At 38.8% G+C, this 72,089-nt stretch overlaps 1 long non-coding RNA gene across 1 annotated transcript; it reads left to right on the top strand.

Moving 5' to 3' along the window:
* Positions 1–57,224: 57,224 nt before the first annotated feature.
* Positions 57,225–58,776, top strand: LOC131625981 (uncharacterized). The gene is made up of 4 exons (XR_009291008.1): positions 57,225–57,791; positions 57,935–58,022; positions 58,141–58,221; positions 58,304–58,776. It is a non-coding gene; the product is annotated as an uncharacterized LOC131625981 (long non-coding RNA).
* Positions 58,777–72,089: the final 13,313 nt, after the last annotated feature.

The following is a 72,089-nucleotide window of genomic DNA, read 5'->3' as shown; positions in this document are numbered from 1 at the left end:
CATAGCACACAAATACCATCATTTTTCACATCATCACACATTTCAAACAAGTTTTAGACATATATTAATAACATATATCATGAGTATTATCAAAATCATGTTAATTCATATGAGTTCATCAAAACCTAACAAAAGTCCCAAACCCGACACGTACGATTGAACTAAACAACAATCCTAATCAATCTTACTACCTACAATCGCATAAGGTTTACTAACCCGAAGAATCCCCCCTTACCTCAGAGTCGAATCTTCGAAGGTCTTCTTCTCCTTTGGCTCTTCTCTCTTTCACGTGTTCTTCAGTTCTCAGACTCTGTCTCTTTTGCTTCTACCTCCTCTTTTCCCAATTCCCTTTATTTTATGAAAAATAAAATATTATAATGGGCTTGTTTAGTTAACACCCCCCTTCTGCTAACTACCACACTAAGCCCAAATGCCACTATTTCATCATTTCCACATAGTTTCCCAAAAATAATTAATTTTAATAATTTAATTAAAAAAATTAATTAAATTAATAAACAAGAATTAACGGGGTGTTACAACTCTCCCCCACTAAAAGAGTTTCCGTCCTCGAAAACATACCTCAAACGAAGAGTTCGGGATAGGAGTCCTTCATCTGACTCTCCAGTTCCCACGTAACATTTCCACCTGCAGCTCCTCCCTAAGCTACTCGAACTAAAGCTATCTCTTTACCACGTAGTTGCTTTAACTTCCGATCTTCAATTCTCATAGGCAACACCTCAACTGTCATATTATCTCTCACTTGCACATCATCCACCTGGATTACATGAGACGGATCCGCAATATATTTCCTCAATTGAGATACATGGAATACGTCATGTAGGTTTGCAAGTGTTGTCGGTAAAGAAATACGATAAGCCACCTCTCCTACTCTTTCCATAATCTGAAACGGACCAATAAAACGTGGCGTCAACTTCTTTGACTTTAGTGCTCGACCAACACCTGCGTAGGAGTTACTCTCAGAAACACATGATCTCCCTATTGAAATTCAAGTGTTCTCCGCCTCTTATCATGATAGCTCTTCTGACGACTTTGAGAAGCCTTCATCTTCTCCTGAATCATCTTAATCTTTTCCGTCGTCTCTTGAACAATTTCTGGTCCAATCACTGCACTTTCATCAGATTCATACCAACACAGTGGTGTCCTACACCTCCTACCATACAAAGCTTCAAATGGAGCCATACCAATACTCGAATGGTAGCTATTGTTGTAAGTAAATTCAATCAACGGCAAATAACTATCCCATGTACCACCTTTCTCCAATACACAAGCATGCAATAGATCTTCCAATGATTGAATCGTCCTTTCAGTTTGACCATCAGTCTGTGGATGATAAGCAGAACTCAACCTTAATTTAGTACCCAAGGCCTTCTGTAACCCTTCCCAGAATCTGGATGTAAATCTTGGATCTCTATCTGATACGATACTCGAAGGAATACCATGCAAACTTACTATTTTCTCAATGTACAACTGTGCTAACCTTTCCATAGAATAGTCCATTCTCATCGGTATGAAATGAGCAGATTTCGTCAGTCTATCCACAATAACCCAAATGGCTTCATAGTTCTTAGCTGTTCTTGGCAACCCAGAAACAAAGTCCATGGATATACTATCCCACTTCCATTCAGGAATAAACAAAAGCTGCATAGCTTCATACGGCTTCTGATGTTCGATCTTTGACTTCTGGCAAGTCAAACAAGAATAAACAAATTCAGCTATTTCCTTTTTCATTCCAGGCCACCAGAATAACTTCTTCAAATCATGGTACATCTTAGTAGCACCAGGGTGAATACTCAATCCACTACGATGTCCTTCTTCCAAAATACTCTTCTTCAGTTCGGTAACATTAGGAACATAAACACGGTCGCCAAATCTCATTATGCCATTCTCATCAATTCTGAATTCACCTCCTTTTCCTTGGTTAATCAAAGCCAATCTGTCAACTAGTTCCACATCATCCTTCTGCCTTTCTCTGATTTCATCAAGAATTCCACTTGTCAGCTTTAACATACCTAACTTGATGCTATTCGAAGTGCCTTCATATACCAAACTTAAATCCCGGAATTGCTCAATCAAATCTAGTTCTCGCACCATCAACATCGACATATGCAAGGACTTCCTACTCAAAGCGTCAGCAACGACATTCGCCTTACCCGGATGGTAATTCAGTTCAAAATCATAATCTTTAAGGAACTCTAACCACCTCCTCTGTCTCATATTAAGCTCTTTCTGATCAAATAAGTATTTCAGACTCTTATAATCACTAAACACCTCGAACCTTGAACCATAAAGGTAATGTCTCCATAATTTCAACACAAACACCACTGCTGCCAACTCTAAGTCATGAGTCGGGTAATTCTTCTCATGCACTTTAAGTTGTCTCGACGCATAAGCGACTACCTGTTGGTTCTGCATTAGTACACCTCCAAGTCCCATCAATAAAGCATCACAATACACAACAAAAGATTCCGCCGGATTCGGCAAAATTAAAATAGGAGCGCTAGTCAGCCTCTTCTTCAACTCTTGGAATCCTTCTTCGCACTTCGAGTCCAAAACGAACGCTTGACCCTTCCTAGTCAACTTTGTTAATGGTAGAGCTAACTTTGAAAATCCTTCTATAAACTTCCGATAGTAACCTGCCGGACCCAGAAAGTTACGAATTTTAGTAACGGACTTAGGAGCTTCCCACTGAGACACACCTTCTACCTTTGCTGGATCTACTACAATACCGTTCTTGGAAATTACATTGAAGGATAGAAAAACACTTAGAAAGGGGGGGTTTGAATAAGTGTAGTCTAAAAACTTGAACGATAAAAACAATATGCACAATTATTTTTATCTTGGTTCGTTGTTAACTAAACTACTCCAGTCCACCCCCACGGAGTGATTTACCTCACCTGAGGATTTAATCCACTAATCGCAACAGATTACAATGGTTTTCCACTTAGTCCGCGACTAAGTCTTCTAGAGTATCCTGATCACAACCTGATCACTCCAGGAACAAATGCTTAGACACAAGCTAAGACTTTCTTAGAGTATCCTGACCACCACGTGATCACTCTAATTACAACTGCTTAGACACAAGCTAAGACTTCCTAGAGTATCCTGATCAACTCTTGATCACTCTAGTTACTTACAAATTAATGTAATCAAATAAGAGTATTACAAATGCTTCTGAAAAGCTATAATCACAACAGTGATATTTCTCTTAACGTTTAAGCTTAATCTCACTAATATATTACAACAGCAATGTAGTGAGCTTTGATGAAGATGAAGTTTCTGAGCTTTGAATTTGAACAACGTTTCAGCAAGTTTATTGTTAGCAAATCGTCAACCTTGCTTCTCATCAGAACTTCATATTTATAGGCGTTTGAGAAGATGGTCGTTGGGCGCATTTAATGCTTTGCGTATTTCGTACAGCATTGCATTTAATGTTTCACGCTTTTGTCAACTACCTCGAGCCTTGTTCACGCTGTGTCTACTGACGTTGCCTTTAATAGCTTCCAACGTTCCTTTTGTCAGTCAGCGTAGCCTGCCACCTGTACTTTCTTCTGATCTGATGTTTGTGAATAAAATATTTGAATATCATCAGAGTCAAACAGCTTGGTGCATAGCATCTTCTTGTCTTCTGACCTTGAAGTGCTTCTGAGCGTGATACCATGAGAACTTCAGTGCTTCTGCTTCTGATCTCAAGTTCTTCTGATTCTTCCATAGACCCATGTTCTGATTCTGCCTTGACCATCTTCTGATGTCTTGCCAGACCATGTTCTGATGTTGCATGCTGAACCTTCTGAGACAAAGCTTCTGAGCGCTGATTTGTGCATACTCTTTATATATTTCCTGAAAGGGAAATTGCAATGTATTAGAGTACCACATTATCTCACACAAAATTCATATCCTTGTTATCATCAAAACTAAGAATATTGATCAAAACAAATCTTGTTCTAACAATCTCCCCCTTTTTGATGATGACAAAAACATATATAAATGATATGAATTTGCGATCAGAAAGAGCAGACGGCTAAAGACAAATTACACAGCTATAGCATAAGCATGTGAATATGTCTCCCCCTGAGATTAACAATCTCCCCCTGAGATGAATAATCTCCCCCTGAAATTAATACTAGAAGAATTTTAATAATAAAAGACTTCCCTGATTATTTCGGTAGAGACGTTCACAGTGCTTGATCTTCAGAACATTCATTACTTCTGATTTCTGCTTCCTTAGGACAGCTTCAGAACATTGAATTTCTTTAGATCCTCAGAACATTCACAGCTTCTGACTTTTGCTTCCATCGGACAGCTTCAGAACTTGAATTTCTTTGATCTTCAGAACATTCACAACTTCTGACTTTTGCTTCCATCGGACAACTTCAGAACTTGAATTTCTTTGATCTTCAGAACATTCACAGCTTCTGACTTTTGCTTCCATCGGACAGCTTCAGAACTTGAATTTCTTTGATCTTCAGAACATTCACAGCTTCTGATTCTTGCTTCCATTGGGACAGCTTCAGAGCTTGAATTTCTTCTTACATCACTTCATGCTAGATTGTATCAGAATATTGTTGAATGTACCAGAGCTTCATCAGAGCATCTCTACATCCTGAAATGTTACAGAACAAAACTAAACGACAAAAGTCAGCATGAATGAATCAGAACATAAAATATGTTTCAAAACACATAATATGTATCAGAGCCATATAAGCCATATAGAATGTATCAGAACAAATAGACATTCAGAATCAGATCATATTCTATCATCAGAATATCTGAACATTCTTCCTTCTTGCTTCTGATTCTGAAGCTTCATAGCACTCAGCTTGCTTCAAGAATCCAAGAGCTTGATTCATCATCTTGTTGCTTCTTATGTTGATCTTGAATCTTCGATTCCTGCAACAACACAACTTAAAGCATAGAACTTTTCAAGTCCTGTTAGCAATGTGGGGCCTTTTTACCCGGTAACTGATAATATTAATCAGATCATTTATCATATACTTTCTCCCCCTTTTTGTCATAACATCAAAAAGAATATAAAAGATTCAGATGTAGAAAACGACAAAGGAAAGAAACAGAATAAAACTTTTCATTGATTTAAACAAGCAGGATTACAAAAGATGTATGCAGAAAACAGATGCAATCAAGGAAAGAAAACTACAAAGACTTAAGAGCTACAACCCTAGCTTAGACATAATCCTAGCTAACATATCATGAATCCCTGCGGTCTTCTCAGTTTGTTCAGCCATGAAAGCTTGAAACTCTGCATGCCTGTCCAGACTAGAACCTCCACTGTAGGAGAGATGCATGAATTCAAGAAGGAAGTGAGAGACAGTTCACAGGAGGAGAGCTAATGTCTCAAACGGGGCTTTCTCTTAACATAGAAGTCAAGAACACGATCCTTAACGTCATCCAATATCTCAAGAAAGTCTTCTTCCTTTGGATAAATGTTGATAACAGCATCACAGAAGAGATCAGACTCGAGACTACTTGGAATCTTGAGAGATCCATCTTGGAATCAATGTCAGTGATCCCCGAGATTTGTTTCTCAACCAGGAACCAGACAACCCTTCCAACCGTTCTATTCATATAGATCGTCCACTTTTGAGACTTAGTTTCTTCAAAAGGTTTAAAGTTTTGATGAAGGGAACTGGGCGAAGGATTCATGATGAATGCTAGAACGATGAATAAACTAAGGTTTATGAAAAAAAAATATTCATAGAAAAGTGAGAGAAAGAAAGAGAGAGAGAGCGCAAAGATTGATTGAAGAATGCAAAGAAATGGAGAAATAAATAGAGGGAATGTGGGGAAGGAAAACGTTCTAGGGAAGGGAAACGTTTGACGGATATAAAAACGTAAAGGACAATAAAAGAAATGATGAATGGCATTTAATGTTACATGACGTGAGGAGAGATAATAATGACAAAAGAAGTGATTTGCACAGTTACCTAAGTAGGCGTCCCCTCAACTGCACGCACGCTTGTCCAGAGATAGTGAACACGTGTTTACCATCTGGATAGCCAATTACAGCTGTTTTACTTTTAAAGAAATTCTGAATCAACTTAGACAATGAAACGTTAGTAATAACTGAATCATTACTTCTAATTGATTACAATCATAACTTCTTATAAAAGACTAATCCAATCTCATTTCAGAAGATACTCATACATAAGATCTTCTCATCTTCTCATTCTGGGCATAAATCCATACTGATATTCTTCAGAATGAACTTAAACCTATCTTCAGCAAGGGGTTTTGTAAAGATATCAGCCCATTGATGGTCTGTATCCACAAAGTTTAAAGATATAACACCCTTCTGAACATAGTCCCTTATGAAATGATGTTTAATCTCAATATGTTTAGCTTTTGAATGTAAGATAGGATTCTTAGATAAACATATAGCAGAAGTATTATCACAGAAGATAGGAATGTTACTCTCATATATCTGATAATCTTCTAGCTGACTTCTCATCCAGAGCATTTGTGTGCTACAACCAGCAGCAGCAACATATTCTGCTTCTGTTGTTGAGAGGGCAATAGTAGCTTGCTTCTTGCTGTACCATGAGATCAGGTGACTTCCAAGAAATTGACAACTTCCAGAAGTACTCTTCCTTTCTATTCTATCTCCAGCATAGTCAGCATCACAGAATCCCACTAAGTTGTAATCTTTGGATCTTCTGTAAACTAAACCAACATTAGTAGTACCTTTCAGATACCTCAGAATTCTCTTAACCGCAGTTAAATGAGATTCTCTTGGATCTGATTGGAATCTAGCACACAAGCAAACACTAAAGAGAATGTCAGGTCTAGAAGCAGTTAGGTATAGAAGAGATCCAATCATACCTCTGTACAACTTCTGATCTACCTTCTTACTTACCTCATCCTTACATAGGACACATGTTGGATGCATAGGAGTTTTGGCTTCTTTGCTTTCAGAAAGATTAAACTTCTTCAGAAGTTCTTTCACATACTTCGTTTGATGAACATAAGTTCCATCAGAAGTTTGGTTGATTTGAATCCCAAGGAAATACTTGAGTTTTCCCATCATGCTCATTTCAAATTCAGCCTGCATAGACTCAGCAAACTCCTTTCCAAGTGTAGCATTAGATGTTCCAAAGATAATATCATCAACATATATTTGACAAATTAAAATATCCTTTTTAAATGTTTTACAAAAGAGAGTAGTGTCCACTTTTCCTCTAGTGAAACCATTTTCCAGAAGGAAAGAACTCAAACGTTCATACCAAGCTCTAGGAGCTTGTTTCTATCCGTATAATGATTTCTTTAATTTAAAAACATGATTTGGAGACATGGAGTCTTCAAAACCAGGAGGTTGATGGACATAAACTTCTTCATCTATGTAACCATTTAAGAAGGCACTCTTAACATCCATCTGATAAAGAGTGATGTTGTGTTGAGTGGCAAAAGAATTTAATAGACGAATAGATTCTAACCTGGCCACTGGTGCAAAGGTTTCTGTATAGTCAATCCCTTCTTGCTGACTATAACCCTGAGCCACCAGTCTGGCTTTGTTTCTTACCACTTCACCCTTCTCGCTTAGCTTGTTTCTGAACACCCATTTAGTGTCAATGATGTTAAATCCTTCTGGTCTAGGAACCAAGTCCCATACATCATTCCTTGTAAACTGATTTAGTTCTTCTTGCATGGCAATTATCCAGTCTGGATCTTCTAGAGCTTGATCAACAGAAGTTGGCTCGATCAAAGAAACAAGACCTAATTGACATTCTGCATTGTTCTTAAGGAATGCCCTTGTTCTGATGGGATCATCTTTCTTTCCAAGGATCACATCTTCTGAATGAGCTGAGGCAAGTCTAGGTGATCTTCTGACTGTTGGTTCTTCAGAAATCCTGAGATTCTCTAAAGATGCAGCAACTTGATCTTCTGATTCATTGCTTCTGAGACTGCCAGCTTCTGCAGCTTTGCTTCTTGGTTCTTCAACTTCTGATATATCAATATCAAAATCTGCAAAATTCTCAAACTGCTTTGGTTTTTCAAGACCAAGCTTATCATCAAACCTGATATTGATTGATTCTTCTACAATCAATGTTTCAGTTTGTATACTCTGTAGCCTTTAGAGCGTTCAGAATATCCAAGAAGGAAACACTTTTGTGCTTTAGAATCAAACTTACCAAGATGATCTTTAGTATTCAGAATAAAACATACACATCCAAAAGGATGGAAATATGAAATGTTGGGCTTTCTGTTCTTCCACAATTCATAAGGAGTCTTATTTAGAATAGGTCTGATAGAGATTCTATTCTGAATATAACATGCAGTGTTTATTGCTTCTGCCCAGAAATGCTTAGCCATATTGGTTTCATTGATCATGGTTCTGGCCATTTCTTGTAGAGTCCTATTCTTTCGCTCTACAACTCCATTTTGTTGTGGAGTTCTAGGACAAGAGAAATCATGGGCAATACCATTTTCTTTGAAGAAATCCTCAAAGAATTTGTTCTCAAATTCACCACCATGATCACTTCTGACCTTTATGATCTTGCACTCCTTCTCAGATTGGATCTGAGTGCAGAATTCAAAGAACAATGAATGAGACTCATCCTTGTGTTTCAAGAACTTTACCCATGTCCAGCGGCTATAATCATCAACGATGACTAATCCATATTTCTTCCCTCTGACAGATGCTGTTTTGACTGGGCCAAACAGATCAATGTGCAAGAGTTCTAACGGCCTTGAGGTAGAAACAACATTCTTAGACTTGAATGCAGGTCTGGAGAACTTGCCCTTCTGACATGCTTCACAAAGAGCATCTGATTTGAATTTCAGATTTGGGAGTCCTCTGACCAGATTTAGTTTGTTAATTTGAGAAATCTTTCTCAAACTAGCATGTCCTAATCTTCTGTGCCAGACCCATTGCTCCTCAGAAACAGACATAAGACAAGTTACCTTCTGCTTCTCAAGATCAGAAAGATCAATCTTATAAATGTTGTTCTTCCCCTTTCCTGTAAATAGGATTGAGCCATCCTTCTGACTTACAGCCTTGCAAGACTTTTGATTGAAGATTATATCATAACCATTGTCACTTAATTAACTTATGGACAATAAGTTATGCGTTAATCCTTCGACAAGAAGTACATTAGTTATGGAAGGAGAGTTACCAAGACTTATGGTTCCAGAGCCAATGATTTTGCCCTTCTGATTTCCTCCAAACTTGACTTCTCCACCTGGTTTAAGCACCAGGTCTTGGAATGTAGACCTTCTTCCCGTCATGTGTCGCGAGCACCCAGAGTCCAGGTACCATGACATTTTGCTTTCTGTCCTCTTTGCCGCCAAGGATATCTGCAACAAAAATTATCTTCTCCTTAGGTACCCACAATTTCTTGGGTCCTTTCTTGTTAGTTCTCCTCAAGTTCTGATTGAACTTGGGTTTAGCAAAATATTTAACAGGAGGAACAGCATGATATTCTTTAGGTTTGTCAGCATGATATTTCTTAGGATGTGTCACAAGTTTCTTGGTGTGAACAGTGTTAAACTTCTGTGCATGTGAAGTGAGCCTAATATCATGTGCATGGCCATATTTGAACTGATCATACAATGGCTTGTATGTGATCTTCAGATCATCAATAGGTTCAAATTTATGTGAGGTATCACCCTCATAGCCAAAGCCAAACCTTCTGTTTCCAGAAACACCATATATCATAGAAGCAAGATGACTTCTGCCAATACTTCTAGATAAGAACTTTCTGAAGCTCGAGTCATATTCTTTCAGAATATGATTTATGCTAGGAATGGATTTTTCTGTTTCAGAAGGAGATCCACTATCTTTGGATAGATTTAAAACTTTTTTCCTTCAGTTCAGAATTTTCCAATTCCAGCTTCTTAGTTTCAAATTCAAACTGCTTTTTCAGCTTTTTGTATTTGATACTAAGATGAGCCTTAAGTTCCAGAAGTTCTGTTAAACTGGAAACTAACTCTTCTCTAGATAGTTCAGAAAATACCTCTTCAGAATCTGATTTTGATGTAGATTCTGATCCATCATCTTCTGTAGCCATCAGCGCAAAGTTGGCTTGCTCTCCTTCAGATTCTGATTCTGATTCAGAATCATCCCATGTTGCCATAAGACCTTTCTTCTTATAAAACTTCTTCTTTGGATTCTCCTTCTGAAGTTTTGGACACTCGTTCTTGTAATGTCCAGGCTCATTGCACTCATAGCAGACAACCTTCTTCTTGTCAGATCTTCTGTCACCAGAAGATTCTCCTCGTTCAAATCTCTTTGAACTTCTGAAGCCTCTGAACTTCCTTTGCTTGCTCTTCCAGAGTTGATTCACCCTTCTGGAGATCATGGACAGTTCATCTTCTTCTTTAGATTCTGATTCTTCAGGATCTTCTTCTCTAGCCTGAAAAACGTTACTGCATTTTTTAACATTAGATTTTAATACAATAGACTTACCTTTCTTCTGAGGCTCGTTTGCGTCCAGCTCTATTTCATGGCTTCTCAAGGCACTGATAAGCTCTTCCAAAGAAACTTCATTCAGATTCTTGGCAATCTTGAATGCAGTCACCATTGGACCCCATCTTCTGGGTAAGCTTCTGATAATCTTCTTTACATGATCAGCCTTGGTGTAGCCTTTATCCAGAACTCTCAATCCAGCAGTTAGAGTTTGAAATCTTGAGAACATCTTCTCAATATCTTCATCATCCTCCATCTTGAAGGCTTCATATTTCTGGATTAGAGCAAGAGCTTTAGTCTCTTTGACTTGAGCATTTCCCTCATGGGTCATTTTCAATGACTCATATATATCATGGGCAGTTTCCCTGTTAGATATCTTCTCATACTCAGCATGAGAGATAGTATTCAGCAAAACAGTCCTGCATTTGTGATGATTTTTGAATTCTTTCTTTTGATCATCAGTCATTTCACTTCTTGTGAGCCTTACACCACTAGCTTTAACAGGATGTTTGTAACCATCCAACAGAAGATCCCATAGATCAGCATCTAGACCAAGAAAGTAACTTTCCAGTTTATCTTTCCAGTATTCAAAGTTTTCACCATCAAATACTGGTGGTCTAGTATAACCATTGTTACCGTTGTATTGCTCAGCAGAGCCAGATGTAGATGCAGTTGGATTTGTATGAACTTCACTAGCCATCTTTTACTGAAGCGTTTTTCTCTTCCTGAATCTTTTCTAAACACGGTTAAGTGCTTACACCTTAGAACCGACGCTCTGATGCCAATTGAAGGATAGAAAAACACTTAGAAAGGGGGGGTTTGAATAAGTGTAGTCTAAAAACTTGAACGATAAAAACAATATGCACAGTTATTTTTATCCTGGTTCGTTGTTAACTAAACTACTCCAGTCCACCCCCACGGAGTGATTTACCTCACCTGAGGATTTAATCCACTAATCGCAACAGATTACAATGGTTTTCCACTTAGTCCGCGACTAAGTCTTCTAGAGTATCTTGATCACAACCTGATCACTCCAGGAACAAATGCTTAGACACAAGCTAAGACTTTCTTAGAGTATCCTGACCACCAGGTGATCACTCTAATTACAACTGCTTAGACACAAGCTAAGACTTCCTAGAGTATCCTGATCAACTCTTGATCACTCTAGTTACTTACAAATTAATGTAATCAAATAAGAGTATTACAAATGCTTCTGAAAAGCTATAATCACAACAGTGATATTTCTCTTAACGTTTAAGCTTAATCTCACTAATATATTACAACAGCAATGTAGTGAGCTTTGATGAAGATGAAGTTTATGAGCTTTGAATTTGAACAGCGTTTCAGCAAGTTTACTGTTAGCAAATCGTCAACCTTGCTTCTCATCAGAACTTCATATTTATAGGCGTTTGAGAAGATGACCGTTGGGCGCATTTAATGCTTTGCGTATTCCGTACAGCATTGCATTTAATGTTTCATGCTTTTGTCAACTACCTCGAGCCTTGTTCACGCTGTGTCTACTGACGTTGCCTTTAATAGCTTCCAACGTTCCTTTTGTCAGTCAGCGTAGCCTACCACCTGTACTTTCTTCTGATCTGATGTTTGTGAATAAAATATTTGAATATCATCAGAGTCAAACAGCTTGGTGCATAGCATCTTCTTGTCTTCTGACTTTGAAGTGCTTCTGAGCGTGATACCATGAGAACTTCAGTGCTTCTGCTTCTGATCTCAAGTTCTTCTGATGCTTCCATAGACCCATGTTCTGATTCTGCCTTGACCATCTTCTGATGTCTTGCCAGACCATGCTCTGATGTTGCATGCTGAACCTTCTGAGACAAAGCTTCTGAGCGCTGATTTGTGCATACTCTTTATATATTTCCTGAAAGGGAAATTGCAATGTATTAGAGTACCACATTATCTCACACCAAATTCATATCCTTGTTATCATCAAAACTAAGAATATTGATCAGAACAAATCTTGTTCTAACATACATGGCCAAGAAAACTCACTTCACTTAACCAGAAATCACATTTTGACAGTTTGGCATAAAGCTTCTTCTCTTTCAACACTCCCAGCACAAATCTGAGATGCTCTGCATGTTCTTCTTCACCTTTGGAATATATCAGAATGTCGTCAATGAACACCACGACGAACTTATCAAGGTAAGGATGAAAAATCCTATTCATGTATTCCATGAAAACACCAGGTGCGTTAGTAACTCCAAACGGCATCACAGTGTATTCATAATGACCATACCTCGTTCTGAACGCAGTCTTTTGAATATCGTCCGTCTTCACACGAATCTGATGATACCCAGACCTCAAATCAGTTTTACTGAATATACTAGCTCCAACCAACTGATCCATCAAATGATCCATCCTCGGCAATGGATACCGATTCTTGATAGTAACTTTATTCAGTTGTCTGTAGTCTACACAAAACCTCATAGATCCTTCCTTCTTCTTTACCAATAACACTGGTGCACCCCACGGTGACACACTTGGACGAATGAACTCTTTCTCCAACAATTCTTCTAATTGACTCTTCAATTCAGTCAATTCAGATGCCGACATTCTATAAGGTGCCATCGACGCAAGATTGGTTCCAGGAACCAACTCAATAGCAAACTCTACTTCCCTTTCAGGTGGTAACTCTCTAACATCTTTTGGAAAAACTTCTGGAAATTCTCGTACCACTGGTAATTCATTACTCACTATCCTCCTCTTCATTTCCATCGATGCAATTAGCATAAACACGGCTGCCCCGTCTTGAATTGCTTCGCCCACTTATCTTGCAGTCATTGCCAACTCATCGACATTAAGTTCTTCAGGAAAGATGACCGTCTTCGTAAAACAATTAATATGAACTCGGTTAAATTGCAACCAGTTCATCCCCAAAATAATGTCAAGTTGTTTAAGTGGAAGGCACACTAAGTCCATTCCAAACTTCCTACCAAATATATCAACAGGACTGTTCAAACATGCAGATGAAGTGGTCACTGAACCCGACGCAGGAGTATCAATAACCATACTTCCACTAATCTTTGATATCTCTAAATTTAGCCTCTTAGCACAATCCAATGAAATAAACGAGTGAGTCGCACCAGTATCAATAATCACAATTAAAGGTGTGTTATGTATGAAACACGTACCTTTAATCAGTCTATCCTCCGGAGTAGTTTCTGATCCGGACAAAGCAAAGACTTTCCCTCCAGCTTGGTCCTTCTTTGGCTTGGTGCACTGCGGACTGATATGACCCTCTTCGCCACAGTTATAGCAAGTTACGGTTCTCATTTTGCAGTCAGCAGCAATATGACCCATTCTGTTACACTTGAAGCATTTCCTTTCCTCACGCTTGCATTCGTGCCTCTTATGCCCTGTTTCACCACAGCCATAGCACCTAACGGGAGAGCCAGAATCTCCCCCACTAGGCCTTTTCCAATCACCAGCTCTTGGGTTTCCTCTGCCATATGGTTTACCTCTGTCCATAGGCTTCTTACCCTTCTTATCAACTAACTCGCGAGAGTGAGATGATTTCAGCTTAAGACTGTCTTCCTCAAAGATTCTGCTACAGTCCACTAAATCAGCAAATCGGCGAATTCTTTGATACCTGATACCCTGTTTGATCTCATCACGAAGACCATTATCAAACTTGATACACTTAGAGAATTCCCCAGCTGCATCGTTGGTGTAGTGTATGTAGTACTTAGCCAATTCCACAAATTTGGAAGCATATTCCGGCACTGTCATACTACCCTGTTTCAGCTCCAAGAACTCAATTTCCTTCCTTCCCTGCACATCTTCAGGAAAGTACTTCCTCAGAAATTCTCTCTTGAATATGGCCCAAGTGATTGCGATTCCATCTGAATCCAACTCAGTCCTAAAAGTAACCCACCAATCATCAGCTTCTTCTGATAGCATGTGAGTACCGTACCTCACCTTCAGATTTTCTGCACAATCGATCACTCGGAAGATCCTATCGATTTCTTTCAACCATTTCTGAGCACCATCAGGGTCATGGGTGCCTTTGAACAGTGGAGGGTTGTTCCTCTGGAAGCTGTTCAGCTGCCTGTCAGCACCAATCGCAGCTCCATTAGCATTCCCTCCCTGTACACCAGCAATCATGCCTAGAGCCTCTGCAATAGCGTCATCGTTCCTTCCACCCCTTCCAGCCATTGTTCTGCTAATCACAAAACAATCCCATTAGAATAAAAGTATCGACAGTGTTTACCTCCACTAGTCGCATACAGGGAATACTGACACTAAGACTCTGACTCTAACGACCAACTATGCTCTGATACCACTATTGTAACACCCTTCTAAACCCCCGCGGAAATATAATAAAATCAGAGTAATAAAACAGCAAGGATGCTACAATTATTAAAATAAATAAAAATACCAAGTCGATTGTCATGCTTTATTAGAATTTAACCAATATCAAAACATGTGTTTAGCACAGCGGAACTTAATTTAACAATATTAGGAAACATATCCAAACAAATAATCAATACATAATCCATAACCAAAATGGCAACAATGTATATCAAGTAACGCTAAGACTATCGATCCCAGTGTTACAATCAGAGCATGACTCGACACGAACTACGGGCTAGACTACAAGCTATCTTCACCCAATCAAGAAGCCGCTACATCCTTAATCTGAAATCATCAAAGTAAGGGTGAGTTTCATTCGAATTACTAAGCATTATACAATCATAAGCAATAAAATCTTATAGCAATTATCATCCACTCAATCATACATGTAATCGGAAATTATTACAACAAGCAAGCATATGTACATAAGCATCGTCTAGCACACCACACAAACATTCAATTATATCAAGCTATAGTGCAATGAATGGACTGACACTAATGCATGTGGTACCAAAATTCGTGAATCACATTCACAGGACTTCTCTCTTCGATACTGCCCTCTAGTCGCTCACACCCCACATGGGCACACGACTACTGCCTCATCGCTCACACCCCACATGGGCACACGATGACTGCCTGCTAATCTCCGCACAATGGGAATTAGCCTTCCAATGCAAATGATTCATGAATGAATCCATACATGTCACATACTTATATCATCATATATCATCATCAATCTGATGCTTAACATCGCTTATCACATCTTACCAATAACGTCACGACAAGTATGTACATATACAAGCATCATTCAATCATTTATATACGTACTCTACATCAACTTAATAACATATACATCATGTTAATGTTAATCGCTACCATAATCCAATTCATCAATAATTTAATCGAATAAATAAAATAAAGTCGGCCACTGCCAGTATTATTACTTTATCAGATAAAGCATCTCATTAGCTTCGCAACTCCCAAAACGGCACATAAATCGGATACTCGGATCAAAAGTTATGGGTTTTTAAAAATAAAACATTTTTAGAAAAAAATGCTGCAGAACCCGGTTCGTCCCACATGGGAACCGGTTCCTGGATGCTTCCAAAAACACGCCTCAGGTTTTTACTATGGGGAACTGGGTTGTCCCTATCTGGGAACCGGTTCCCAGCAACCCAGAATCCACACGCCTCTGTTTTTATAAGGGGGAACCGGTTCGTCCCACATGGGAACCGGTTCCTACGTACCTGCACAACCAAATTCACCATTTTGACAGCATTTACCCTATCCCATTTCCCCAATTTCAGGTACATACGAACATAGCTCACAAATACCATCAATTTTCATATCATCACACATTTTAAACAAGTTTTAGACATATATTAACAGCATATATCATGAGTATTATCAAAATCATGTTAATTCATATGAGTTCATCAAAACCTAACAAAATTCCCAAACCCGACACGTACGATTGAACTAAACAACAATCCTAATCAATCTTACTACCTACATTCGCATAAGGTTTACTAACCAGAAGAATCCCCCCTTACCTCAGAGTCGAATCTTCGAAGGTCTTCTTCTCCTTTGGCTCTTCTCTCTTTCACGTGTTCTTCAGTTCTCAGACTCTGTCTCTTTTGCTTCTACCTCCTCTTTTCCCAATTCCCTTTATTTTATGAAAAATAAAATATTATAATGGGCTTGTTTAGTTAACACCCCCCCTTCTGCTAACTACCACACTAAGCCCAAATGCCACTATTTCATCATTTCCACATAATTTCCCAAAAATCATTAATTTTAATAATTTAATTAAAAAAGATAATTAAATTAATAAACAAGAATTAACGGGGTGTTACAGGGTACAAAGATGAGCCTTTCATTCTAGCCTCTCAAGCTAAACAAGTGTTCTATGTCAATGATCCGGCAAGTACGAAATGGTCTATAGTGCTTTTATCAAACAAAATAGTTGATGAAAACATTGGAGATCAAGGTGATATTGGTGTTGGCATTGAATCTTGTACAAGAAACGATCAACATGAGAACGAATCTTGTACTAGAAATGATCATAATGAGGGTATTTGGATCAATCCAACCGTCCGCGTTGTTAAGAGACGCGTAGCACACAATCCTACCAAGAAAAGAAAAAGACGTTAGTGAAAAAGGTAATAGTATACATATTCCGACTAATGTTATATATTCAATTTGTATAGTTTTTTCAATTTGTATTCCGATTGTTACAATACTTATTCAATTTTGGTGCATATTTTCGTTTTGTACATAACTTTTGAACCATGTATCCGTTTGTCGACTTCTTTACATGTAACTATACTATTTTGACAATTCCGGAGCTGCTCATTCACTTATCTTTACATTTCGGGACTGTTTTATTATCGGTTTTGGTTCTTCCCGTGGTCAAAAGTCGGGCTTAGGGTCTGAATTTCGGAAAACCGACTTCATTTTTGAGTCCGTGAGGACGTTTTACCATAGCCATGTAAATTTCGTTCAATTCCAACAACTTTCTTTTTTTGTCGCTTATTCTGATTTCACCGATTTCGATTCCGATTTACTTGTACATGCATGGTTTGACTTCCATTTGACTTGTATAGGTTGTTAGCTTATTAATAGTGTACTAATATGCTTTAGTTTGTTTTATACAGGTTCAATGGCTAGTAATCAAGAAAACCCACAGGAGAACCCACAAGAAAACCCACAAGAGAACCCACAAGAAAACTCACAAGAAAACTCACAAGATATAGATGCTCCGGATACATCATCAAAAGAAGTTGCAAGAGGTGTGTCCCTTATGAAGGGAATCATTCGACATAGAGACCAAGGATTGATATATAATTTGGAATGGAGTTCTGATAACCAACCAATTGGTCCTAATTCTGCAAAGTTAACAAGCTATATTGGTACACTTGTTCGTTTGCACATTCCAGTCTCCGTAGCTAAATGGAATCTGAAAAGCAAAGAGTTGGACGAGAAAAAAGACGTGATTTGGGACGAGCTTAAGGTATCATATATGGTTGTTGTTATTATCTTGATGATAATTTGATTAAATTACTTATACTAACACACTCTATGCGTATGTTTGTTTGCAGAGGTCTTTTACCATACCAGATGAGCGTAAACGCTTCATTCTTAGTTTGGCCGGAAAAAGATATAGAGGGTGGAAAGCTTATCTAACAAACAGCTATCTTAAGGATAAAGAAGGAAACTTTCTTGAAGAGGCCCCGAGACGTCCAAAAAAGTATGAGATGTTCATTAATGATAATGATTGGGCTAAGTTTGTAGAGCAAAGAGATGAAGATTTTCGGAAAAGGAGTGCCACAAATAGTGCGAGAGCATCAAAAGCCGCGTATCCATACAAAAAAGGGCGTTTGGGATATGCACGCTTAGAGGAAAAAATTGTAAGTAAATAGAAATGCGTTTTAATTAATTGTCTAAATGTGTTTTATTTGACGATTTTATTTGTGTCAATGCATATAAGTTAGAGGAGACGAAAAGTGAGGAAACCTCACTTCTAGTACATGTGTTGTGGAAGGAAGCTCGTGTGGGCAAGAATCAAGCTGTTGATCCCGATGTTCAAAGAGTTTATGCTGAATGTGTAAGTATAACACTGTGTCTTTAATTAAATCAAATGTTTTTTAATATATAAATGATTTTATATCTCCACTAATAATTATTGAAATGTAAATGAATTACAGGAGACCTTGTCGCAATCGGTATCCACCGGTGAGGACCAGGATGATAGGAGCGTACTTAGTAGAGCACTAGATGCTCCTGAGTATCCCGGTCGGGTGAGGGGTAAAGGTCATGGTGTGACTCCAACCTCTTTTTACAAGCATCCTAGGAGAAGATTAAATCCTACCAATGAAGAAGTGTTGAAAAAATTGCAGGAATTGCAAGCACAAGTCTCTGAATTGCAAAGAGATAAAGATATGTATATGAGAGAAAAGTGCAACACTTCATCGGTGAAAGAAACTAGTGATAAGGCTAGTATCAACTGTCAAAGGAAATTTCCCGAGGTAATTATAAATTTTTTTCCTTACAAATTTTTCTATTTTATTAATGATAATGACTTTATATTTACTATTGGTTTAGGGCATTTCATCTTGCCAACTATACTTATCGTCACCGAATTATCGCCTAGTTGGCAAGGGAAAAGTGCACAACACTTTGGGAGATTTACTTCACCATAGACCGCTCCCGGATGGACACCTGAAAGTATCGGTGGATGTTGTATTAGATCATGATGCGAAGCTACCGGTACCTGACATGGTCTCAGAGACGACATTGCTGCGAGATGCAATAGGATCATTTGTTGCATGGCCCTCGGAGCTCATTACCATTAGTGATGAGGTATATTGAAAACGATTATGAATCATTTAGTTTTCGAATGTCAATTCTGCACTGTTTATTAATTATTTTTTACATTTTAATTTTAGACTGCTCCTACAAAACCCGCAATTAAGGGTAAAGGGATTTTACAGGAGGAGGAGTCTGTTGCATCACTAAAAGAGGTACATTTAAAGTGTTAATATATAATCTGAACCTAAAACTGCATGATTTTATATTTTACCTAACTTATATGATTTTTAGGCATCTGCTCGTGGGTCACAACAAGTGACGCAGCCAGTTCATAGCGTACCACCCACTGGTCCTCCGAAGCCAGCGGCAAAAAAAGGCGGTGCTTTTGTGCCTCGATACCGGACGACGCTCGGAACAATTGTTGATATGTCTGATTTGAAGGATGGTGCTTTACGTGAAATCAATATGGATGAAGGTGTCTTCGGTATTGAATTCATGTCAAATATTGGAATTGATGACTTGGAGGAGATTTTTACGCATGAACAACTAGGCGTCGGTAATATGCACTCATACATCCGGTAATATTCACTCATCCGATATATTATTTAATTAGTCCCACAATTTATTTACACATTTCAATGAAAATAATCTAATGTTTATTATGTTTTTATTTAAGGTTGTTGTATGACAGAGTGTTGCGCGGGACTCCATTGTCAAACAGATTCCGTTTCGTGTCTTCCACCCATTGCAGCGGAATGGCAATTGCTTCGGAACCGGAATCAGTTAGACAGCGCTTAGTCGATAGATTCATGTCCACCGACAATACAGAAAGTCTGCATCTTTGGGCGTATAATACCCGACCAGTAGGGTTAGTTTCTCATTCTTGGTTCATCTAATATCTGTTTCTTTTGTGTATAGCAAAATTTTCATATAACCTATTGTTTTAATTTATAGAGCACACTGGTTGTTGCTTGCTATCAACCCTGTAAGAGAAGTGGTGTATTATCTGAATTCGGTAAATGGTGACTGGACCAATTATCCGACTATGAAGGAAATGATTGATTTGTAAGTGGGATCGTTCTAAATATTCGTGTATATTTATATATTTAATTATTTGTGAGATTGATCTAAACATATGCTTTTATATATTTGTTAGATCAATACAAGTGTTCCGAAGTCAACGAGACGCACAGGTATCCCGGACTAAATCAAACAACATTACTTGGATCAAAGTGCAGGTACATTATTTTTCACAATTTTTCTTATAATATTTTTGCTTATAATATTTATGCTACTTGACTGTTGTGATATTTGATCTTATTTGTTTTTCTATGTAGTGTCCGCAACAGCGAAACAGTTCAGATTGCGGATACCATGTTTTGAGGTTTATGAAAGAAATCCTTCAGGCGAATCAATTAGAGATTCCGGTCACGGTATGAATTTATAACTTAAGATAATTTCATATAATTTATTACATTTAACTAAATCATTCATATTATGTTTTTGTTTTAATTTGTAGTACTTTGACGAATTCTGTGCTGCTTCATACCCGAGACTTAAGTTGGAAGAAATCAAAGAGGATTTGTGTCAATTTTATATTCAGCAACTTTTCATGTAGGATTTGTGTCGATCTGAAGTATAATATTGTTGATGTTGTAATGATGTATATATATATATAATTTTGGATATTATAATGGTATTATATTAGTATATATATATATATTGTCCTACCGATGGCTGAAAATATATCGTCGAAAATATATTACAGGTCGAAAATATTACAGGTTGAAAACATATTACAGGTCGACTGGGAGGATTAAATTACAGGCTGCACATTAAAATACCTCATTTAGCAACAACAGCGCTTTTAAAAAGCGCTCTTAAAGGTCCACCTACGAAAGCGCTTCTTAGTAAAAGCGCTGCCAAAGATTAAAAAAAAAGCATAAAAAAAAAAACACAACCTACGAAAGCGCTTTTGGAAAAGTGCTCTTATAGGAGGGGCTATCAGAGCGCTTTTTCCAGAAAAAGCGCTCTCATAGGGGGGGGGGATACCAGAGCGCTTTTCTGGAAAAAGCGCTCTTATAGGGGGGGTCTACAAGAGCGCTTTTTCCAGAAAAGCGCTCTTATAGGGGGGGTCTACCAGAGTGCTTTTTCCAGAAAAACGCTCTTATAGGGGGGTCTACAAGAGCGCTTTTAGAAGTGCTTTTGTTAGCTACGCCAGCGCTGGCTTTCACAGCGCTTTTAAGCGCTTTTAAAGCCCAAAATAAGCGCTTTTAAAGCCCACGCGTGTTGTAGTGAATTAAAATAAAATAGAGATTTAGTGAGGGTGTGAGGAGTGTTGAGGGTGAGAGAAGTAATTGAGTTATTAGGTTAAAATAGATATAGTGATGAACTTTTGTACTTGTAAAGTACGTGCAAAAGTTGAAAAAGAGACATATCTGAGATTTTGGAAAAAGCGGCAGAAAAACTTAAGGAAAGTGATTGTAAGAAGGCGAGTGAGGTAGAATCTCAGTGGCAAGAAATCTCAACAATCATCACTTTCGAAGTAAGGATGGAGAATTCTTTACATATTGGGTGTTTAGGCAGTCGGATGGTGAGGGGCCATAACCCCCCTATCTTCTTCTTCCCCGTTCTTTTGTATTTTGGTTGATCGTATGTTTGTGGCCAAAAAGAGTTTGGACAAAACCCTTTAAGGCGGTTAATTGGTGTATGCTTGTATTCCAATGATCATGATTTTAAAATATGTGTGTGTGCATGTGCGTGTGCGAGTACGTGTGTTGATATTGCTAATATTTTGATGATTGATACATGGTTGTGCCCTTTTAGGCAATTTCTTAATAATAGAATTTTGGTATAATTTTGTGCATTTGATGTGTGATTTTTTAATCATATTCATGTTTATTGGTGTGTATTAGTGTGGTTAGAACACTAATAGGCGAGTTTTTGAATTGTTCAATTGGGAGAAAAAAACACAGAAAATCGCACGTATACTGTAATACGGTGAACTGACTTTAAAGAAATGTCGTAGTAAGCAAGAGTCGTCACCGACTTTTATTTTATCCAATTAGGAAAGGCAAAAAGAACAGGAAAGACCTTTGAAAGATTTTGAGTTCGGGGGGTAGGTTATACAAAGGGAAGGTGTAAACACCCTTTGTATCCATGGTTATCCATGGGCTCTTAACTGCTTAGCTCATTTTGTTTGTTTGAAATGTTTGAAGTGTGGTGTGTGAATAGGAAAAAGATTTGTTAAGGACTTTAGCTTGTAAATAAGCGTAGCCTTGTTTTGAAAGTATTTGAAAAGAGATGTGTGAAAAGTAATTTGAAAGTTTGAATGTGAGTAAGCATTTAAGAGCACCTACCCTAAGATTGTCTTTCTTGTTCTTTAAGTCTTTCGGGCGAAAGGGTCTATCCATACCATGAGAGGGTAGGAAGTCTTTCAATTGGATGTGAAAGGGTCATCGAGAGTATCGTTCGCCATAAGACTGTCCCTACCATAAAGAGGGCAGGTAGTCTAAGGGAAGAATATAATAGTCATTTAGGAAACATTTAAAGACTCCTTAGCATTCGAAGGGACGATTATCATTTATCGAGGCAACATCGAGGGACGAGATCATATTTATCGTACGCAACTCGAAGGGACTATGATCTTTATATCGAGGGACTATGATGATTTTATCGAAGGAAACAGGCTAAGGAGTCCCTACGCTCGAAGGGACTTGACTATTCTGATCGAAAGGCAGCAATAAAAGGGATTACCTTAAAGGTGCGTGTGTGCACCAATCACGTGATTCAATTCTGATATTTTATCTTTTAATTAGTGATCTATGTCAATTGATCTTGCACTCTCTATTTACTAACCACGCAGTTAATATCATACAGAAATTAAAGGCAGAAAATATAAGTTCCTACGCTATTACAATAAACACCTGTGGGCAGAAAAATAAAGGCGGAAAAGAAAACCTAAGCTATTACAAGGCATTGGGGAAGATACATTATAGTGAAGAAATGGGCGCGAAAATAAAGCCTAATTAACTATTACAACTTGTGAGCAGTTACAATTGATAAAAAAACTATGCGAGAAATTATAAAGGCAGAAAGTAATAATGTAGAAGCACAAGGCAAAAAAAAATCAGAAAAGTTAGAAAACCTACAAACCCTAAACCTTAAAGGTTTTACCAAGAAAACTTATTGTGACCTAAACAAGGTTTATGAGGCTAATGATAAAAACCTAAAATTACGACTAAATCATTAAGTTAATTAACCTAGTTAATCTAATTCAATATTAAATTAGAAAATTAAATCATAAATCAGTTAGCCATAATTCTAAATTAGTATAAAGTTATTAATTTATTACCTAATTAATTAAATAATTAATCTAATTACTAATTAACTAAAACTATTATAAGCAAATAAAAACTATTTAACTAAATTAAACCAATTAATAAAATAAAAATTTATCTAATTAATTAACCTAAATATAAAAACCTAATTATTAAAATCAACTAATTTAAATTAACTAATTAGCTAATCCTATTATTACCCTAAGTGTTAATTTAATAAAACTAAAGGAGAAAGAAGGAGAAGGAAAAAACAAAACTGGGCGTGTAGGATATTGTGAGGCGCTTCCTTGTGAGCATACCATAGACCGCTGCTGTCTGGCCCTTCAGATCAGGATTGGAGGGGATCCAACGGCCTGCGCGCGAGGGCATATCATGGGCTTACGAAGGCTGCACACATGGAATCCTGAAACATATTTATGCAAGAAAACAAGTTAAAAAATAATGAGAGACACTGGGTATCGAACCCAGGTCTGGTGGGTGACATTCCTTCACGCTTTTCCTTCCCAGCTGCGTTAATTAATTGTTAATAAATCAAAACCAATTAATAAAATAAGAAAAGGCGTGCTAACTGATCCCAAAGAGTCAAATTGGGCCCACTAAGTTTTGTTGCAGCCAATCGTTGTTGGAGAGAGGGAGTAGGACCATTGACCAACCATCCAGAACGGGCCACGCGTGCAAGGAGAGAGAGCGAGTTTTGACTGGCCAATCATGGTGTCGCACGCGTGTCCCATGAGTCACAGGACACTGTTCATCATCCCCGTCCTTCTTTCTTGCGGATTCTGTTGCAGATTTTGTCACGACTTTTCCTGCGAATTTTGTTAGGTCTGTTTTGCAAAAATCAAACCCAACAATTTTACGTCTAGCTGTCATACCCCAAAATTTGCCCATGCTATTTTTCATACATAAAACCAAATCAAAAGACAAAGCTCCAAAACACACTCTCCTATACAAAAGCTCTGAACTAGGGTTTGATTAATTCAATGGAAAATCATTGAATCAATGGCTCAAGGTGGTTCCATAGGTTCACCAACATCCCAAAGTATATCCATATAAAGTTTCAAGTCAAACAGAGCAAATTTAGTCCCTCAAATCCTGATTAGGTCAACAGTCGACTCTCAAGGGCAAAACAGTCATTTCAAGTCAATATATAGTCAAAACTCAAGATATTTGGTCAACAACATCCTCATAACCCTAAAATCATCATTTGATCAAGGGTTGATCATGATGATGCAAGGAAAGATCAGAGAAGTCAAAAGTCAAGAGTTACTATTTTGGGCATGAACTAAAAAAGTCAACCAAACTTTGAAAATTCACCAAATATTCATACTTCATCAGAAAAATTCCCACCAAAGCTCATTTTGAAGAGAATTCATTCCTCTATCCAATGGTCCAAGAATCAAAGCTCACAGGTCAATGGTTTAAGAAATATGGCTTCATACATTATAGGTCCCTTTCAAAAGTCAACAAAAAGACATGTTTTTCAAAAGGACATAAAATAAGAATGGAAAAAGATTTTGATGTGAGACCAAAGACATTGGTTAGAGGACTCTCTAAGGTTTCCAAAAAGTCCCAGAACACTTCCATACCTCAAGAATTGAGAGAAATACACCTTGTCAAAGTTGGACTATTTTTGAGAAAAAATGTGAAAAGGAAAGGTTCAAAATCCAAAATTTTCCAAATGGGCCTATGATTTCTTCACTCAATCTCCATTACAAGCCCATGCACGCCCCCCAAATCATACTTTCATATTTTATATTATTTTTATTAATTATTTTGTGATTTTAATCATTTAAAATCATGAATTAATTATGAAAAATAAAAAAATACAAAAGATATGATTTATGCCCATGTTCCAATCATCATTAATCATCAAATATATTCCAAAATCAATCTAATTTCGTGCATGAATAAAATTGGACAAGATTGAATCAATATTGGCCTATTTAGAAAGTTCCATAATTTATTTTTCAATCAAATTTTCTCAATATGCAAATCAAAGATTTCTTGAGATTCAAGGCTCAAGATTCACCCTAATCACTCCTCTATAAGTATCAAACAAGGGCAGACCTCTAGGGTTACGAAATTTGGCTCTGAAGAACCCTAGAACCGAATTACAAAAGTGGAGAAAAGTCAAACTTCAAATTGGTGGTGTAAGGCAATTCAAGGCTTGCAATTCATCCCAAAACGTTCCTGAAAGCATTCTGAATCGATCCAGATCGTTGCACGCGTTCAACAACACCAGAAACACCTCCTATCTAGCAAGGTAAGTCGCTACATTCTTTGCTTCGATTACATGAATTCATACATCATTCTGAAGAATTGATTACATATTTCTGATCAGCATGATATGTAGAACATTTCTGGATCATTATTATATTGTTTGAATGCACTTACGATGATTCACCATGGCTGGACCTAGTAAGCTCGAATTAGGGCTTTTCTTGTTAGGTAAAATTAGGGCCAATTGTTGGTACCATTGAGACCGTGAGACCTGGACGAACAGATCCATGGGGTCGCGAAAAATTTCTATTTGCATTTTGTTGTATTCGTAAAGCACAGGTCTATAGCGACGGAGGAGAAAGAACCGTAGGTAAAGCCAAGGCTAAAACGACGGTTCGCTGAAGAAGACGATGACGCGTCCTCGTTCCATTGGGCAAGACGCGCGCGCTTTTGTTATTTTAAACAGAATGATCCGTTGCTTCTCAGTCCACACGCATATGGTGCTCTCTTCCATCCAGGCCATGCAATCATCATCTCCTTCAATCCAACGACAAGCTAGCCGCAGGTGTACCATGGACATTTACGCGCCAGCCACATGTGATCGAAAGATTGTCTTTCCAGATACCCTCCGAATACGCGCCTGATTCAAAAAACCAAAGTTAAGTATTTTACTTAATTTAATTTAACTTTTTGTTTGGTTTATTTTACATAAGGGTTTGTTTCGCCTTCATTCCTTTCCTGCCTTGTTTCTTTCAGGGTTAACCCCGAAGCTTCCCGCCAACCATATCAGATCAAATCCGAAGCTAAGTGTCTATTTACTTTATTTATTTTTAAATTTCATTATTCTTTATTTTTAGGGTTATAATGTTTGCCTCTGAACCGATAATGCACTCACCCTATTTCTGTTTGCCATTTTTCCGCCTTTTCAGGTTTGCCAAATGTCAAAGCCTCGCATAGTCGGTAACCCTAAATTTTGCCCCTCGTTTTTATTTTATTATTACTTGTGTCAAACCCCATTGGGGATCCGCTGGTTTCATTGTCCCCTTCCCTTTTATTGCTTTATATTACTGCGTGGTTAGTAAAATAGGGAGTGCAACCCTAAATTAATTAGAATAACTAAACACAAGATAATATAATCTGAATTGAATCACATGATTGGTGCACACACGCACGCTTTTGGGTAACCCTCTCTGTTGCCTGTTGCCTGTTGCCTGTTGCCTGTTGCCTTCGTTTTTCTGCAGAATAAGCCATGTCCCTCGAATTCGAGGATACCTCAGTCGTGTTGCCTCGATAAAAAAGGTCATGACCCTAATGATGCTGCCTTCGATACACAAATGACCTCGACCCTCGGATGTTGCCTACGGAAAAGGCTGAGGTATCTTCTGGCTGCCTACGAAAAGGCTTATTCTGATCCTTGCCTTAGACTACCTGCCTTTCTATGGCATGGGACAGTCTTATGGCAAAGGATATTTCGATGACCCTTAAACCTCCAAATGAAAGGCTTCCTGCCCTCTTATGGCAAGGATAGACCCTTTCGCTCTGAAAGGCTGAAAGAACAGATTTCTCAAATATAAGGTAAATTGCTCTTAAATTGCTTTGCCTTGCTCTAAATATTTTCAAATATTCTTTCTCAAAATTCTTCAATATGGCTACGCTCATTTACGAGCTAAAGTCCATATCTTCTTCTTCTACCTTTCTGAAACAAAAAGAGCAAAGCAAGTTAAGAGCCCATGGATAACCATGGATGCAAAGGGTGCTTTACACCTTCCCTTTGCATAATTACCCCCCGAACCCTATTTTATTTAAAAGGTTTTTCCTGTTCTTTTAGCCTTTCTAATTAATTTGGATAAAATAAAAGTCGGTGGCGACTCTTGCTAACCGCGACATTTCGATCGATAAAAAGTCAGTTCACCGTATTACAGAACTGGCGACTCTGCTGGGGATTTATGATTAAAAGAGGGGTTACCTTAAAAGTTTAGGAATCAATTAAATGTTTTCTATTGCTTGCTTTGCTTGTTTTATTTTTCAGGGCTGTTTTGGGAAAATTGAAGGACGAATCCTATTCCCGGATTCAAGAACACTTAAGATTAGGAGCGGCATAGTCATGGAGACCCCCCTTGTGCATGCTTGGGGTTGGTCAAAATGAAGTTCGCGCTTGAGTTAGGCCTCCACTGGTTATTGTGTACCTCTTTTGCATGAGAGAGGTTTATGCATGTATCTTTGGGTGCGTCGGAGCTCAAGGACCTTTAGTCACCTTTAACCCATCCTGACTTTTAGGAACGTAGTGGGAGGGCTATTCTTGGTGCATGCCAAGTTATGGTCGCTACCCGATACTACAGCTCAGATAGGTTTCTTCCTAAAGTATCATTGCGTGGTATGCATTTACCATGTTCGAGGGTGCTTTAGAGGGGGCTGACAATTCTGAGTCACTTGGTAGAACCCGTTGCTGAAATCTCCTTATCCGTAGAAATGCCCTTGGGAAGGACACCTAATCAGACTCCATGCAAGCCATAAGCCAAAAATTGTGTGATTTGTGTGACTTATTTGTGTATGTGCATCATGCATACATGCATCATCCATACATAGCATGACTAACTCCATTCAAGGGATTAAAGGATTGTTAACCATGATTTGTTTTGTAGGTCATGGAAATTAAAGTTCGTAAGCCTTTTTGCCTTAGCTTTAAAGGAGTGCCTACACCTTTGAAGCTGCTTTGTGACAATGTCTCTGGTTCCCTCGTGCTTTCCGAGTCTCTTAATAAGCTAATCAGTTTGGTACGAACTAAAGTGGATGAAGCACTCCTCAACACCATGATCCGATTTTATGATCCTCTACTACATTGCTTCACTTATAGGGATTTTCAGTTGGTTCCTACATGGAATAATTCTCTTCTATTTTAGGGTTGTCGGTACTTGATCAGATGCCCTACACTGGTGAAGAAGAGACTCCTAAGTTGGAAGATGTTGCTGCTGCATTGCATTTGCCTCGATCAGAAATCAAGAAAGTTTGGGTGAATAAAGGAGAATATACTGGTTTACCGATTGACTTCTTGTATAATCAAGCTGACATTTTGATTAATGCTACAAGTATGGATGCTCTTGAAAAAGTTCTTGCTTGCATAATCTATGGACAAGTGTTGTTCCCTCGCTATGATAAAATTGTGGATGTGATTGCTCTCAAGATCTTCATTAGTAACAATCCGGTTCCTACTTTATTGGGTGACTTGTTGCATTCCATCCATCATCGATCATCTAAGGGCAAAGGTTGTATTCTTGGATGTGCACCATTATTGCATAAGTGGTTTATTTCGCACTTATCCCGTTCTACGATAAAGAATGAAGAAGGTTTGACTTGGGCTCAAAGAATCATAAAGCTTTCCTACGACGATGTTATTTGGAGTCAAAAGGGGTTTGAAGGATCTCATTTGTTTGATAGTTGTGGAGATTTCCCGAATGTACCTCTTCTTGGTACTCGAGGGGGAATAACTTATAATCCTATTCTGGCTCGACATCAATTTGGTTTCGCTCTAAAAGACAAGCCTCGTTCCATATATCTTAGTGCAGAAAATTTTGATTATGGTGCGGACCCTACTGGAAAAAAGAAGTTGTTCATCAAAGCTTGGACCAAGGTGAAGAAAATAGGAGTAAGAGAATTAGGAATGAAGAATCACATCCCTTCAGATCTTTATTTTAAATGGGTTTATGATCGAGTGGTTGAGTATGGCATACCATATCCATCCGATACTCCTATAGTTCCAAGGATTACTCCTCCCGTTGTTCATGTGGAAGTAGAACCATATGTACCCGCTCCTAATGAAGACCTTGCTGCCACCATTGCTTGCCTAAGACAAGAAAAAGCTGACTTGGAAAAACGCCTGCGTGAAGTGGAAGAAGAAAAAGCAATAATGGCGGCCAATGCCAAAGAGCGCGATAGTATGCTTGATTACTTCTCCCGCAAATGGAAGATTGAAGACTTCATCTCTCCCGATCAGATACAATCATGGGAGCAAGAGATTGATAGACTTGTCCAAGAGAGAAATGAGATGATTAAAGCTCACAAGGAAGAAGTTCGAAGTTTGAAGAGAAAGCGCCGACTCGAAGATTGATTTCCTATTTGTTTTTATTATTATTATGTTATTAATTGTTAGAATATTTTAATGTGACTCTAAAAAAGATATAAAGCCATGAGCTCCTGAGACTTATTATTATTATTAATAACATTTCTTTATTTTCCTTTTGATATGTGTTAAAAGTCCTTTAATCTCTTGAAAACATTGCATATGCATAATCATATCATTCATAAACATCACATCACAGGTTTCATAAAAACAAATGCCTCATCTTTGTTGCTGTTTATTTCAGTAAGAAAGATGAATCTCGAACAATCTGTCAAGGATCTCCAAGCTCAGAATGCTGAATTTCAAACTCTGATCCTGACCCTAGCCAATGGGCAAAACGAGCTGAAAGCCCTTCTGACTAAGAAGGACAGGAAGACCAAGAAACCCAAAGGAGTGATCAATATGGGTAGAAGGTTCAAAGGTCGCCCCAAGAAAGCTGAGGATGCTGAAATTCCCAAGAATGAGGAAGATGAAGAGAGAGATGATATCAGTATCAAGAACAATCAGGGAAGCCATGTAGGTTCTGATGGGGAAGAAGAAGAAGAAGAAGAGTATCCTGAGGACGAGGATGAATCTGACGAGAGGTATAGGCAGTTAGAAGAGCGTCTGAGAAGCATGGAAATTCAGAAGGTACCTGGGTTGGATTTTGAAGAACTGGGACTCGTTCCTGGAGTCGTTATTCCGCAGAAATTCAAGACGCCCGCTTTTGCTAAGTATGATGGAATATCTTGTCCTAAGATGCATCTGAGGTCTTATGTGAGAAAGATTCAGCCTCACACTGCTGATAAGAGGCTCTGGATCCATTTCTTTCAAGAAAGTCTATCTGGAACTCAACTCGAATGGTATTATAAGCTGGAAAGTGCTAGTATCCGCACTTGGGAAGATTTGGTTGTGGCTTTCTACAAGCAATACCAATATAACTCTGACCTTGCACCGACTCGCATGCAACTTCAAAGCATGTCCATGGGTCCTAAAGAAAGTTTCAAGGAGTATGCTCAAAAATGGAGAGATTTGGCTGGAAGAGTCCAACCCTCTTTGAATGATAGGGAGTTGGTAGACATGTTCATGGGCACGCTAACTGGGCCGTTCTATAGTCACCTGCTGGGTAGTTCTTCTTCTGGGTTTACTGAACTCATTTTAACTGGAGAACGTGTGGAAAATGGTATTCGAAGTGGGAAGATTCAAGTGGGTTCTGCCTCTGGCACTACGAGGAAGCCATATCAAGGAAGAAATGAGTCTAATGCTATCCATAGTCAAAAGAGCCGTGGTAAGGAGGATCAGAATCAATCTGTTGGTGCCGTCCTTATCTCCGCACCAATATCTCAACAAGCTCCTAGACAAGACTACCAACGCAAGACTGATAAACCAAGGAGAAAATATACCCCGATCAACATGCCTTTGTCTCAAGTCCTACAACATCTACTGAAGGCAAAACTGATCACACTGAGAGACCCTCCGAAGTTTACCAACACTGCTAGTCCAACTTATGATCCTAAGGCTACGTGTGCTTACCATTCCAACGCCCCTGGACACAATGAGAATAATTGCTGGGCCTTGAAAAACAAAGTCCAAGACTTGCTAGAGGCTGGAGAAATTGAGTTTGACGCGCCTGAGACTCCTAATGTCATCACTGCTCCGATGCCAAAACACGACCACGCTGTTAATGCCATCATGGATACCATCCATGTCTATGATGTGAGAGATCTGTCGACTCCTCTCCCCGATATCAAGAGAAAGTTGTTGCGAGCTGGTTTATTTCCAGGTTGCGACCCTGACTGTTATTACTGTGCACTCATACCCGAGGGTTGTGAGAACCTGAAAAGAGGCATCCAAGGCTGGATGGATCGTGGCACTATCAGATTTGAGAAGACTCCCACTGTCGAAGAGTTGTGTGAGGGCTTCTCCCGTGGTTTGAAGTTCGAAGATGTATCTGTGATCTCTAAAGTACCACTAAAGATTCCTACCAAGGCTCCTCTCAAGATTTCTGCTGAACCCCGTGTGGCTCCGATTGTTATCACCCAACCTGGTCCAATACCATATTCTTCCGACAAGGCTATCCCTTGGAGTTATGGCGCTGAGGTTTTTGTTCAAGGAGTCAAACAAGAGCTTGAATATGATAAAGTTTCTGAAGATGTCAACCCTGGTATAGGAAACATTGCTGGAACTAGTAAGGTGACGAGAAGTGGAAGGGTGTTTTCTCCAGAGATCTCCCCAAATGTTACTTCGCCTACCGTTACTATCACCCCGAATACTGACGCACATGGTAAAGGACTGCTGCCTGAACCTGAAACTGTCACTAGAAATGCGCCTTCCGAAGAAACAAATGAGTTCCTGAAATACATCCGCAAGAGTGATTATGATATTGTTGAACAAATGGGGCATACTCCTTCCAAAATCTCTATGCTGTCGCTCCTAAGTTGTTCAAAGACCCATGCCAAGGCTATGATGAAATTTCTAGAGGCTGCCCATGTGCCACAAGAGATTTCTGTCACTCAACTCGAGAACTGTATTGCGAACTTGACAACTGATAACTACCTTGGGTTTTCTGATGCTGATCTAAGTCCTAGTGGAAGGAATCATAACAAGGCACTGCATATCTCCATCGAATGTGGTGGTACTACCCTGGCTCATGTACTAGTTGATGATGGCTCGTCTCTGAATGTGTTACCCAAGGTGGTGTTGGACAGACTCAAGGTCGATGGAATTGAGCTGAAATCTAGTATGTGATAGTCAAGGCTTATGATGGCACTATGAGTACTGTGTATGGCGAAGTAGAGCTCCCCATCAGAGTAGGCGCCCAAACTTTTAGTACTGTGTTCTATGTGATGGATATTCGCCCCGCCTATTCCTGTCTACTTGGGCGTCCCTGGATACATAAAGCAAATGCCGTGACTTCAACTCTCCATCAGAAGTTGAGATACCCAATGGAAGGCAAGATTGTCACTGTACATGGTGAAGATGAATATTTGGTAAGTTTCGTAGATGAGACCAAGTATCTGGAGTTCACTGGAGAGGCATTTGAATCACCCCGCATAGCACATGAATGGAAGCTTGAACCAGTTCCAGAAACTAAATATGTCTACACTCCTCCTAAAATTCCTGGAGATGTTCCTACGATGGCTTCCCTGAAAGACGCTAGGGCTGTGGTAGAAGAAGGTGGCTGCACCATCTGGGGGCAATTACCTGACATTCCGTATAAATCCAACAAATGGGGTTTAGGCTGCACTGCTAAGGATCAGAAGGGAACACCACCTCCTCGTACAGAAGACTTGAAACATCACTTCGTCAGCAAGGGAGTTAATGCCATTGAAGAAGACGAAGATAATCACAACCTGGACAAATGGATCTCCCCTACATCAGACAAAGGGCTGAACAACTGGAAGACCGAGGACATTGTTTCTATCTCCTATAGTCAGGAGTAATTGCCGTTCTTAGTTTATTTCCTGCTTTTCTTTTATTTCCAGTTTTTAATTCTTGTATTTCAATAAAGACAATAAAACGCTAAAGCCATGTGTCCCGCCCGAGGCACAATGGTCCATTTGTTAGGGCTTGTCATTTCATAAGCATATTTTCATTCAATAAAGCATTGGACGTTTCGTATTCAAATTGTGTGTTTGCTTTTATTTTTTCTTTTATTATTTCTTTTATTTACCTTTTATAGCTATGCGTTCTCACACATACCCACATAATGCACTGCAGATCCACATCCACGCTGGATCCTGTTGATAACGATTCTGCTATTGCTAAATATGACTTTGAAAATCCGATCTATCAAGCTGAGGATGAAGGTGAGGAAGGTTGTGAAGTGCCTAGAGAACTTGCCCGTTTATTAGAGCAAGAAGAAAAGACTATACAACCGCACGAAGAGCCAATTGAAGTTGTGAACATAGGTACCGATGAAGAAAAGAAAGAAATCAAGATAGGGGCTGAATTAGAGGATGCTGTCAAGCAAAGGTTGATTCAGATGTTACGAGACAATGTTGAGATCTTCGCTTGGTCATACGAAGACATGCCTGGGCTCGATACTGATATTGTGGTTCATCGTTTACCTATCAAAGAGAATAGTCCTCCAGTTAAACAGAAGTTACGAAGAAGCAGACCAGACATGGCTCAGAAAATCAAAGAAGAGGTCGAAAAACAATTCAATGCTGGGTTCCTGAAAGTAGTGAGTTATCCGCCATGGATCGCCAATATAGTGCCCGTACCGAAGAAAGATGGAAAAGTCAGAATGTGTGTAGACTATAGAGATTTGAATCGAGCAAGTCCTAAAGATGATTTCCCATTACCACATATTGACATCCTGGTTGATAGTACTGCACAATGCAAGGTTTTTTCTTTTATGGATGGTTTCTCAGGTTACAATCAGATTAAGATGGCACCCGAAGACATGGAAAAGACGACTTTCACTACGCCTTGGGGCACTTTCTGTTACAAAGTCATGCCATTTGGGTTGAAGAATGCTGGGGCAACCTACCAACGTGCAATGGTAGCCTTATTCCACGACATGATCCACAAAGAAATAGAGGTCTATGTTGATGATATGATTGCAAAGTCCAATACTGAAGAAGAACATCTGGTCCATTTACAGAAGTTGTTTGATAGGTTGAAGAAGTACAAGTTGAGATTGAATCCAAACAAGTGCACCTTTGGCGTAAGGTCTGGTAAGCTGCTGGGTTTTGTTGTTAGTAGCAAAGGTATCGAAGTTGATCCTGCAAAAGTGAAAGCCATACAAGAAATGCCCGCTCCACGAAACGAGAAAGAAGTTAGGGGATTCCTGGGTCGACTAAATTACATTGCTAGATTTATCTCCCATCTGACCGCTACTTGTGAGCCAATCTTCAAATTACTAAAGAAAGATCAAGTAGTGAAATGGAACGACCAATGTCAAGAAGCCTTTGACAAAATAAAGAAGTACCTGCAAGAACCTCCGATCATGATACCACCTGCAGAAGGAAGACCTCTAATTATGTACTTAACAGTGTTAGAGAACTCAATGGGGTGCGTACTGGGGCAACATGACGAGTCTGGTCGAAAAGAGCATGCAATATACTACCTTAGCAAAAAGTTTACCGAATGTGAAACAAGATACTCACTGCTCGAGAAAACTTGCTGTGCTTTGGCTTGAGCTGCTCGCCGACTGAGACAGTATATGTTGAACCATACCACTTTGTTGATTTCCAGAATGGATCCCATCAAGTATGTATTCGAGAAACCTGCTCTCTCTGGACGAATAGCAAGATGGCAAATGATACTAACAGAATATGACATCCAATACACAACACAAAAAGCGATCAAAGGGAGTGTGGTAGCAGATCATTTGGCACAACAAGCGGTAGATGACTACCAGTCGATGAATTTCGAATTTCCAGATGAAGATGTGATGCTTGTTACTGACTATGAACAACCTGGCCCGGATGAAGGACCTGAACCAGGATCCCGATGGACTATGGTTTTCGATGGAGCTTCAAACGCACTTGGTAATGGCATTGGCGCCATAATTGTCTCTCCTTCTGGTGGACACACCCCATTCACCGCAAGATTATGTTTCGACTGCACCAACAATATGGCTGAGTATGAAGCGTGTATCTTGGGGCTCAGAGCTGCTATCGATTTAAGGATCAAATTCTTGGAAGTGTATGGGGATTCAGCCCTAGTAATCAGTCAAATCAGAGGGGAATGGGATACAAAACATCCTAATCTCATACCCTATAAAGAGTTTGTACTATCTCTAATTCCATATTTTGAAGAGATTACTTTCGAACATATTCCCCGAGAAGAGAATCAGCTGGCCGATGCGTTAGCTACTATGTCATCCATGTTCAAAGTCAGATGGGATAATGAGGCTCCCATAGTTATCATTGAAAGACAGGACGAACCTGCATATTGTTATGAGATAGCTGACGACGAGGCTGAAGAGAAACCATGGTTTTACGAAGTAAAAAGGTATCTCGAGACTCAAGAATACCCTGAAGGGGCATCCATTAATGACAAAAAATTCCTAAGAAGATTCGCATCCAAGTTCTTTCTGAGCAATGGGACTTTATACAAGCGCAACCATGATTCAACCCTGCTTCGTTGTGTGAACAAGAAGGAAGCTGAAAAGATCATGGAAGACATGCACGATGGTACTTTTGGGACCCACTCTAATGGACATACTATGGCTAAAAAGATTCTGAGAGCAGGTTACTATTGGTCCACTATGGAAACTGACTGTCACCAACATTCCAGAACTTGCCACAAGTGTCAGATATATGCCGACAAAGTACATGTGCCTCCTGTTCCTCTTAATGTCCTAACTGCTCCTTGGCCTTTCGCAATGTGGGGCATTGATATGATTGGAGAAATTAAGCCCACTGCTTCCAATGGACACCGTTTCATTTTAGTAGCCATCGATTATTTCACTAAATGGGTAGAAGCTGCTTCATTTGCCTCCGTAACCAAGAATGTGGTGGCTCGATTCATTAAACATAACCTCATCTGTCGGTATGGCATTCCCGAAAGGATCATCACTGATAATGGTACCAATCTGAACAACAAGATGATTACTGAGCTTTGCACCCAATTCAATATCAAACATCACAATTCTTCGCCTTATAGACCAAAGATGAATGGCGCTGTGGAGGCCGCCAACAAAAACATTAAGAAGATCGTGCAGAAAATGACCGTAACTTACAAGGATTGGCATGAAATGTTACCATTTGCTCTTCATGGTTACCGTACCTCCGCACGTACATCAACTGGGGCAACCCCGTTCTCATTAGTCTATGGTATGGAAGCGGTATTACCAATTGAAGTTCAGATACCGTCATTAAGGATCATGAAAGAAGCAGAGCTAGATGAAGATGAATGGATCCAGACTCGACTAGATCAGATAAACTTGATTGACGAAAAGAGGCTTGCGGCTGTTTGCCATGGACAACTGTATCAGAAACGTATGATCAAGGCATTTAACAAGAGAGTCAAACAACAAGTTTATCGAGTTGGTGACTTGGTCATAAAGAGAATAATTCTACCACAAGGTGATCCTAGGGGCAAGTGGACTCCCACCTATGAAGGACCATTCGTTATCAAGAAAATCTTCTCTGGAGGAGCAATGATACTCACTACTATGGATGGAGAGGACTTCCCGCAACCTGTGAACGCAGACATAGTCAAAAAATACTACGCATAAATATGACCCGCTAGGTCGACGCGCCTAGGCAAAAGTAAGGGCATCCCGGCAAACCAAAAGGGTTTGGGCAAAAATTAGGGATATATATATAAAAAATATGTACACCCGTCAAGTTGAAAACCCGAAAGGGCGACTTGGGCAAAAAAGGGTATCCTGCTAGACTGAAAACCTGAAAGGGCGGTCTAGGCAAAAGTTAAGGATTAAGCGTACGACTATGTCTCGTTCCTATCATTCATCAATCAGATACATCTACAACAACAAGTTCAAAGGGTTCAGATCAACTCAATCACTTTTCTTCGACAAGCATGGGATGAGATGCCCGAAGACATAATAGCAATAGCAGAGTGGAAACTCAATAGGATTATTTTTACATAGCTATGTTTCTTTTGTTTTTCTATCTTTTCAAAAACACACAATATGTTTCATCTTGCCTATTTATGGCTTTTCTCAATACAATTTACTTCTCTCTTTCAAATTTCTTCTTCTTTTCGAATACGCAAACGTCCAATGATAATTTTGAATGAACATATGCATATGAACATGATTATCATCCACTTTCTTTTTCCAATAGAAATAGGTAGTAATAGTCTATTAGTAGGAAAGGCAAGGAGACAATGTCCGAGGTAATCAAAAGTCCTCCCGCAAATCAATTGACATATCCCCACGGAACAATCACTAAGAAGATATCTTCCCACAATAAAGGCATGGCTCCCCAACACGGTTTACATCCCTATTTTCTCTGTATCCCAATCAGGGAATATCAAGTTACTGATCATCCCCCAAGCAGAAATCATAAATCTCCAGCTGAACACCTTTCAAGACAAAATCAAACATCAAGATTAGCATCTGAAGATTTATTTTCTCGACAACATAAATCATATTCGCATACCATATGACACAAACATATTCATACATCGCATACATCGCTGCATAACAAATCCATAACATGCAAAGTTTCTCATTTATCTTGAGATACTCATTACATAAACACATGCATCATGACATAAGAAAACTAACCTCTACTTTTCAGGATATTACTATCTATTTACAAAAGAGTTAAGTCGACACCTTTGACGGTTCCTTAACAATCTATTCTCAAGTATTAAGTCGACACCTTTGACGGTTCCTTAATACATCAAAGAGTTAAGTCGACACCTTTGACGGTTCCTTAACAACACACTTCAGATATAAGTCGACACCTTTGACGGTTCCTTATACAATCTATCTGCATATCTGAGTCGATACCTTTGACGGTGCCTCAATGATATGCTTCAGATATAAGTCGACACCTTTGACGGTTCCTTATACAATCTATCTACATATCTGAGTCGATACCTTTGACGGTGCCTCAATGATATGCTTCAAAATTAAGTCGACACCTTTGACGGTTCCTTAACGACCCACATCAAGAGTTAAGTCGACACCTTGGACGGTTCCTTAACGACGTATTTCAAATTTAAGTCGATACCTTTGACGGTTCCTTAAATAACCCAACACAGACTTGAGTCGACACCTTTGACGGTTCCTCAACATTCAAACAAAAAAAGAGAAGACGGCAAAAGCAGAAACTTCGCAACAATCCATACTCCAACAACTATCAGATGGCATCTACAAGCCCATCTCCGACAAAAGTCCTTACTTCAGCTAGGGCAAATTTCTTGGTATTCTAGTGTTCAATCATCTTCCACCTTCAGATACCGACTGGCATACAGACCACTCTACATCTTCAGGTTTAAGATAATTGAACAGGGGCAGCTGTCATACCCCAAAATTTGCCCATGCTATTTTTCATACATAAAACCAAATCAAAAGACAAAGCTCCAAAACACACTCTCCTATACAAAAGCTCTGAACTAGGGTTTGATTAATTCAATGGAAAATCATTGAATCAATGGCTCAAGGTGGTTCCATAGGTTCACCAACATCCCAAAGTATATCCATATAAAGTTTCAAGTCAAACAGAGCAAATTTAGTCCCTCAAATCCTGATTAGGTCAACAGTCGACTCTCAAGGGCAAAACAGTCATTTCAAGTCAATATATAGTCAAAACTCAAGATATTTGGTCAACAACATCCTCATAACCCTAAAATCATCATTTGATCAAGGGTTGATCATGATGATGCAAGGAAAGATCAGAGAAGTCAAAAGTCAAGAGTTACTATTTTGGGCATGAACTAAAAAAGTCAACCAAACTTTGAAAATTCACCAAATATTCATACTTCATCAGAAAAATTCCCACCAAAGCTCATTTTGAAGAGAATTCATTCCTCTATCCAATGGTCCAAGAATCAAAGCTCACAGGTCAATGGTTTAAGAAATATGGCTTCATACATTATAGGTCCCTTTCAAAAGTCAACAAAAAGACATGTTTTTCAAAAGGACATAAAATAAGAATGGAAAAAGATTTTGATGTGAGACCAAAGACATTGGTTAGAGGACTCTCTAAGGTTTCCAAAAAGTCCCAGAACACTTCCATACCTCAAGAATTGAGAGAAATACACCTTGTCAAAGTTGGACTATTTTTGAGAAAAAATGTGAAAAGGAAAGGTTCAAAATCCAAAATTTTCCAAATGGGCCTATGATTTCTTCACTCAATCTCCATTACAAGCCCATGCACGCCCCCCAAATCATACTTTCATATTTTATATTATTTTTATTAATTATTTTGTGATTTTAATCATTTAAAATCATGAATTAATTATGAAAAATAAAAAAATACAAAAGATATGATTTATGCCCATGTTCCAATCATCATTAATCATCAAATATATTCCAAAATCAATCTAATTTCGTGCATGAATAAAATTGGACAAGATTGAATCAATATTGGCCTATTTAGAAAGTTCCATAATTTATTTTTCAATCAAATTTTCTCAATATGCAAATCAAAGATTTCTTGAGATTCAAGGCTCAAGATTCACCCTAATCACTCCTCTATAAGTATCAAACAAGGGCAGACCTCTAGGGTTACGAAATTTGGCTCTGAAGAACCCTAGAACCGAATTACAAAAGTGGAGAAAAGTCAAACTTCAAATTGGTGGTGTAAGGCAATTCAAGGCTTGCAATTCATCCCAAAACGTTCCTGAAAGCATTCTGAATCGATCCAGATCGTTGCACGCGTTCAACAACACCAGAAACACCTCCTATCTAGCAAGGTAAGTCGCTACATTCTTTGCTTCGATTACATGAATTCATACATCATTCTGAAGAATTGATTACATATTTCTGATCAGCATGATATGTAGAACATTTCTGGATCATTATTATATTGTTTGAATGCACTTACGATGATTCACCATGGCTGGACCTAGTAAGCTCGAATTAGGGCTTTTCTTGTTAGGTAAAATTAGGGCCAATTGTTGGTACCATTGAGACCGTGAGACCTGGACGAACAGATCCATGGGGTCGCGAAAAATTTCTATTTGCATTTTGTTGTATTCGTAAAGCACAGGTCTATAGCGACGGAGGAGAAAGAACCGTAGGTAAAGCCAAGGCTAAAACGACGGTTCGCTGAAGAAGACGATGACGCGTCCTCGTTCCATTGGGCAAGACGCGCGCGCTTTTGTTATTTTAAACAGAATGATCCGTTGCTTCTCAGTCCACACGCATATGGTGCTCTCTTCCATCCAGGCCATGCAATCATCATCTCCTTCAATCCAACGACAAGCTAGCCGCAGGTGTACCATGGACATTTACGCGCCAGCCACATGTGATCGAAAGATTGTCTTTCTAGATACCCTCCGAATACGCGCCTGATTCAAAAAACCAAAGTTAAGTATTTTACTTAATTTAATTTAACTTTTTGTTTGGTTTATTTTACATAAGGGTTTGTTTCGCCTTCATTCCTTTCCTGCCTTGTTTCTTTCAGGGTTAACCCCGAAGCTTCCCGCCAACCATATCAGATCAAATCCGAAGCTAAGTGTCTATTTACTTTATTTATTTTTAAATTTCATTATTCTTTATTTTTAGGGTTATAATGTTTGCCTCTGAACCGATAATGCACTCACCCTATTTGTGTTTGCCATTTTTCCGCCTTTTCAGGTTTGCCAAATGTCAAAGCCTCGCATAGTCGGTAACCCTAAATTTTGCCCCTCGTTTTTATTTTATTATTACTTGTGTCAAACCCCATTGGGGATCCGCTGGTTTCATTGTCCCCTTCCCTTTTATTGCTTTATATTACTGCGTGGTTAGTAAAATAGGGAGTGCAACCCTAAATTAATTAGAATAACTAAACACAAGATAATATAATCTGAATTGAATCACATGATTGGTGCACACACGCACGCTTTTGGGTAACCCTCTCTGTTGCCTGTTGCCTGTTGCCTGTTGCCTGTTGCCTTCGTTTTTCTGCAGAATAAGCCATGTCCCTCGAATTCGAGGATACCTCAGTCGTGTTGCCTCGATAAAAAAGGTCATGACCCTAATGATGCTGCCTTCGATACACAAATGACCTCGACCCTCGGATGTTGCCTACGGAAAAGGCTGAGGTATCTTCTGGCTGCCTACGAAAAGGCTTATTCTGATCCTTGCCTTAGACTACCTGCCTTTCTATGGCATGGGACAGTCTTATGGCAAAGGATATTTCGATGACCCTTAAACCTCCAAATGAAAGGCTTCCTGCCCTCTTATGGCAAGGATAGACCCTTTCGCTCTGAAAGGCTGAAAGAACAGATTTCTCAAATATAAGGTAAATTGCTCTTAAATTGCTTTGCCTTGCTCTAAATATTTTCAAATATTCTTTCTCAAAATTCTTCAATATGGCTACGCTCATTTACGAGCTAAAGTCCATATCTTCTTCTTCTACCTTTCTGAAACAAAAAGAGCAAAGCAAGTTAAGAGCCCATGGATAACCATGGATGCAAAGGGTGCTTTACACCTTCCCTTTGCATAATTACCCCCCGAACCCTATTTTATTTAAAAGGTTTTTCCTGTTCTTTTAGCCTTTCTAATTAATTTGGATAAAATAAAAGTCGGTGGCGACTCTTGCTAACCGCGACATTTCGATCGATAAAAAGTCAGTTCACCGTATTACACTAGCAATCAAACCAAAGCGCCCAAATTTATTAATTTGACCCTTACGAACATGATGGTGGCATTGGTTTGTCTTGAAACGTCTTGGATGATGGAAAACAAATCTTGCTTTCTCCATGCCCTAAACATGGTGTATCACGATTCCTACACTAGTTCTTAAGGTTAATGGTCCAGAAACATTTTAAACATCCCAATGAACATAAATATGCAATCGAAATTTATAAGGTGTGAATGATAAAAAACAAATTTTGAAAAAGAAATATGCAAACCGTGACTATGCCCTTGCGCTTTTGAATGTCTTGATCGATGGAAGTGATCATGAAAGCTTCAGAGGACACTAAGGAATCTCTCTTGGTCTACCAGATGCTTGGAACTCGCCTCCATCCTGACCTGTAACTTCACTTCTGTTTCACTTTTTTTGGAAACTTTATTAGGGTTCTTGAGTGCAAGGATTTCGTGGCAGCAAACCTTGTGTCTTGTATCTGAACATGGTGTGTTTATATAGTGGATGAATTAGGGCAACAGATATTGGCCAAATCCAAGTGATTGAAATAAGTGAGATTTGATTTTTCAATCATGCAAATTATGCTATTTATGAATCTAATCTTGCTCCATTGAGTTTCCACGAATTTGACTCATATTATGGCCCTTTGAGTGATTGAAATTGATTGGAATATAAAACCAAACAAAATCTTTATTATTTTCCTTCAATCATTTGATTTAAATTGCATTTTAAATGAATAAAAATTCAAATAAAAATGAAGTAAAATCATATGGACGTGGGAATGGACTTGGAGATTCTTATTAACATTAGAAACAAGTTTGGATAAAAAAAGATTGGGCCCATTTGCAATAAAATCCAATTAGGCCCTTATTTGTTTCATGCACCTCACCCAAAATTGACCAACTTCAACAAGTCATAACTCCTTCAATATTTATCATATGAAGGTATTCTAGGACTTTATTGAAAACCCAAGATGTCCTCTACAGGCCACTTTGGAACCTTTTTTCCATTTGATGATTTTATCTTGAAGATATGGCTCCTGACAAAAAACTGCTTTTGGTTGACTTTCAAAAAGGACCTGTAATGTTTTGGTCCATATATCTCAAATGAAGCATTTTTAGAGTTGGCATGTGAGAGACAAAGTTGTATAGAATTCAATTTCCTTCAAATTAAGCTTTGGATGGGAAATTTCTGATGTTCCATATGAAATTTATGGCTGGTCAAAGTTCAGTTGACTTTAGGTCAAAAAACCCTAATTTAGATACTTTAGGTTTTGTTGATTTCTGAACTTTTCTTGATGAATCATGATCAACCCTTGATAAAAAGGTGAATGATACTTCAAAATAAGGATGTTGACAAAAAATTACGAATTTGGAATGTACTTTGACCACAGTTGACTTTTGGGTCAAATTAGTCGACTGTTGACTATCTGAGCATTTTACTGAGCAATCTTATGAGTCAGAGCTTGAAACTTGGCATGAGGCTACTTTGGGGCATATGAGAGTTTATTAAGTTCACTTGAGGTATCAGAGATCCCATTTTCCTTGACTAAATCAAAACCCTAATTTTGGTCCTCCTTGCTTAGGAAGAGAGTGAATATGCTTGCAATTAGAGATTGTGTGAGCCAGTGGAGACTACCTGAGCCAAACTATCTTGAAATATAGCGGGCAAATTTTGGGGTATGACAGCTGCCCCTGTTTAATCTTCTTACACTTGAGGATGTAGATTGGCTTGTGTGCCTGTCGAAATCTGAAGGTGGGAGAGGATTGAACATTTGAATACCCAGAAATTTGCCGTTGCTGAGATAGGGACCTTTGCCGGGGATGGGCTTAAGGATGCCATCCGGATGTTAATAATATGAGAGTCAGAATGAGTCGTCCATTAGACTGTATCCGAGCTTAGAGTATTGAGAAGTGTTTGTTGGATATGGGCTTAAAGATGCCATCTAAAATAAATATCTTTCAGAATGTCAAAATTGGTCGTACACTAGACCGTGTCTGAAGATATTTGAAGGAGTGTATATCAGCAGGAAGTATCGGAATGAGTCGTACATTAGACTACATTTGAAGATAGAATTTTAGAACGAGTCTTTCGTTAGACCATATCTTAAGAAGAATATTAGACCGAGTCCTTCATTAGACCATATTTGAAGGTAGAATATCGGAACGAGTCTTTCGTTAGACCATATCTGAAGGTAGAATATCATAACGAGTCCTTCGTTGGACCATATCTGAAAGAAGAATATCAGAACGAGTCTTTCGTTAGACCATATCTGAAGGTAGAATATCAGAAGGAGTCTTTCGTTAGACCATATCTGAAGGTAGAATATCAGAACGAGTCCTTCGTTGGACCATATGTGAAGGTAGAATATCAGAATGAGTCCTTCGTTGGACCATATCTGAAAGAAGAATATCAGAACGAGTCTTTCGTTAGACCATATCTGAAGGTAGAATATCAGAACGAGTCCTTCGTTGGACCGTATCTGAAAGAAGAATATCAAAACGAGTCTTTCGTTAGACCATATCTAAAGGTAGAATATCAGAACGAGTCCTTCTTTGGACCATATCTGAAGGTAGAATATCAGAATGAGTCCTTCGTTGGACCATATCTGAAAGAAGAATATCAGAACGAGTCTTTCGTTAGACCATATCTGGACTTGAAGTGTTGAGAAGTAGTTGTTGAATGTTGATCGTGTCATCACCGTTCGTGGTAAATGAGATCTTGGAAGGTCGATCATGTCAGCACTGTTCATAGTAACTGAATTAGATCATTGAAAGATGATCGTGTTTACACCGTCATGATGATAGAATTAGATCCTTGTAGGTTGATCGTGTCAGCACTGTTCGTAGTAACTGAATTAGATCTTGGAAAGATGATTGTGTCTACACCGTTCGTGATGATAGAATCAGATCCTTGTTGGTTGATCATGTCAGCACCGTTCGTAGTAACTGAATTAGATCTTGGAAAGATGATTGTGTCTACACCGTTCGTGATGATAGAATTAGATCTTTGAAGGTCGATCGTGTCAGCACTGTTCGTAGTAACTGAATTAGATCTTGGAAAGATGATCGTGTCTACACCATTCGTGATGATAGAATTAGATCTTTTGTCGTGTCAGCACCGTTCGTAGTAACTAACTTAGACTTTGGAAGGTTGATTATGTCCACACCGTTCCTGATGATGGAATTAGATCTTTGAGAGTTGACCGTGTCAGTACCGTTTGTAGTAACTGAATTAGATCTTGGAAGATAGGAGGTTTTGTTTATTTGTTTGTACCTGTATTCTGAAATAGGTACAGTTAGTCTTTATGCAATGTCATGATGCATGTATTATATGACGAGTCTCTCAAAATAAATGAGACGCCCGTATGTTTATCATGAAGTAATGTATGCAATGTATGAGTATGTATATGATGTATGACTGATGCTGTTTGGAGTGTTTTGAGAAAAGAAATCTCTGTATTGTTATGATTTCGATGTTTGATCTTGTCTTGGAGATGCTCAGCTGAGGATTTGTGATTTCTGTTTGGGGATGAGAGTCATTGATCTTGATGTACCCTGACTGGGGATAAGAGACATGAATAAACCATGTTGGAGGAGAGAAAATTGTCGGGGAACCGGCAGTGTTGAAGATGTAAACTCCATTGAGGAACTAAGTCTTTGTTGGGACGAGAACATTTGAAGATATATTCTTAATGATTACTCTATGGGGATACTGTCGCTACCGCAAAAATTAACAGAGTCGCCACTATAATATTTATCTTGAAAAGGAAGAGAATGTCAGCAAACCACAAAACAAAACAACGGTCTCACGACCAGAGAAAAGGGTAACGGAGTCGGTTACGTGAGGGGAAGGTGTTAGCACCCCTCGCGCCCATCGTACTCGATGGTATCCACGCTCGTGTCTAAAACTATGGGTGTGTGAGCACACTGCGCTAATCTGGACTAAAATGAATGCAGAATGTAGGGAAAAGAAAAGATTGTGCTCGCACGGACCCTACCCCGCTTCCTACGTATCTGTTTTGCAGAATCAGAGCTACCGTAGCTCGGCTAACTAGTTTCTGTTTGTTTTGTGTTTTCTTGGTGAACGAGTTACATTCGCACTCCGATGCTCGACCTTTGGAGACTTATGCTTGGGAATGGAGCAGAAATAACAAGCTCTTAAGAAAAGAAAATCAAAGAGTGTGGTTTGTGTTTTAAAGAATGCATGAGGAAAACCTAAGCTAAGGGGGAAAGCTTGCTACTTAATGTTATCATACAAAGGGTACAAGTCTAAACTAAGCTAGCAACCTACAGAGAAGAAGGGAAAGCAAACAATAATATCACACAAACGAGCTCCGCTCGTAAAGCAAACAAAACCAACGGCACTGGCCGAGTGGTAGAAAAGCGGTCCCGCCATAGCCAAGGGGAGCGAATCACCCGAGTCAACCAAGCATTAGACCTCGCGAAAATTATCGGGCCATAGACAAGAGGAGCGAATCCCTCTCAGCAACCAAGCCGTCACGGATCGAAAAGGAAAACGCTGCGTGCGTACACCGAGCATCGACGTCGAGCAACGCGAGCTATAGGAAATGCGGGGGTCCGGTTGCATGAACCCTTTTCCTGACATACTCGATAAAAAGATCTTGTGCAGGTTCAGAAGCGAGCCACGCGTAGCGTGCACATACTGAACGGACTCGATGAGACTATTCGGGGGTTGATTACTAACCCTTTCCGCGTGCCTTCCAAGAGGACTTAACGGAGTGCCATATAGGACTTATTACACCGTGACTCCCTGCCGCAAAGCACAAATGTAAACACACCAACAAAAGCAATAAAGTGCGAGAAAAATAAAATGAAACGGGATCAATACCAAACGGATGATGATCCCTAAACTGTAGCGAAGAGAGCAAAGAAACTAAAGAATCCCGCGAGTGAGCTAGTAAAGCAAAAGCAAATAGTCAGCACACCGATTAGCCATGAAAGCACACAAAGGTTGACATGCGCGTCGAGCATAATCACAATACACCTGCAAGAGGAGCAAGAAAACCAAACAAGCAGATATAAAGTAACAGGAACGTGTCTCCAAGATGAGAACACGATGCGAGTGAATGAAATCGGGTCCCGCAAATAAAGCGGAACACTCACGTAATAAGCGTCGATCGGTGATTATCCAAAAGCCTTGCACACTAGCACACAAGTTAGAGATAACAAAACATCGCAATAGGAATTGCGTTATTGCATTCTAATCTAAGAGAAAATGAATAACTAATGCAAACATGAAATGAACGACAAAATGTCAAGGGGAAAACAAAGATGAATAAACCACAATCAATCAATACAAATCATCTCACAAGATAGCACGTTTCACAAGCTTTCCAACGGTATAAAGAACACACAAATCGGAGTTACGAGTCAAAAGATATGAAGGATTGAAGTTAGGAAGTAAAAGAAGCAAAACACACAACTCTAGGTCGACCTACCCTCAACCTAGGTCAACCTAAATGGTCCAGAATAAAAAATGAAGGGTTTAGGTCGACCTAAACTCACCCTGGGTCGACCTAAATGGTCCAGAATCAAAGAAAACAGCTCCAGGTCGACCTAAACTCATCCTGGGTCGACCTAAATGGACCAGAAGCGCACAAGAAGGATTTAGGTCGACCTAGATGGAGCTTACGTCGACCTAAACAGTGCCAATTGCCAAAAATCAAATTCTCGCAAGCAAACATGATGCCATTCTTCCTGAATGTTCAACATACAAGCAAATATCAAACACGCAATGCTATGAGTCAAGAGCAAACACATTGTGCAACATGTAGGATTCAAATCATGCATGAAAATTAACATCACACAATACGCAAACAATCGACACGTCGGTGTCACAACATGAGCATGAATTAGCAATTATGAGCATCAAAAGCAAGATCAAGCACTCACGATTAATCCATGACTTCACATATCAATGAGTGCACAATTTAAACACCTTGTTAACAAACATTTCATGCTTTGGCGAATGTAAACAATAGCAACGAGTCGACACGCGACATGCCAACAAAACATGAACAAGTATGGTGCAAGTGATGAAGAAAAATTTCAACCAATTCCGGACTAGATTATTACCAACAAGTAACAACAAATAAAGCTCAATAACAACAAGGCTCCGTGAATTCCAACTCAAAAAAAACCTCAATTAAGCATTTCAACAAACATTTATCATGCAAGAATTGGAGCATAGGAATTATGAACATAACATCAAAATTAACTCCATACCTGTCATACCCCAATTTTTGACCCTAAGAATACACATCATTTGCATAACAATCATCAATCAAGAAGTTTCATCTTAGAGCTCTGCTTGTGATGTTGTGCTCAATTCAACTGCAAAGGAATCATCGAGCACCCATGTTTTAGTCTTGTATATATTGTTTTACTAACCAAAATACCAAAAATATTGCATTGTGCTTTTGTGTGTTTGTATTTTGTAGGTACCAAGTCAAAATATCCCTCAAAAAGGCATTTTTCAGCATTCTTCAGGAAGCAATCGATTTGCATAATGGAGCAATCGATTGCACCAACTTGATTTTCACCAGATTTGCATTCTGCTTTCTGTGCAATCGATTGCACCAAAACAGCAATCGATTGCACCAACTCTTTTTTCACTAAATTCAGGCAGTGCAATCGATTGCACCATAACAACAATCAATTGCACCAATGCAAAATTTTGAAGAATGAAGGCAAAATTCAGCTTTTGCAAGCATGGGAAGCATGACTTGGTTCTTACATTTGATTTCCTACATCATCTAATCATGAACCCTCATGTGATTGCATCAAGACCATTGGATTTCATTTTTGGCTCCAAATCCTTTTCCCAAGCCTAATTCTATTTTCCAATCCTAACTCTAAGCCACAAAATTTCCCAAGCCTAAGTGCTATAAATTGAGGCATTCCCCTCATCATTTTTCAAGCTTTGATAGCCAAGAAAACTCTTGCTCTTTCTCTCCTCACCTCTTTCAAACCCCTCACTCAAAGCTCTCTTCTTCTTCCATAAAAATTAGTGAGTCACATCTTGAACCTCACTAATTTAGAGCTAAACCTCAACATAAACACTACTTTCTTCATCAATTGTGAGAGATTAAGGCTTGTCGTTGTGTGTTCTAGAAGAAGATTCAAAGTTTGTGAAAGATTTGGTAAAATTCTAGATCCATTCCATAATTCAAGATGTGATCCATTGTTGTTTATGCTTGATGCACCTTTGGTGCTACATTGATGAGATTTGCTTGCTTACTTGATACATTTTCGTGCACAAATTGATCCAAGATCTCAAGGTGTTTGATTTTATGTTTAAACTAGTTTTACTCCTTTTGATTGCTGTTTTTTTGAAAAATTGCCTAGTGCAATCGATTGCTCTCTTGCTGCAATCGATTGCACAGTTGAAAAACTGCGCAGATTTTGAAAATTGAAGAAGGAGCAATAGATTGCACTCCTGGAGCAATCGATTGCTTGCTGAGCAAAATGTGTTTTTTGCCTTTTTGTGACTTATCTTTGGTTCTAACTCATCTTCTACTCCATTCTTTTGATATTTTCTTTGAATCACAAGTTAGAGGCCTAATTTCTCATTAATTTCAATGGACTTAGGGCGACGATAGGATGAGAATCCGAATCCGCAATATTAAGTGATTGAAATTATGGATGAAAGGAGCTTTCAATGTGGTTCCATCTTTTACTTCTCTTTATTTTGATCGATGAAAGTCTTAATACCTTGAGAATTCTTATGGATTCTTGGTAAAGACTAGATCACTCACCATTTTTCTTTTAGTGCGATATTGCTTTCGGAGAGTGATCTACATATCGCTTCTCTCGCATGCATTAGCACATAAAGTTTTGACCGACGTCGTTGTAGGGTGATTTTTACATAAATCACTTGGCGATCTGCTTAACATAGCACAATATTTCGTGTCCCGAATTAAAAAAGATCAAATATGGAAGAGAATTGTATGCGGTTGATTTAAGACTTATGGAAATTTATCGTGTAGTCGCTATGATTTTATCAAGCTTCTGATAAGTTTCCATTGACTTTAAATCCGAGAACATCCCTCACTCACCATCGATCTTCATTACTAACTTTGATAACATACTTGACAAGTTTCAAGATGGTTATCTTTAACATCTAACAATTGACTTTAATTTCCGCAATTTATTATATTGCTCTTTTATTTTTCGCTTTATTGCTTTATTTTATCATTTCATCATATTTACATTCCGCTATTTTTCTTTTGTCCATTTGGACGTTTATATTCCGCTATTTTCTCTTTGTCCATTTGGACATCATGTTTATGTTTCCGCTATTTTCTTTTTGTCCACTTGGACCATACTTTACTTTTATGCTAAAACACTAATAATCAACAAAAATCTAAAAAACACTTAAGGCTCTCTTTTGGACTATTGGTTACTATCCCTAGCATTTTGGAGATTCGGACTTATGGACTTAGTGCCTCTGGACCCTTATTCTGTTGTTACTCTGCTGTTATTCTGTCTGTCTGGCATTGGATTGTTGTCTGTTTGTATGTGCAGGTATTTCCTTGAAAGCCCTTGATGGTCAATTCCAAGGCATCGACATAAGGATTTTACCCGAAAACAGCCGTTACTCTACCCGATTTTCGTCAGAATTTTAATGTGCTTAATGCAAAGTGGTGCTAAGATAATAAGTTCATCTGGGTCCCCAGGTGATAATGTTGGTTTAGTATTGTTATTCCAAAGGATGGGAACTCTACCTTGACTCTTAATGTCAAGTGTTGGCTTCTTATTTCGGTTAGACCATTTCTTTCCTTAGCTTTTATTTTACGCAATAGGATAGCCTCTTCATCTCCTCCCATTCTTAAATTTTCAAAATCTTCTCCCTTTTTTCAAAAAAACCTTCTTATGTTTGCAATCATTTTCAAAACGTTTTCTTTAAAATATCTTTTTCCCTTAGTGGCCTTTTCCTCTTTTTCTTCAAAAGTTTAGACACTGTTAATTGTCGAAACGAGTGGTTATACCCCACGATTTTGAAATTGATTGATATAATGAGATCTTTTCCACGTGAGAGAGCTAGTGGCATACTCGTTGATTTCATCCGAGTGGGAGCCCTTCTTTCATTAGCGATGCAAAGAACTCGTTTGTTCTCATGCTCAAGATCAATGGCTGAGTATTTCTCTCCAACGACGATAAAGTGTTTATTCGTTTTAAAAACGTTTTTCTCTTTAAGCGGAACTACATTAGCTCTGAATTCTCCATTGCACCGAGGAGGTATGTAGGCCCAAAGCTTAACGCTTTGCCGAGCTTATTTTAAAAATAAAACAAACCGTTTTTTAGCACACACGACACAGATTTTCAAAAAGGTTCCTGTGGAGTACCACAGATATGAGGGGTGCTTAAAACCTTCCCCTCATATAATCAACACCCGTACCTGAGATCTCTTTCTTGTTTTAAAAAAATAAAGCGCGGTGGCGATTTCAAACGAAATATTGATTCGAGTCAATCCTATGGCTTCGATATCAGATTTTCCCCGCTACAGAAAAATGGCGACTTCACTGGGGATCCGGTTTTAAGTGTGTTAAGCCTATTTTTGTTTATCTGTGTGTTTTATTTGTATATATTGTTGTGTGCTTTGTTTGTATATTTTCTTTTTTTCTTTTTGGTGCTCGATGGTTCCTCTGTGATGAGATAAAGTTCTAACCCGAACTTTGGTGAGTAACTTGAGATAGGAGGTGGTAAGACCAATAGTCGCATGTCAGGAGCAATCCTTACCATGAGCGTCATATGGTGGAACCCCAATCAGTGGAGGCCTCATGGAAGGTAGTAGAGGTTGTTACGAACCATTGTGATAACGCTATTACTTTCAATAGTGAGTGTCCGTAGAAGCTGAATGGCCTAGAACCTTTTTAACCCATCTAAGCCTTTTTAGGATGTAGTGCAGAAACAAGATCAAGTACCAATTTGAGCTTGTTGTCATGCGATACTACGCTCAGACGAGGTCTTTTTAGGCATATTATTGGCGCCCATGAGCAATTGTGCGTGCCGGTAATATCCGATAGAAGATTGAAAACTCTGGGAACCTTTGTAGAACCCGATTGGCAGGTACAAAACTCCTTAGATCACACCTTGTGGGATGGGTAGACCCATGGCTCCATGCTCGTGACGTCGAACCTAAGAACCTGGACTGTGTGATTTTGTGTGATTTGATGTGATCTTGTGTGCTCTTGATTGTGATTGATGCATAAACCATGCATTCATGCATTCATAAAAATGACATTCACAAATGGTTTTCAAGGAACTTAGAGACATTTTTTGTAAACATCACAGGTACCATGGATCAAAAGAGAAGCATCAAGAAGTACACTTTCAGGAATTCAAGTGCAAAGGAATTGAAAGAGCTAGCAACTTTGATTCCTAATCTTGACAACTTCAGAAACCGTTATGGGAAATTGATCTCTATCTTGAAGACCAAAGTGGAAAAAGGGATTCTTGAGACTCTTGTGCAGTTTTATGACCCAGTTTATCATTGTTTCACCTTTCCGGATTACCAACTTATGCCCACTTTGGAGGAGTATTCTTATTGGATTGGTTTGCCAGTTACGAATGATATACCTTTTAGTGGTCTGGAGAAAGAGCCTCAGGTTGATGAGATAGCAGAACTTCTTCAGTTGAAAATATCAGATGTGAAAGCAAACATGACCAAAAAAGGAGGAATTTGGGGGTTGACTTCTAAGTTCTTGATTGGAAAGGCTTCCATGTTGGCTAGTAAAGGAAGTATGATTGCTTTTGAGACATTTTTGGCCTTGCTCATCTATGGTTTGATACTCTTTCCCAACATTGATAATTTTGTCGATGTTAATGTTATTCGGATCTTCATGATTGGGAATCCTGTACCTACTTTGCTTGGGGATACTTATCATTCCATTCACCATAGGAATGATAAGAAAGGTGGACTTATTAACTGCTGCACTCCTTTGCTCTATAAGTGGTTTATTTTGCACTTACCTCAGACTAAGAGTTTCTTGAACAATCCTGATGGTCTCTCATGGTCTCAGAAGATCATGCCTCTTACTAATGGGAATATCCATTGGTACAATCCTGCTTATGACATTGGTGAGATTATTGATCGTTGTGGAGAATTCCCTAATGTACCTCTTCTTGGTATACAAGGAGGAATTACCTACAACCCCATTCTTGCAAGGCGTCAATTTTGCTATCCCATGAAGGAGCGACCCGCTAGTATTCTTGTGTCAAGAATCTTCTATCTTAATCAAGATGGAAATTCGGATATGAGAAATCGGTTTGTGCGTGCTTGGCACCATGTTGATAGGAAGAGACATATGGGAACGAAACAATGTGTTGCTCTCAAAGACTACACTGATTGGGTTCAAGCTAGAGCTCATACTTTTCAGATGCCTTATTTACTTGAGGAGCCTTCTCTACCCATTACTCCACCATTATCTTTCACTACTCCTATTGAAAGTAGTGAGGGGCATCTAGAGCTCGCGGCTAAGATGAGATCGGAAAGAGATGGTTGGGAGAAGAAGTTTTATGCTTTGGAAGTGGAGAATAAAGAGTTGAAGATACGTTTGAAAGAAAAGGATGAAATGCTTGATATCCAAGATGGTTGGTTGATGGAAAAGGATGATCAAATCCGTCATCAAGAAGAGTTGCTTCAACAACATGGAGAAAAGCGAAAGAGACAACAAGAAGATTCGGTTGCATGGAAGGAAGTTGCTGATAAGCTGATAGTCGAGAATGCTCATTTGAAGGCCTTTTATGAAGATGAGTTGGAGAAGCTCCGTAGGAAGTTGCAGAGAGGAGTTGGATCTTCGTCATAAGTGTTCCCTTCTACTTTCTAGCTTTTGCTTTATTTTGTAATTTTGGATTATTGAATCCTTTTGTAAGCTTTTCTATTATTAATGAAGAATGTTGTTATGTTTTATGTTTTTGCTAATGTTTACAATTAATGTCTTAAAGTTCCTTGAAAACAAAAAAAAAATAATAATAAAAATCATTTGCATTGCATTTCATGCATCATTATGCATTTTGGTCTTGCTTCCGAGAGTATTCCCGAGGTCTTATTCAGTGTTCTTCATACAGAATCAAGCTGTCTCACCGGTATAACACTCGAGCTAACTGCAAGAAGAAGATGGAAGGTCTTGAACAAGAGAATCGTGAGCTACGTGAAGAGGTTGTTACGTTGAGATCTGGTGTGGATCGTCTCACTGCTCTGGTTGAGACATTGATGGCTGCTCAGAATCAGAATCAGAATCAGGTTCCTCCTCCCAATGCCCAAGCACATGGTCAGACCACTGTGATTTCTGAAATTGTTGCTACAACCATTCCTGCTGTTCCTGTTGGTGCTACTCAGCAACGTATGCCTAATGGATATCCCTGGGGCATGCCTGAAGGTTATTTGTCTGTTCCTGAGATGACTCGTCCGTTGACTCCTGTTATGGTCAACACATCTCCTATTGTTCATACTGGTCCTTTTGTCCCAGAGCCCATTTATGATGCTGCTCCAAGTGAAATTCATGACAGAATGGATGGTTTCCAAGATCAGTTTGAAGAACTGCAGAAAGAAATGGAAGCTCTCCGTGGGAAAGAACTGTTTGGAAAGAATGTGCATGATCTTTGCCTTGTTCCCAATGTGAAAGTGCCTGCTAAGTTCAAGTTACCTGAATTTGAGAAGTATAAAGGAAATTCCTGTCCTCAGGCACATCTGGTGATGTATGTAAGAAAGATGTCCACTCACACGGATGACCAACGTCTGTTGATCCATTATTTCCAAGACAATTTGACTGGAGCTGCTTCTAAGTGGTATATGGGCCTTGATAGCACCCATATTCGCACTTTTAATGACTTAGCTGAGGCGTTTGTGAAGCAATACAAGTATAATGTGGACATGGCTCCTGATAGAGATCAATTGCGAGCTATGATGCAGAAAGAAAAGGAATCCTTCAAGGAATATGCTCAGAGATGGCGTGAGGTTGCCGCCCAAGTGATTCCTCCGATGGAAGAAAAAGAGATGACTAAGATTTTCCTTAAGACTCTTGGTCCGTTTTACTATGAGAAGATGATTGCGAGTGCTCCTGTAGACTTCACCGAATTGGTGGGTATGGGTGTCAGGTTGGAAGAAGCTGTGCGAGAAGGTCGTCTGGTTCGGAATGACAATTCGTCTGGTGGGGCAAGGAAGTATGGTTCTTCATTTCAGAAGAAGAAGGAATCAGATGCAAATGCTGTTTCTCATGGGAGGAATAGTCGATTCAGAAATCAATCTCAACAAGTGGCGTCAATAACTCCTGTTGTGAATTCAGTGCCTGTAGCTCCTGTTAATCAACAACCAGCAAGGCGGAATCCGTATCCTCGAGTTAATATTGATCCTATCCCCATGACGTACACTGAACTGTATCCTGCTCTAATTCATAAGAAACTGGTTCAACCAAGGTCACCACCTCCTGTTCCAGAGAAACTCCCTTGGTGGTACAAAGCTGATGCCACTTGTGCTTTTCATCAGAATGCTCCTGGGCATGATTTGGAAAATTGTTGTTCCCTGAAGAATGAAGTTCAGAGATTGGTCTGTTCTGGAATGCTTTCTTTCCGTGATATTGGCCCAAATGTGCAGAACAATCCGCTGCCGACTCATGAAGCGTCTGCTGTGAATATGGTGTATGGGTGCCCTAGGAAATATAAGATTTATCGTGTGGAACACATCAGAGGATCATTGGTAGAGATGCATGCCACTCTGTGTGAGTATAGTCATTATGAGCATAACCATGCTGCTTGTAGGATTTGTTCAGTTAATCCTCGAGGGTGTTATATTGTGAGAAGAGATTTACAAGAGATGATAGATCAAAGGCTCATTGAGATTCTGAGGGATAGAGATGAATATGATGTCAATGTGATTGAACCATGCTTTGAAATTCCGGAATGTGTAGAGATTGATTATTATGGCAAAGCTGCTGTAGAACCTCTTGTGATATGTTTGCCTGGATCTGTACCTTATAGTTCTGATAAAGCTGTACCCTACAGATACAATGCCACCATGTTGGAAGCTGGAAAAGAAGTCGAGATTAAGCCTCTGTCTTCTGTTGGGAATATAGTAGATGTTAGTAGAGTGACTAGAAGTGGACGAGTCTTTACTCAACCACAAACAGTTGTGGATGTCCAGAGGAATCCTACTCAAGTGCGTGTGAACAATAATGATGCGACAAAAGTGAATGCTGGATCATCTTCCGGAAAGGAGATGGATGAGATTTTGAAGCTTATCAAGATGAGTGATTATAAGATCGTGGACCAGTTACATCGTACTCCGTACAAGATCTCTATAATGGAGCTGCTGACAAGTTCTCCTGCTCATAGGGATTCTTTAATGAAGATACTGGATCAAGCTTTTATGGATCACGATGTGACACTGGATCAGTTTAATGGGGTTGTGAGTAATATCACTGCATGTAACAATCTGAGTTTCAGTGATGAAGATTTGCCTGAGGAAGGAAGAAATCATAATTTGGCTTTGCACATCTCTGTCAGTTGCAAAGAGGACTCAATGTCTAATGTGTATCGATACTGGATCATCTCTAAATGTCATGCCGAAATCCACTCTTGCTAAGCTGTCTTATGGTGGCACACCAATGAGATTTAGTAATGTGATTGTCAAGGCTTTTGATGGATCGAAGAAATCAGTGGTATTGGACCATTTTTCTTCAAGATTACTTTTCAAGTGATGGATATTTTCCCTGCGTACAGTTGCTTATTGGGACGCCCATGGATCCATGAGGTTGGGGCAGTTACTTCGACTCTCCACCAAAAGTTGAAATTTGTGAAAGATGGAAAGATGGTCGTTGTGAATGGAGAACAAGCTTTGTTGATTAGTCATCTCTCTTCGTTCCGTACCATAGAGGCTGATGAAGTAGTCATTGGAACTGCATTCCAAGCCCTGTCCGTTAATCTACTATCTACCCAATATTATAAAATTGACCAAACTCCCTAATTTAACCTTGAGCCAAAAATACTTTACCCTTACAAAAGGTTACTTCAGTAATTAACAAATTGAACTTTTTTCACTTCCCATGTGTTGTTTCCTGATTCGTCCACAGCCTAAATTTGTATTTGCTTTCACTTTCCCCTCAAAAGCAATATTACTTTCCCTTTCTTTCTCACTCTTCATTTCATTTTCCTCACTTTTACTTGCAGATTTTCGTTTCCCTCTCCTCACTGAACTCCTCCATTTCTCTCATTTCAAGGTTTCGGTTTTCCAAGGTTTCGGCCCCCTCCTTATTTTTCTCTCAGGCGCCAGTAAGGAAACTACCATAAGGTATGCGTTTGAGTTGTTTTGTTAAACTAATACCTGCAAAATCATGAAAAGCATGAACGATTTTTTGGGAGATTTTCGGTTTTGAAATGCTTGCGTTCTTTATAAATACCATACTTTCGTGGTTTATTTTGTCATCGATTTTTGAATTGCCTTGAAATCCTTGCTTTGAAAACCTTTCTTATGTCCGCTACAGAGTTACAGAGTTTGTGTTATTCCTTTCTTATGTCCGCTACAGAGATACAGAGTTTGTGTTATTTCTTTCGTTATGTCACTCTTTCTCACTCTTCGTTTTCAAGAACACGGCCCTTTCTCACTCTTGTCTCTCTCTTTCTATCCTTCCCTATTCTCTCTCCTCAAACCCTAAAAATCTCCCATCCTCTCCGTGCACACCCAAATTGCGTGAAATTTCTCCCTCCCGCTGTCGCACACTCAGTCGCCAGCCGCCGTACACCATTCCAACCGATTCCATAAAGGTATAGTTACTTTATGTTTTTTATTTGTTTACTGATGTGAGCAAAGTAAAAGAAGAAGGAAAAGAGTAGAATCACCACAGTTTCAATTTCAATTTTTAGGGCTTTCTAGGTTTTAAAACAGTTTTTTATTTTAATTTTTGCAGAATGCTTTTCGATGATACACTGTTCGAATCGGGTGAGTTTCGCTGACACAAATAAGTAAATTTGTTGGAATGGCTCTCTTTCCACCAGGTTTGTTCATCTTCGTCCATGTCAAGTAGAACTTTGGTTTCAAAACAATTAAAACTTACACTATGTTAACTATTGAATGATTTGATCTAAGTGTTCTACCCCCATAAATTTTCCGCAGATGCAATTGTGAGGGAGATAGGCTAAAGAATATTGACCTTCCTACTATTGAAAGGAAGGAAGCAGATTGTACCTGTTCTGAGTAAGTGCTCTGTTTGCTTACTAGCTTTGTCTCATAAGGCATTGTAAACTCCTACATGTGTTTTTCATTTTCCTTTCAAAAGTCTGTTGATGCAGGTTAATTACAATATAATTATATATATGAACTGTAATGTGGACACCAGATGTTTACTACATAATCTAAGTACCAGAGGAGTCTTCAAGATCATCGTACAAGTTTTCTTCAGTAGCTACGGGATTTAAGGTGTGAGAATCTACAAACTTTCATATTGAACTGGTGACTAGGAAATGCATTATAATGATCAAACTGTATAGAATATACCGATGTCTAAATTATTTCAATATCATTTTTATGTTGTTGATTATTATGGGATGGGGAGGTTACTGTCTATTTGTATTCCCAACAACAACTTCAAGCACTCATGGAGACCCTCAAGTCAACAGAGCCTCATTATGTATGATGTGTGGAGATCCAAATTCATTGAATCAACCACAAATGTTTTAGAATGCAAGCATCATATATCAATTACATTGCAGGGTTAGTAGCTTATATAGATCTCTTAAATTGAAGCTGCCAATAGAGAAACTTGATTGCTAACATTGTCATTTAGTAACCATTGTTTACTTAGCTGTTATCTTAATTGTTACATTAGTTATATGAAAAATTTGTTCTCCCAATTATAACAATGATGCATTCTGCAGATAAAGATTTGATGTGGTACAAGTACAACTTATAATATAATTTGGTCGTAAGTGTCTGTCAAATTTTATTTTCTCATCTATTCCTATATTTGTCACTTTTTAACCTGTGGTTTCCAAAATAATTTTGTGGGATCATTCAAGTTTTCATGCAAATAAAGTAGCCATGATTCACTTGCCTGTCTTAGTTCAATTTCTAGCAGATTTCATTTTGGTTTTATTGATAATTTCCTTGAAGCTATTCGGATAAGTCTGACAGGTAACCCTACCCGAAAAATGTATTCAGAGTTTGTTGATCGCTATGGATTAATAAGCCTTGAGTTTTTTTATGGATGGTGAGTTCTTTTAAGGTATTTTCACAGTTGCTTGCTAACTGTATCATACTTTATAACTTGCATTCTAATTATTCTCACAATTTTTGTCTAACAAAGAGCTATGCCATTGCAAAAAGTCAATTTAATTTGGGCCCGAAAAACCAGAACTAGCACTTATTAGATAAGTAGTAGTACTAGGCTAGACTTTTACAGACTTTTTTTGACATATCAATATATCTTATGTTGAGTTTTTCTCTTTTGAGTTTTTAATATTTTATTTCTAAACCTTATAATTTCAAAACAGGGATAGTCAGGGACCAAAGAGAGAGATAGTATTTTTTGTTTTGCCATAGCAAGCAAAAATTCCATAGCAAACACAAATCTTTTTTGTGGCTGATGCAGTAGGTTTTGTGTGAACCGAAATTATCGTAAGCTACTTAAATTTACTAGACTGATGTTGCATGGTTTTGATTGAATTGCAGATGCTGAACCGAAATTGTTCATTAAATTGATCAAGACAAGAAGGATTTGTGATGATAGTTTCTTTTATTTGTTTCACTGATGAAGTAGTAGGGAGTTGAAATCTACACCACATTAATTCTGCTGAATAGTCATTATATGTGGAATAGTCATTATATCAGTTTCTGTATGCCGTTTTTTGGAGTTGAAATGCCACAATTTAATAGCTATGCTTAATTGTTCTATTATTAACTGCAGTTTTATTGGTTTGTAGGGAGTTGAAATGTGTTCTCCTTTGGCTATTGATGTGCTTGGAACGTTAAGTTGTATTGGTTGAAATTGTTGAACCCTCTAAATTCATTAATTTCATTGTACCTTTTCTTACACATTTTAATTTTAATATTGAATATTGAATTGACAAAGAAATTCAAAATAATTTTGTAATGTTACTAATTTTTCATGTGAGGGGATATCTTATTCAGATTTTTTTTTTTTAATTTCACTATCTGATCATTTAAGATTTGATTAAGATTATCAAAATGTTTTTAAATGAAATGTATCACTACATTAATAGTAACTTCTAAAGAAACAATTGGTTGGTTTATATATATATATATATATATATATATATATATATATATATATATATATATATATATATATATATATATATATATATATATTGTATTTAATTCAATTTATTTTTCTTCAATAAAAAAGAATTGTAAAAGTTAAGAAAAATTATTATTCCACACATTTAACTACTCTAATGGTTATTGCAGGCACCACCGTACATGTCATGTAACCTTTTCTACTACTCAACGTTGAATTTTTTTGCACCTTACATTGTTTAAGAATCATCACATTTTTCCTCCAAACAGCCCTTAATTATTGGATGACCAACCAATACTTCTTCCTTCACCATATTACGAGTTTTTAATAGTATTTATTTACAAATAGTCTCATATGTCAATTTTTAATTTATAATTATTTAATAATTAAGACATTTATTTCAAATTTATTTGTATTTAAATAATTTTATACCATATAAATTGCATGATAGTATAATGTATTTTTTAATTTTAATAACACTAAAAATGTATTTATCTCACGGGTCACTAACAAGACAATATTTATTTTAGTTTAGTCAATCATTATTTTAATTTAAGAGACAAAAATTTTATTTTTAAATATTAATTTTTTCTCCATTTCACAATTATATTTTTTCTTATTTGTGTATGATTATTTAATATACTTAAATTTATATGATTATTGTTCATTTTAAAAAAAATATATCATTTTAAATTTTGCATTTATATATAACATTATATATACATTTGTATTTGATACTATCTAAGTGTTATAACATTAAGACTCATTCATGTGTTATCACATTAATAAATATTTTGTTATTATTTTTTCATTTCATAATTATTATTTGAAAAATAAATGACTACATTTTTTTAATTATTTACACAGTATCATAATTCAATTACCCGTGCGGGAGCACGGGTCTCTTACTAATGATGAATTCAAAAAGGATGAAGCTTCCATTGCCTCCTTCAAAGATGCTCAACTGGTGGTTCAGAATGGACATTCAGGAGTCTGGGGACAAGTGGTGAGTCTGCAAGAGAACAAGAATAGAGCTGGTCTGGGATTTTCTGCCTCAGACAAGTCTGTGATGAAGCCTGAATCTGCTTTTCGTCCTTATCAGGAGATGTTCCATAGTGCTGGGTTTCTACATCCGACTCCTCCAGAAGTGAACGCTATTGTTGAAGATGAATCAGAGCCAGAAGTGCCAAACTTTGTGACCCATGGAAAGATGATTAAGAATTGGATCACCATTGACATTCCTGAGTGTACTCATGCTTCAAAGTAATTTGCTTTTATGTCTTTCAAAATCCTTTCATTCTGCCCAAGATGAAAGTGAAGTTGTTGGGGCTTTTTTCTGTTTGTTTTAAACATTAAAATCATCAATAAAAGTCATTTTGTTTCTGCATATACATGCTTTTTATCTTTTTGCTTTTTCTGGAAAGTGGTAACACAAAAAACCTTAAAAAATGTTTTCATTTTCCATAATCTGCACGATTACATGTTTGCATATATCTTTCCTTTTTTCTGAAATAATAATCACTTGTACAGATTAATCAATAAAACCGTTGAAAGTAATGACCCTGCACCCTCTTCCAACTCCGAGTGTCCTGTGTATGAGGCGGAAGAAGAGAGTGATGAATGTATTCCTGATGAGATTTCCCGACTGCTTGAGCACGAGGAAGACACCATTCAGCCATATAAAGAGCCGTTAGAAGTCATCAACTTGGGTTCTGAAGAGGATAAGAAGGAAGTCAAGATTGGGGCACTGCTTGGTCAAGATGTTAAGAAGAGGATGGTAGAGCTTCTTAAAGAATATGTTGACATTTTTGCGTGGTCCTACCAAGACATGCCTGGGTTGGACACAGATATTGCGGAGCATCGTTTTCCATTGAAACCAGAATGTCCTCCTGTCAAGCAAAAGCTAAGAAGGAGTCATCCCGATATGGCGGAAAAGATTAAGAATGAGGTCTTGAAGCAAATAGACGCAGGTTTCCTTGTCACTTCTGTATATCCTCAATGGATTGCCAATATTGTGCCTGTTCCGAAGAAAGACGGAAAAGTTCGTATGTGTGTTGATTATAGAGATTTGAATAAAGCCAGTCCGAAAGATGATTTTCCTCTACCTCACATTGATATGTTGGTGGATAGTACGGCCAAGTTTGAGGTTTTCTCCTTTATGGATGGTTTTTCAGGATACAACCAGATTAAGATGGCACCTGAAGACATGGAAAAGACAACCTTTATTACGCCATGGGGGACATTCTGTTACAAAGTAATGCCTTTTGGGTTGAAGAATGCTGGCGCGACGTATCAAAGGGCCATGACCACTCTTTTCCATGATATGATGCACAAAGAAATTGAAGTTTATGTGGATGACATGATTGCCAAATCCCAGTCAGAGGAGGGGCATATGGAGGATCTGTTAAAGTTGTTTCAGCGTTTGAGAAAGTATCGTCTCCGCTTAAATCCAAACAAATGTACTTTTGGTGACCGTTCTGGAAAATTATTGGGTTTCATTGTCAGTCAGAGAGGAATTGAAGTAGATCCTGATAAAGTCAAAGCAATTCAGGAAATGCCAGCACCAAAGACTGAGAAACAGGTGAGAGGTTTCCTCAGACGTTTGAATTATATCTCCAGGTTCATTTCCAATATGACTGCTACCTGTGAGCCAATATTCAAGTTGTTAAAGAAAAATCAGGGATGTGTGTGGAATGAAGATTGTCAGAAAGCTTTTGACAACATCAAAGAATATCTGCTTGAACCTCCCATTTTGCTCCCTCCAGCTGAGGGAAGGCCTTTGATTATGTACCTCACAGTACTTGAAAATTCAATGGGATGTGTGTTGGTTCAGCATGACGAGTCTGGTCGAAAAGAGTATGCAATATACTACCTTAGCAAAAAGTTTACCGAGTGCGAAATAAGATACTCGCTGCTTGAGAAAACTTGCTGTGCTTTGGTGTGGGCTGCTCGCCGACTAAGAAAGTATATGTTGAACCACACCACCCTATTAATTTCCAAAATGGATCCAATTAAGTATGTATTTGAGAAACCTGCATTAACTGGAAGGATCGCTCGCTGGCAAATGTTGTTATCAGAATATGATATTGAATATCGAGGTCAGAAAGCTGTGAAAGGAAGTGTGTTGGCAGAGTACCTCGCTCACCAACAAATTGATGATCGTCAATCTATCAGAATGGACTTCCCAGATGAAGATATAATGTATTTGAGATCCCAAGATTGGGATGAACCATTGCCAGAAGAAGGACCAGATCCTGAATCCAAGTGGGGTTTAATTTTTGATGGAGCTTCTAACGTTCATGGCCATGGAATTGGCGCCATTATTGTCACTCCGCATGGGTCACATGTACCTTTCACTGCAAGGATATGTTTTGATTGTACAAATAATATTGCTGAGTATGAAGCTTGCATCATGGGACTTGAAGAGGCCATTAATCTGAGAATTAAGATTCTTGATGTTTATGGAGATTATGCGCTTGTGATTAATCAGGTTAAAGGAGAATGGGAAACTCGTCATCCTGGCTTGATCCCTTACAAAGATTACGCCAGAAGGCTGTTGACATTCTTTAACAAAGTTGAATTCCACCACATCCCTCGAGATGAGAATCAGATGGCTGATGCATTAGCCACATTGTCCTCCATGTACAAAGTGAACTTCCATAATGAGGAACCTCAGATTACAATCAGGCGTCTTGATAGACCTGCTCATGTATTTGCAGTTGAGGAATCAACAGATGAAAAGCCTTGGTATTTCGATATTAAGCACTTCCTTCAGACTCAAGAATACCCACTTGGGGCATCAAATAAAGATAAGAAAACTTTGAGGAGATTGGCTAGTAGTTTCTTCATCAATGCTGATGTTTTGTATAAAAGGAATTATGACATGGTTTTGCTCAGATGCGTGGATAGACACGAAGCACACATGTTGATGCATGAAATCCATGAAGGTTCTTTTGGTACTCATGCCAATGGACATTCGATGGCTAAAAAGATGCTTAGAGCAGGTTACTATTGGCTGACAATGGAATCTGATTGCTACAAGTTTGTAAAGAAGTGTCACAAGTGTAAGGTGTATGCTGACAAGATTCATGTGCCTCCGACACTTCTCAATGTTATTTCTTCTCCATGGCCTTTTTCTATGTGGGGTATTGATATGATTGGCATGATTGAACCCAAGGCTTCAAACGGACTTCGATTCATCCTGGTAGCAATCGATTACTTTACCAAGTGGGTAGAAGCTGCTTCATATGCTAATGTGACAAAGCAAGTTGTGGTCAGATTTATCAAGAACAACATCATCTGCAGATATGGTGTACCGAGCAAGATCATTACTGATAATGGCTCGAATCTGAACAACAGCATGATGAGAGAACTGTGTGAAAGTTTCAAAATTGGACATCACAACTCTTCGCCTTATAGGCCAAAGATGAATGGAGTCGTTGAAGCAGCAAATAAGAATATTAAGAAGATTGTGCAAAAGATGGTTGTTACGTACAAGGACTGGCATGAGATGCTCCCATTTGCTTTGCATGGGTACCGTACATCTGTTCGTACTTCAACCGGAGCAACCCCCTTTTCTTTGGTTTACGGTATGGAAGCAGTGCTCCCCATTGAGGTTGAGATTCCATCGTTGAGAGTTTTAATGGAAACCAAGTTATCTGAGGCTGAGTGGTGTCAGAGCAGGTTTGATCAATTGAATTTGATAGAAGAAAAGAGAATAACGGCTTTATGCCATGGTCAGTTGTACCAGAAAAGAATGAAGAAAGCTTTTGATAAGAAGGTTCGACCTCGTGTATTCAGAGAAGGCGACCTCGTGCTCAAAAGGATCTTGTCTTTCACCTCTGATTCAAGGGGCAAGTGGACTCCTAATTTTGAAGGACCATATGTTGTTAAGAAAACCTTCTCTGGCGGTGCATTAATTCTTGCAACTATGGATGGAGAAGAGCTCCCACGTCCCGTGAATGCTGATGTAGTCAAGAAATACTTTGCCTAAAATAATAAAAGAACAGCTCGCTAAGTTGAAAACCCGAAAGGGCGGCTTAGGCAAAAAAGAGCGTCTCGGTGGATTGAAAACCCGAAAGGGCGGTCCAGGCAAAAATTAGAGACATAAACAGAATAAAATACCCGGTGGACTGAAAACCCGAAAGGGCGGTCCAGGCAAAAGTTAGGGATTCATGGCAAGTAAATACATCAGACAAGACTTGATCATCAGCAGTCATCTGTTTATCATAAAGAAGTTCAACACATTTCAACGGAAGCCTTTGCTTAGGAATTCCAAGTTGAGAGAGAGGATGGGGTCATTACATTTCAATGTACCTTTTCCACAAAATTACCACTTTCCAAACTTTGTAATAATCCATGGGGTCTTGCCTTTTGCAGGCTACCATTCTATTAAAAAGTTTGAGCCTTTACCTTTTATTGGCAATCTTATTTCTTTCATATCTCTCAAAGTGCCATTTATCGTTGATAGTAATTTTTGAAACAAAGAGAAAATTGATTTCAACAAAATCCTTTTTTGAAATATATAAAAGGAAGTTTTACTTTGATTCATGAAGTGCATTACAAGGAATGGATATGTTGATATATTCATATGCAAAAGAAGAAGAATGTGTTCCACTCAATGCACCTTTGGCCTGGTTCGAAGATGATGTAGAACTCGGTTATTTTGTTCTCTCAGCTCTATTGTTCCCTAGTGTTGGGTAGCATTTATTCTGAAGCCATCAAAAGATTGTTATAGCAGTTTCTACTCTGGTGTTTAGCTTGAGACATGCTTGATTATGTTATTTTCATACTCCAGCTCTTGAGTTAATTCTTGTGTTAAAGTTTTGGCAGCATATGCATCATTAACATGCATAAAAAACAGTCATACATTCACATTCGCTATTATGAAGTTTACTGTCAAACATATTGCTCTTTCATTTAGAGTGTCTTAATCAGAAAAAGCTCACTTTCCTTGAAAATTCCCACTGAATTTGTTTCTAGGTGGATAGTATGTTTCAGTTATTCTGTTCAGATGTCTACGAACAGAAGACTAGTGAATTCCTCCCTCACTTAGTCCAGTCGTTTTGGAAGCTTCTTTCCATTTGGTCATGGATTGAATTTTGGTTGCTGGACGATGAATATTGATATTATGCATTTGTGTTTGCATCCTCATATCATTGAAAAAAGTATTATTGATTGCTCTTCACCGTCATAGGTACAAAAGGGCATCTCTTCATACCTTCAGTGGAACGTTGGTATGTGTTATCGTCAGTGGTACGGAGGTACATCTCTTTCATCGTCAGTGGTACGTCGATGAATTAGCGAGGTTTGTAGTGAATTTACCGGATCAAGCGACGAGAATGAGATCGAATGAACACGAACGCGAACACGACACGAACACAAACGAAATCCAAGGTATGAGAGATGGAGAGTGGCGCGCCCTTGCCTTGGGAGAGAGAGAGATTCGAATTTGATGATCAATGAGAGAGGAGATTCTTCACTCTTGTTTTGATCTTCATTTGTTCTTGAGATTTGATCTTGAATTGATGAAGATTGATGAAGTTTTGTGAGTTTTTGTGGTTTTGATCCAAGAATATTGAGAGAGAATTGAGAGAAAGTATTTTTGATCTTTTGGTTGACGTGAAGTTATGAAGTTCTCCCTTCATTTGTGAAGAGCAAAAAGTTTATATATTGTCAATGCGAAATGTCCAGATTGCCCTCGGTGCATCTTATTTTGGCTCGTTTTTAAGGAAACTCGGTTCGACTCTGAATTCCGGAACGAAACCAATGCCACTATAAAGATGACCAAATTCGTGACTCGTCACCGCGAGAATCATCTCAATCCGATAAGCAATGAAGAAATTATGCGCGTTTGAATGACAAGAAACGCCGATTCATCTGGCGCGACTGTGCAGAATTTTGTGAGTACCGCTCAAAGAACTCGATAAAACCCTATCTTTGGCTCAGAATCTGAACAGGCATGTGTGACGAAGAATCGAAGCTAACAAAATTTCCAAGAGAATTCCTCCAAAATGGACTTCATACGAAAAAAATCGAAGAAGTTATGAATTTTCAAACTTGGCGCGACATACTCGAACTTCACTTTTTTCCGAAAGACTACGACATTCCTCAAAATGCTAGGAATTTTCAGTGCATAATTGGCCTTTGGTCCGAACATATGAAATCTCGGTAATGATGACACGGAGCTCAAGTTAAATTTTCGAGCGAATTCGGCGAGCGGATCATGAGATATGAATTTTCCAAGGCCCGAAACCCTGCATTCAGCACCATTTTTCGCTGTGAAATCTCAAGTAATTAGTAAATCTGACAACCTTCCTCAAAGAACTGGCTTCCGAGTCGAACACGAAAGTTGTAGATATCTTCGAAATAGTCGGGGCCAAGCAAGAACTCCGCCCATATCACCTTCAGAATAAGATTTGTGAATTTTCTAGTATTTCCAATGTTTTAAACCAATTTTCACATCGCGCTTCCTTAAAACCACGAGAACTCTTTATTGATTTTCTTCAATTTTTGAATGACGAAATAAACGTCATTATTAACTTATAGCTCGAATAAAGAGGGCAAATTTTGGGGTGCAACAGATGAGGTGGAAGGAGATTGAATACCAGAATGAACTCGAAAATTTGCGCTCTTGATCCACAGAAGACCCCATCTTGTAAAAAGAAGGAATGTACCACCCCGCAAGCAGGGAGAAAAAACTTAAGTTGACCTAGATAATTAAATAGCTCCAACTTGCGATAAGAAGGAACAGGTAACCCCACAGGCAGGGGAAGAGACTTCAATTGATCTAGGCATCAAGAGAAGGCACATCTTCGAATGATCTGGGTATCAGACGTAGCAGATGTCTTCTGAACAGGCATTGGGTATAGATGTCTAAGTCGATCTGGGAATCGAAAGGAGATATTCCTGTTGATATGGGCATCAACGGGTAGTAAGTATCTCTGGTCTGGGTACCAAGGCGAGATCTCCATCTAATGCAATTAAATCATAAGGCAGATATTCCAACTGATTTGGGTATCAGCGGCTTGCTCCTTCGTAAGATCGACGAGATCCAGAGGCGGTTCCTTCAACTGAAAGTCTGATTTATCAAGACAGGAACAATATCTCTTCCGAACTGTGTACACCGGGAAAGGAAGTCTTTAAACTGATCTAGGCTCAATGCTAGAAAATAAGTAGAACAATCCTCTTCTGAATGACAAAGTCAATCAGGCAGATATCTCCATCTGATCTGGGTATCAGTGGCTTGCTCCTTCGTAAGATCGACGAGATCCGGAGGCAGTTCCCTCAATTGAAGGTCTGATTTATCAAGAATAGGAACAGAGATCTCTTCCGAACTGTGTGCGCCAAGAAAAGAAATGTTAGAAACGGGTAGACAAGTCTTCTTCTGAATGAAAATAAATCGTCAAGACGTAGATATTTCCAACTGATCTGAAGCATCAGCAGGCTTGCTCCTTCGGAAGATCGACAGAGATCCGGAGGCGATTCCTTCAACTGAACTAGAATCAGGATAGGAACAAATATCTTCAACCGATTTGAGGGCATCAGGATTAAGAATGCATTCAACTGATCTGACGATGTCAAGATAGAGAAACAAACTTCTTCTGATTTGAACATCAGGATAAGCGCCTGTAATGATTAGGCGAGATGCTTTCTGGGAGGCGTTAGAATATCTTGATGACCTTCCTGCAGAAAGAACAGATATGATATGATTTATGCATGATGCATGTATGAATGTTTATGGAATAACGTTCCGGAGAAGGAAGACGCTACACACTTTTGAGAATGCTATGCAAATGATGCATGATTCGGGCGCTGCTTAGGGAAACAGCGGAGGAGCACTAAATTTCTGAAGTAGTCCTAGAGAGAGCACATGGAACTTTGCGGGGGGGACAAGACGAGTGACCAAAAGGCACAACAATGAGCTGGCAAAAACGGATTAGAAATCTGCTGGAGATAATCAAATCTAGATACGAGCTCTAGTTGGGGAATAAATCCTGCTTGGGGAATACTCTAATAACTTCACAGGAGAAGCAAATTCTCGACACCCTGGGGAGGTGGAGATAAGGGAAAGTCATGGAATCAACTCTCATGAGGAGTAACCAATTCGCTTGTGTTTCCGCCGGGGAAGTCTGTGACGAGAATAGATCTTGCGGAGGATCCATGTGAATCTCTGCTGAGGAGAGACCCAGTGGGGAATATGAATACTTCTACACAGCGATCCGCTGAGGAGATAAGAAATCCGCTGGGGATAAGGAACTCAGCACAAGAACCTTTTATAAAGACGCCTCCACTGGGGAACAGGATGACTCCCTTGGGGAAACAGGTCAATCTGATAGGGAGAGAAATGCTCTTCTGGGGAAAATGAGGAACTAGGGCAAGGAACCTCATTAAGAGCTTGCTGGGGAATTAGATATCCTTTAGTCATGACTCAACTGGGGAGAAGGTACTCCACCGGGGAATAAAACTTCTGAAGCACTGAGATTGCATTGAGATGTACTTTGCCGAGGAGATGAGAATCTTGGAACAAATAAAGCCTCATCTGGACGCACTCAGCTGGGAAATGAGGATCTCTCACTTGGCTAAATCTGCCAACGTGCTGTCATGGTATACTCGAAAGGATGTACCTGCGAGATAAACGGATAAGGATGCCCCAGGATATAGCATGGTGTCTGCCATCCTAGTTACACAAAACTTCGAAGTAAATTCAAAGATTTTATCATTTCTAATCATGTATTGTAAAAGCAATGCAGTTTTCATATGAAAAGTTTAACACAAACTCGGGACGTTTTATGCAAACAAAACAGTAAAAGAAAACAACTTTTAAGATGAAAAGAATTTTATTAATTGATATGAAAAAAAATGTCCGACGAAGGGCGAATACACTTGGGAAGCAATTCCTAGTAAGAGGTAACTGCACAATGTTGAGTACAAAAGAAATGGCAATGTGAAACGGATATCCATTGGTTTCGATCTCGCTATCACTTTTATAACCTTGACGTTCTCATCCCCTTGCTTTGGAAGACCGTACTTATTAGGATTGATCACTGCCCAATTTGACGACCTGTTGATGTAACACAACGGAGCTTGTGGACCCGACTGGGATTTGTGAATGCTTTAGGGATTTGAGTTGCCTGATGATGCGAACTCAAGAACACGGAGTCTTGCTTATCCCTCGGTCGGGAGCCCTAAACACAGCGATTGGATTTGGTGAATGCTTTAGGGATTTGAGCTGCCAGATGCGAACTCAAGATCACAGAGTCTTGCTTATCCCTCGGCCAGGAGCCCTAAACATTTCAAACATGTATGAAGAGTGATTGCCAAGGTGGCATACGAGATGTAGTCGTTCGCTTTTGTCCCTTTTTTCCTAAGCCTCCCTTTCGGTTTTTTGACTTAGCGGGTATATTTTTTTCTTTTTCATTCTTTTGCCCGATTCTTTTTCTTTTTCTTTTTTCTTCTCTTTTTTTTATCAGGTCTATGCGAAATATTTTTTGACTACATCTGCATTCACAGGGTGCGGAAAGTTCTCGCCATCCATTGTTGCAAGCATCATGGCACCGCCAGAGAATACTTTCTGCATAACAAAGGGGCCTTCATACGTCGGAGTCCACTTGCCTCGAGGATCGCCCTGAGGAAGGATGATTCTTTTGAGTACCAGGTCACCTGGTTTGTAGCTTTGGGGTCGCACCCGCTTGTCAAAGGCTTTCCTCATCTTCTTTTGGTACACCTGACCATGACCAATAGCTGCCAAACGCTTCTCATCAATGAGGTTTAGCTGATCCAATCGATTCTGCACCCATTCTGACTCGTCGAGCTCGACGTCTTTCATAACCCTCAGGGAAGGAATCTCAACTTCAACTGGTAGTACCGCTTCCATACCATAAAAAAGTGAGAAAGGAGTTGCCCCAGTCGATGTACGCACTGAAGTGCGATAGCCATGCAAGGCAAAAGGCAACATCTCGTGCCAATCTCGGTAGGTCACTACCATCTTCTGCACAATCTTCTTAATATTCTTGTTGGCCGCTTCGACAGCGCCATTCATCTTTGGACGGTACGGAGAAGAATTGTGATGCTTAATCTTGAAGGACTCACAAAGCTCATTCATCATCTTGTTATTAAGATTCGATCCATTATCCGTAATGATCTTTTCAGGAATCCTATAACGACAGATTATGTTGTGCTTGATAAAGCGGGTAATCACTTGCTTGGTGACATTCGCATAAGATGCGGCTTCAACCCATTTGGTGAAGTAATCGATGGCAACCAAAATGAAGCGATGTCCATTAGAAGCAGTAGGCTTAATATCTCCAATCACGTCAATGCCCCACATTGCAAAAGGCCACAGAGAAGTCAAGACATTCAAAGGCACAGGCGGCACGTGCACTTTGTCAGCATAGATCTGGCACTTGTGACAAATTCTGACATGGTTATGACAATCAGTTTCCATAGTGGACCAATAGTAACCAGCCCTCAAGATCTTCTTAGCCATCGTATGCCCACTAGAATGGGTTCCAAACTCGCCTTCGTGCATTTCCTCTATAATTTTTGAAGCCTCTTCCTTCACAACACATCGGAGTAACACACTGTTATGATGTCTCTTGTACAAAACCCCACCGTTAAGGTAGAACTTAGCTGCGAATCTTCTCAAAAACTTCTTATCAGTCACCGACGCTTCGGGAGGATGCTCTTGAGTTTTGAGGAACTTTTTGATATCATGATACCATGGGTTTCCATCTAGTTCAACATCAGGCTCAAAGCAAAACGCTGGCTCATCCAACCTGTTGATGGTGATGTTAGGCGCTTCATT

Source organism: Vicia villosa, unplaced genomic scaffold (assembly GCF_029867415.1).
Source record: "Vicia villosa cultivar HV-30 ecotype Madison, WI unplaced genomic scaffold, Vvil1.0 ctg.000253F_1_1, whole genome shotgun sequence".
In the NCBI taxonomy this organism is placed as follows: Eukaryota; Viridiplantae; Streptophyta; class Magnoliopsida; order Fabales; family Fabaceae; genus Vicia; species Vicia villosa.
This window is presented reverse-complemented; position numbering and strand designations above follow the sequence as displayed.